Raw genomic sequence first — 72,089 nt, 5'->3', positions numbered from 1 at the left:
TAGGAAGTTCAGGTGAATTCGTTTTGAGAGCCCTGAAATCGAAACTGAATTGAAGATCAACTTTAAAATTTATTCAATTAACCTAAGGAGAATTTGGAAAATTAACAACACACATAGTGGTCCACTCTAGAATATGTATTCTGAGGTCACTAAATATAGTATCTATCATTACTTTTTTGCGTTACAATCTGTGGGTAGTCAATATTCCATGTATGTAAGCATATATGATCATTATCCACGTACCTTCAGGTATATCGCATAGTGCTCCATGTGCGAAATGTATATTGGAATACTTCCTATCATACATGATGCATTAGATAACACTTCTACGAACTATGCTTCCACATACCTCTAGGTATATTTTGGAATTCTCCACTACATTTCTATCTTGCTATAGGTAGTTGAGTTGTTCCCTTGTTAACTGTGATATATTGAACATAACATTCCAGGAGATTTAATGTGCGTACTAGAAATGATATATTGTACTTCATAGTGGCTTGGTAAACCCTTTTACCTAGTTACCCCTATTTGTTTTATTTATGTTTTTAAGTTCTAAATATTATTAATCGGTTATGGAAGAACATCGTGAAAAACTCCATCGTTTGCGTAGAATGCAAATATTGCGTCTCATACCTCTAGAGGAAACACCTAGTTTTCGTAAGAATACAAAAACAAAAACTACTGAACTTGGTTCTTCTAAATCTACCCCTCCTACAACCACATTTGACATCAATCAACCAGAATCATCACTTCCCATAAGTACTAAACCTGTAATTACATCTTTACCAACTAGTAAGTCTGAAGTAGTTGAAGCTTAAGACCTTGAAGCATTGGAACCTGAGGTCATTGAACCTGAATTTCTAGATTTAGATAATTTACAACTCGAGGTTATACAACTTGAGGAAGCACAAATAACTAAAGCAACTACTTCAGGAATTCCTCCTCTTCCTTTCCCTTTATCTCAACCACAACTTGTATAATTCGGTCCCAACAGAGAAAAAATTTGCCTGGTCTTCTAAGCATACAAGAAATTACTAAAGAGGATTCTTCTTGCCCTAGAAATATTGTTCACATACCATTACAATATGATTTTCCTCCTTTGTATCATGATTTTCCTATCTTCACCTCTAATACTCAAACACAAGCTCCTTTACCTCAAACTCCTCATTCTAATTTTCCTTTGAACTTTCCTCGGCAAAATCCTTTGAGAAGTCTAACCATGACTATGTCACTGACGGTTTTTAAAATTTTTTCTTGTATCATGAGTGAATCAACCAAAGTCGCAGCAACTTCTATGTTTGTCACTTCACCAAAAACTCACTTGTATGGTTGTTCGTGAGTGTCTCCTAGTTACCAATCATTGTTTGGAAATTTTTCTAGTGTGTTGACCAATCCTTAGACTTCGTCCTTTTCATCCTCATCTGAAATACCATATGTTCCCTCTGTAATGAGCACCTCATAACCTATTCAACCTATTGTGCCTCAGTTTCCTTTGGAGAAACAATATGGTGCTTTTGTTAGTGGAATAGGTGTTATGAAGAATTTTGTATCTACAGATAAATACTAATTCCCTAGATAAGTAGCCATATCTAGAAAAATAGTTTAAAGCACTTTAATCTATTTCTATAAACAATAGATAAGACAAAGAGAATGAGAGGACCTACTTGTACTTTCTCTTTCCTCTTGGCTCCTTCGTATCGGTCTTGTTGCTCCTTCCCGTACAGAACACACTTGATAAGTACCTGTAAACATCAAGAGAAGACAAAGAACCAATGAAGGAAAAAGATCTATTGGTTACAAGTAAATGGAATCAGATACATTCACACATATAAGAATTATATATCAAGATAAGCATATGTAAAACGGTGTAAATACTTTATTGAATAGAAAGAAGAATTACAACCATGAAGCCTTATTCGAAGTCACTCCTCCATCTTTGGTTCCATCCACATCACATCATTAGCATGAAATTCTGGCAACATAATGACACTTACAATAATCTCAATTCTCAAACTAACATTATCTCCTTACTATTCATCAATGTCCAACCCTTGATAAGCTATATGAGTGATCAATTTATAGTCAAATGGAGGAGGTTTGGTCATAAGTGAGGATATTGAATGGCCTTGCAAACTTAGAGTTACTTTCCATGGATGAAGGGATGAGAGGATAGGAGGTTTCTTAACTCATTCCCTATCCAATTCCGAGCTCATAGGAGATGATAAGTGTGGGAATCCTCTAGATGGATCCAGAAGATAAGAATATTCCCAGAACCCTATGATGATTTCACTCAAACTCGCCCAACACAGGTCAAAGTTGGCCTAATTGCTCTGCAGAGAACCCTTGCATGGGCCTAAGTGCTCTGCAGAGCACCCTTGCATGGGCCTACCTACGTTGGTCCTGCTAGGAGCCATTTCAGGATTTCTTCAAGCCATGAAACTCTTAGGGAAGGAGGCATTCAAATTGTTGACTTGTCTAGGGCATGTAGCAACTAAATTAGGGTTTAATGAGCCCTAATAGTACTGATCTTGATGATGGGAGTGATGTTCCCAAATGGATCTGTAAAAGCTGCCCCCTAAAGCATGAAGTCAAAAATAATAATGTCGAGTGATATGCTTTAAGATGTGATGAGGAGGTTCCGAAGTTGTTGGTGACCTACATCGATTACAATAAATAATGTCATGATATCTCATGAATTTTTGAGGGAAGGCATACCCATGCTCAATGTATAAACTTTCATTACAGGTACATAGACAGTTGTCTATAGATATAGACCCATGATCAGAATGACTATCAATGTAAAACCATTGTACGAATGATTTGGTACATTTCCTGAAATCACAGCCCGGATGGATGAAACTAGATTCGAGGTCTTCTATCTCATTCAATCTTTTGCTCAAGTACGAGTCTAACCATGTGAAATATGTGATCTGAAGTCGAACATGCGAAGACACCATCGGATTACCAACCAATGATGTAAGTCATTAACAGGCATGAGAGAAATCACCGATAATGATAATGATCCTCAAGGTATTGCAGTACATTCTATATGGTGTGAATGAATGTTTTGATATCGAACACCATGCAAAGTCTTTCAGTCGAAGGATGATGTCAACCTATCACCGGAAGCGAGAAACCTGCCATTGATGTATGCAAGCCTCAAGGTACTGGAAAGGTGTTCCTAAGTCAACTTCTTAGATAATGAGTTGATGTCGACAAGAAGCAACTCATCGTAGGAGGGCCTTGATGTATCCCACATCAACGACACAAAACAAGTGTAATGATTTTGGAGATAGAATTTGACTGATGACACAAGGTTCAGGAATGGCGGTCATGAAAATGAAGGTTTATGAGTATTGCAAAGGATGAATTTTAATTGAGTGACTTCTCTTGAACATGTCGACGACACTAAATGGATTGGCAGCATTGACCCAAAACAAAAATCAATGGATGGTATGATAGACCAAGGTATGATGACCATGACTAAGATAACCCAACCCAAATAGTCAGAATGATGAAGTTAAAGTGTCATGTTCGAGAACGACTTGCTGCAATAAAGTCGTTTACCCCTTTTCCCATTTTCCCCCATCATTGCTGATCAGTAGCTCTTTAATTTTATCAAGCTTGAGGAGGATAACATTTGCTTGTTATATAATTTCACCCTTTGGGTGAATCCATTGCTATGTGATGTTTTAACGAATCTAGTGAAGGTGAAACTCGGTATTGTCATGATTGACAAGTTTGTCGCTATTTGATGCTTTAATGAGTTTAACAACAAAGATAACTTGGTCCTTTTCATGTTTATAGAGTTTGAAAAGGGACGAAAAGAAAAATCCACAAGTTATTTTTCATAGATTTGTCTCTCAAGCCTGAAATAACTTAAAACAATATAAGGGAGAACTTATTGACCATGTTTGGTCAACGTATTCCTTTTTTGTAAATAATCTATCTCAGTCTGAAAAGGGCTAAAATTATACTGAGTAGATGCCATTTCCAATCCCTTAACGAGCTGAAAAGGACAAGCGCTCTGTAATCTTTTCATATTTCGAGAGTCTGACAAGAGCTTAAAGAGGACTCCGCTTTGAAGAATGAGTGGTGTCTAGGATAGCAACTAGTTCTGGTGATGTTGGAACTTCTCAAAACATATTGATTTATGTGAAGAGGCTAGCTAATAAGACCACTCATTGCCCCTGTTCCTCAAAAAAGGTAAAACAACCAAGTGAAAGCATATGATTGGCCAAGCAGATAGTGGTGATGGAAGGAGAAGAACCAAGGCTCATCTCATGGAAGAGGCTGATAGAATGGAAATCACGAGGGCTAAAATGGAGATGGGTTCATCTTGGATTTATTTTCATGTTTACACAAGCTTGGAACGAAAAACTATGCTTGGATTTAGTTTCATGTTTAAACAAGCTTGAAATGAAAAACTATGCTTGGATTGATTTACATGCCCCTAGCATGATGACCCAATTCTAGGTGCATGCCCCCCAAGCTTCATTGCGTTCATCTAAGTAGACTACTCATGGCTATCAGGTGGAAGGAATGAAGGTTCATTTACGAGATCAAGTGAAACAATCAACTGGGATTTTACGAGATCTAATCAAAGACACGACTTGGAACTTTGCTCTGGTGGATCTTGTTTCATTTTTTAATGAGCTAGACGCAAGACAAGGAACTTTGCTCAAATTCCTTGTTTCATTTTTTAACGAGCTTGACATAAGACAAGGAACTATGCTCATACTCCTTGTTTCATTTTTTAACGAGCTTGACACAAGACAAGGAACTATCATTGTATTCCTTGTTTCATTTTTTAACGAGGTTGACACAAGACCAGGAACTGTCCTCGTACCCTTTGTTTCATTTTTTAACAAGGATGACACAAGACCAGGAACTGTCCTTGTATTCCTTGTTTCATTTTTTAACGAGGTTGACACAAGACGAGGAACTATCCTCGTACCCTTTGTTTCATTTTTTAACGAGGTTGACACAAGACCAAGAACTGTCCTCGTATTGCTTGTTTCATTTTTTAACGATGTTGACACAAGACCAGCAACTGTCCTCAAACTGTTTGTTTTATTTTTTAACAAGGTTGACACAAGACTAGGAACTGTCCTCGTATTCCTTGATCATGACCCATACGAGGTCATGACTTCCAAGAGGTGCTTATCTGATGGGAGAACAATGCTCTGGAAGGGATCCATATCAAGGAAACCAAGATCTAGTTCCAATGCCCTCAGTACATAATGTACAACATCACATAATTGATCATCAGTTGATGTAGGCATGGAACAAGTTGCCACATAATTGACCCATGGCGCGGAAGATACCATTGGTACAAAAGGACCATTTAGGGAAGATGGTTGACTGGAAGTCATATTTGGACAGGGAAATGAAAGCTGGTCAATGATGACAATTCTGCCTTCACACGGGAAGCACATCACTCGAAAGAGTGTTGAAACAATAGCCCCCATGTCATAAACATAGTCACGCCCAAGAAGTAAATTGTAATCTAAAGGGCCTTGGACTACCATCACATTGAGATAAATAATTTTTCCTCCCAAAGTAATAGGAAACTAAGGGAGGATCACTAATGGTTGACTGGTTCCTCTGTTAGAAGCTAACATATTATGGGTAATAGGCAAAAGTGATGGTGAACCAAGCACTTGCTAAGAAGTAGAGGAAAGGATACTCACATATGCACCTTCATCTATAATAGTGCCAGATACAACCATATTGCAAACCTGTACTATGATCTGGAAAGGCACATAAGAAGGAAGACGACATCCTGCTAGTCGATTCCAATCAAAGGAAGTGACCAAACTACTTGGAGGCGGTACCGTAGAAATGAGAGAATTAACCCCTTGAGTTAGGACAGCGGGAGGATTTTCCTCCTGTCTTTGTTGACACCTAATCTTCATGATTGGGAATTTTATGTAACTAAATAAATTGGGAAGGTGAACAGTCATCGAGAGATGAACTGAACAATCACTCCCTATTGTATATAAAAATGGGTTACCTATGGAATAATACACCAATCAGTTTTTCTGCCTTTGGAGAGTTACTGCCTGGCCTGACATGGTATCAGAGCCAGCTCCCTGTTTACCCTTTATGTCTTTGTAACTCTTTCTATAATTCTATCTGCCTACCTACGTTCTGTCTCTGCGTTGTTCCTGACACTCAGAATCCTAAATCATTCTGTATCCCTGCGCCACTGGGCTCTGTCCATTAACGCATCTGTATCTTAACGCATCTGTATTAACGCATCTGTAGTTTTCTCATCCGAATAGACCGGTGTTTAGATGCTTTCACCTATGTCGGCCACGTGGGTATACCAAAGCCTTATGTTCCAGGAGATTGACCGCAGTCTGGCCCAAAAAAAAATGGGGAAGTTTCTGTTTTAAAAAGGGTTCTTACATACTCTATGGTTCCTTCACATGTCATTTCTACTGTACAATTCCTTTGAGATAACTTCTTCCGTAGCAAAGCTTTCTTTCTTCAGTTACAGATTTAAACCATGCGAAGTTGCAAGTTTTTATGAAAACGCATAGATCATGCTGCAAATTTTCCCTATTATGTCCTCTGGCATGTTGCTGTTATTTGCAAATGCAATAGTTATGTACAAGGTACATCTGCCGGGTATGTTTACCAGTCCGTTGGCTATGGTCCAGTAGACCAGTTGGAGTTTACCACAACTGCCCAGGCTCAATTCTCGGTGTGTAAGCTCTTGCACCTGTTTTGCTTTGTAGACCATCTGGTGCGAGGTGCTTCAGTCGTTCATTGTGATATAGACCAAGGAAAGTCTCCAGGCCAAATTTCGCAGAAATTGCAAGCTCGAAAGAGCAGATCTTCGCTTTGTAGACCATCTAGCGTCGTCTGTGGGAAGCCCTTGAGAGTGAACATTGCTGAGGACAGATCTAGACAAGGATTTTGAGATCTTGTACTCTTATTGGGCAGCAATGACATGGTATGGTAACAAAACTGCGTCCTGGTAGTCCACAATGTCCGTGGATACGTGTTGAGTTCGAATAGTATTGCACAGTTTATATATCATTCAAAGCGTTTATATATCATTCAAAGTATTGCGCAGTTTATATATCATTCAAAGCGTTTATATATCATTCAAAGCATTTGTGGTATTGCGCAGTTTTATATATCATTCAAAACATAGTAGTATTGCACAGTTTTTTAATCATTTGAACGGTAATGCTGCGTTGAAAAGTTAAAGCATTAAAGTGATATGTAATATTGAAGTGATATGTACATAATATTTCAATGAAATGTTGATGCTTCTATCAAACATTAGAGGGATTTGAAGAAAATATAGTGCATAAGGCTGTAATGTAAGGAAGTTTTTTTCAGCAGAAGTATTTTTTACAGAATGCATTCAATCATCTCTATGGTAGGATTAGTTCTCACTGGCAAGGAGAACTATCCTGAATGGTCCCTGATGATAAAACACACCCTCATCTTCAATGAGTTGTGGAAGGGAGTGTGTGTCGGAGAAGGAGACAATGACCCAGTACAGCCTACATCAGACAAAGAGCTCGTCATTTGGGAAAACAAGAACAACAAAGCATATGCATTAATCGCAGCATCTGTTAATGAAGAAGTAAGTCACCATATTTCATCATATTCAACTGCCTTTAAAGCTTTACAAAAGCTCAAAGAACTCTATGACTCACATTCTGCACTTGAAGTTGTTCAGCTCATGATTAAACTCTTCACTCTTGAACTGAAAAATAATGATCCTCTTGCTCTTGCATCTGAAGTAAAATCCATAATGCATGATATCAAATCCACTAAGGTTGAGCTGGATATCCCTCTTATTGCTTTTCTCAAGGGACTCTATCCTACTTACTCCAATTATCTTGAGTCTTTACAAGCAAATGGAAATCTTAAAGATATAACCTTTGACTCTCTTGTGAAAAAGTTTACTGAGAGAGAGAAAGCTTTTGGAAAGAAGACAGTCCCTGAATCTTCTGAAGAGACTGTTTGCCTTGCTCATAAAGAAAAGCATCTTGCTCAAGATTCTACAAGAGGAAGAGGTGGACGAAGAGGAAGAGGAAGATACTTCAGAGGCAGGGGGGGCAAACATTCTCAAGGAGAAAAAGCAGATCTGCATTGCATTCGCTGCAAACGAAATGGATCACATGATGCTTCTACATGCAAGCTACCATGGGACAAAATTGAGCAGAAAAGAAACCAGCAAAAAGGTAAAACGGATGATACAGACAAAGGTAAAGCACCTGAATCCACTCACTATATTGAGGCACAATGTAACATTGGAGTAAATGAAGATTTGTTTAATGCTTCACTTGCTTCTTCGAAAAATGATTGGTTGCTTGATTCAGGAGCAACATGTCATATGACTCATAGGAAAGATTTTTTTGAAGATTTCACTGACAATGTTGATGGAGCAGTATACTTTGCAGAACAGTCAAAAATCAAGCCATCAGGGCTTGGCACAATCAGGCTTAAACTGCCTGGTCTTCCAGACTTTCTTCTGGATCATGTTCTATATCTCCCACAGCTCAAGAGAAACTTGTTGTCCTTGGTCCACATCCGCCAGCAAGGTCACTCCATTCATATGTTTTATGGCAAGCTTGAGGTAAGAAAAGCATCTGACCACTCACTTGTCATGAGGGGAATAGAAGAATAAAGGCTTCTCAAACTGCAAGGAACCTCTGCTCATGCACAACATTTCTCATATATTTCTCATCATGAAGAAGGTACACTTCCATCAAGTTTATTATGGCATGCTAGATTTGGACATTTAAACTATGACAGTTTCCGCTTATTGAAGAAAAATGGTGTTGCTGGTTTGCCTACAATTCTTAGGAAACATAAGCAATGTGATGCTTGCATTCTAGGAAAGCATAGCAAACAGTCTTTTCATGATTCACATTCAAGAGCACATAGGAAGCTTGAACTCATTCATTCAGATTTATGTGGTCCAATGCCTATTCCTTCTGCAAATGGAAATAAATATATCATGACATTTATTGATGATTACACCAAAATGTGTTGGGTTTATTTATTGAAGAACAAATCTGATGCTTTTCAAACATTCAAGAATTTTCATAAATGGATTGAAAATGATGCACAATCTCATATTGGGTCTATTCACACTGATAATGGAAAAGAATATACATCAAATGAATTTGAAAACTATCTTCGCCAACAAGGGATCAAACATCAAACAACTGTGCCTTATAATCCCCAACAGAATGGTGTAGCTGAAAGAATGAATAGAACAATCTTGAATATGGTACGATCCATGCTTTTCTTAAAAAATGTAAAGATAATGTTTTGGTCTGATGCTGTTCTATGTGCTGCATATATAAAGAATAGATGTCCATCTAATGCTATAAGAAACAAGACTCCTTATGAATTGTGGTATGGACATGTTCCTTCGGTAAAACATCTCAGGATCTTTGGTTCCACCTATTATGATTTGATACCAAAGGTACATAGAAACAAACTTGGTGCTAGAGGTCGTAAGTGTATCTTTGTGGGGTATTCAAACACCTCTAAAGCATGCCACCCCTATGATGAAGTAAATAAAAAGTTTTTTGTATCTAGAGATGTCATTTTTCTTGAATCATCCAAATCTGACAATGTTGTTGAGCGGCAACTTGAACGCTTGGATAGATTCGCAAAAACGAAATCATTTCACGAATTTGACAATCAAATTCCACATCTTGAAGGGGGGATTCCTATACTAGATCAACATGTGGAATATTCTTCTGAAGAACAATCTCCCCTGCATGAAACTCCAACAACCAATGATGCTTTAAGTGATGTAATTGATAGAATTGGGAGACTCAATCTTGATTCAGTCCCAACTCAATCAACAGAGTAGCCTGGACCATCTCAGAAAGGTCCCCCAAAGTGGCTGGCAAAGACACTTGAAAGTGTTCATCCTGATGAAATTGGAAAAATAGGAACCAGAAATTCAAACCGACAAAATGGAGGTGATGTAGATGACTCTAATTCACCTGTTGATATGGATGTTACTTATGATTGTGAATTGAACTTGTCTACAGATTTTGAACCAACTTCCCTCAAAGAAGCTGCTTCTCATGATGAATGGGAAGAAGCGATGCAAAAGGAGTATGATGCTCTCATAAAGAATGGCACTTGGAAGTTGGTTGATCCTCCATTTGGAACCAAACCAATTGGCTGCAAGTGGGTCTACAAGAACAAGTACAAAGCTGATGGCTCACTTGACAAGCAAAAATCTAGGCTTGTGGCAAAAGGTTTTGCACAGAAGGAAGGGGTCGATTATGAGGAAACTTTTGCCCCCACAGCAAAATGGGCCACCATCCAGACACTCTTTGCACTAGCAGCTCAGAACGGTTGGAAAGTCCATCAAATGGATGTAAAAACTACCTTCTTGAATGGAGATCTAAAAGAGAATGTTTTTATGTCCCAGCCTGAAGGATTTGCTGTGAAAGGACATGAACATAAAGTATGCAAACTTGTGAAATCCTTGTATGGCCTCAAACAAGCACCGCGATCCTGGTATGAAAAACTAACTGAGCATCTTCTGAAACTCAACTTCAATCATTTTGATCTTGATGATGTAACTTTATTTGTCAAGAAAGTTGGCAAAACAGTTGTGTATCTTGTGGTATATGTAGATGATCTTTTAATGACAGGGAATAATGAAAGCTACCTTGCATCCATAAAGAAGGAATTGGGGAAAAGTTTTGAAATGACTGATTTGGGCTATGTTCATTACTATCTTGGCATTGAAGTAACCCAACATCCAAAATCCATATTTCTTTCTGAAAAGAAATACATTGGAGATTTGTTAAACAGATTTGGCATGACAGAGTGCAATCCTCTTTCCACTCCAATGGAACAAAACTTAAAGCTCACATCTATTGAAGGAAAGGAATTTGAGGATGCAAAAAAGTATAGACAGCTTGTAGGAAGTCTCATGTACGTCACTACTACCAGACCAGACATTTCATTTACGATTGGAATCCTCTCCAAGTTCATGCAAAACCCTTGTGAGGGACATTGGTCTGCTGCAAAAAGAGTTCTAAGGTACTTGAAGGGAACTCAAGACCTTGGAATCAAGTATACACAGGTGGACGACTTCAGCTTGATTGGATACTCTGATTCAGACTTCGATGGAGACAAAGAAACTGGGGTATCTACCTCAGGATATGCTATGAGCCTTGGATCAGGAGCTGTCTCCTGGAGATCACGCAAACAACCAGTTCCAGCAGATTCCACAACAGAAGTAGAATATGTGGCAGCAGCTGAAGCAACAAAAGAAATTGTGTGGCTCAGGAAAATTCTTGAAGATTTTCAGGTAAAACAAGTACAATCAACTCCACTCATGATTGATAACACCTCTGCGATAAAACTGGCCAAGAACACAAAGTTCCATGATCGAACAAAGCATATCAATACTAAATATCATCTGATTCAACATCATGTTGAGGCCAAAACAATCCATCTCCGTCATTGTTCCACAAATGAGCAAATTGCAGACATCTTCACCAAAGCACTTGGAAAGGAAAAGCTTGAACGATTCAGAATGATGCTTGGACTCACCAACATCCCTTCAGATTAAGGGGGGGAATGTTGACACCTAATCTTCATGATTGGGAATTTTATGTAACTAAATAAATTGGGAAGGTGAACAGTCATCGGGAGATGAACTGAACAATCACTCCCTATTGTATATAAAAATGGGTTACCTATGGAATAATACACCAATCAGTTTTTCTGCCTTTGGAGAGTTACTGCCTGGCCTGACAGTCTTGATGGAACAGGAGGATTGCCCCCAAGCTCATTAGAATCTGAAGAAACGAAAATAACCTGAGTGGTATCATATTCACTCTCTTCGGGAAAAGTACAATTAACTGAAGGCGAAATTGGGTCAAGTGTTTCCTTGACCTATGATAGGCTAGGTATAAACTCATGGGATTCACATTCAGAGAGAGTGGGTTTGACCAATGGTTGATTTAGGTCAGTCATTTTATCAACTAGTGAGGGATTAAGGGATAGTCTCTTGTAACAAGATAGAAGTCATTGCTGTGAAGTAGGATGGTTATCCAACACTTTTTTGGCTTCATCCAGATAGGGACAAAGGTGAATGGGTTGATTCCCTTCACATAACCTACAGGGAGACTTAACTTTACCCCTTTTTCCATGAACTTTATTACCACTAGTTGATGGTGTGTCACCAGCATGATCTCTAGAAGTTGAGGACATAGGATGATGTGAACGGGAAGACCATTCTTCTAAGATATGAGGAATACTAGAACAATTTCGAAGAACATGGTCTCCCACACAAATTTTTCATGGTTATCGAACTTTGTGCAGCTTGACAGACAATTTTTCATCAGATGTTGCATTCAATGCAATGGTTGCTTGGTTGCCCCTCTGCTGAATAATGTTCTTCTACTTCTTCTTCTTCTTCCCTTTCTTCTTCTTCTTAGCCCCCTGGTTACTAGTATTAATACTTTCACTAGGCAAAGAGGAAGAAGGGGAGGAAGAAAGAACCGACGAAGAAGGAAAAGGTTCAACTTTGAGATCAACTGGAGGTTGACTTTGTCCAGTTGGAGGAGTACTCGATTGGGGAGAAATCATGAAATTTTGAACCAAGGATGTTGAAAAAAGCCACACTGACCTGCCAATGGTAAATCTCGGAAGGGACAATGTAGCCATATAAGGAGCACCAATATTTCTGAAAGGAGAAAAAGGACTAGGATTCCCATCAAAAGGAATTCCTTGATCGGTGGTGATAGTAAACCCCATTCTTTCTCCTCTCGTTATTGTAAATGAGGAATAAAACCCATTAGGAGAAGAAAAAAGTATTCAATGATATTTAGAAAAGCAATAGACAATAGAAACCAACGTTACTATTAGTGCTACAATAGTTGACGATATCCATGAGGTTATAACAGTTGGTTCTACTACTAATACCACTCTAACATCTAATGCTACCTCTATTGTCACAATAAAAACTGATGTTACCATTATTGTGAGACCTATAACAACTACCAGTAATGATAATTCTCTGCATCCCCCTTATATTGAAATATTAATTGAAGTAAATATTTCCCCTCAATTTAAATATGACTTCTTGAAGGACATGAAAAACTTGCATGTCTAGATTCCCTTACTTCAAGTGATTTGAGATGTTCCAATTTATGCTAAAATAGTTAGAGAATTATCTGTTAAAAATATAGGTAGGAAATGTAACACCATCATCCCACACTTACCGAAGTAACTGGCCGACCAGGATAAATATGTGATGCGAGGCCACTATAATGGGATTCAAAGTCCTATGTGGCCTTAAGGAAGTGTAATCGATGGAAACTCACCACATAGACCTTCCACATCAGTAACATAACTCCTAGGAGTCATCCCAACCACTGAGGTAATCAACTCCTAAGAAAAACTAAAGTTTTAATGCATCAAACCCCTAGACACTCCCTTGATATGGACAAGGGTACATCTCAGAGGCTTCATATGCTCCCATAACAAGGGAAATTGAGCATCCGGGGAATTTTCTCCTTGATCCTATGCCTACAACTCCAGGATTTGTGCCAATTTTTCAGGCCCAAAGCCCAGGTCACTGCCCATAATGCAATGACAGGTTCATAAATGAATTTACACAACCGAACAATGATACATTTCAAAAAACATTGACATGGTGTAGTTTGAACCCCTAGTAGCCATGATATGAATTTCATCAAACATGTCACAAATATGAAATCTACATGTTTAAGCAATAGATCTGAGCATAGGGTTATAATACGTATTTGAGAATCTCTAAGAAGGATTTTTCCCTTATATAATTATATGCATTATCATTGATTAGGTCATAGATACATTATTCATTCGTTTACAAATCAAAACATGAGGAGAGCTATAAATCATCACTGTCATAATAAATGCTTATAACTAACATAATAACAATAGAAAAATAAAGGATACATCATCCATAAAATCCACATGTAAACAAGTACATTTACGCATAATATACCAAGGAAATAACCTATAATTAATGAATGTAAAAGGCAACCTGGTGTGGGACTACCACGCTCCACCCGACAATAGATTGGCTGAGCCAAATCTCTCTTTAGCCAATCACCCATGTGTCATATTCCAAGCATGAATGTGGGAATCAAACCAAAAGAACCAATTAGGGCATCCCAAGGCTACACCACATCACCTTCATCAACATAAACTAGGCTTTACCACAGTCCACACTGGATTAGTAGGCCAAAACAATACACATTTAATAATAGGCTTTACCATGATGTCCACTAGATTACTAGGCCAAAACAAGCATGGATTCCACCAGATTTATCCACCTACACCGTGAGGAATTTTCTTCTCTCCTAGACTCTAGGCTTTACCTCAATCCACATTTTGATCCAGGGATCAGTAGGCCATAACCGAGACACCATTCTACAAGCTTTACCACAGTCCACACTAGATCACTAAGCCCTAACCAAGACTCCACTCTACCTTGTTTTATCGTATATACCATCCCGATATTACTAGGCCCGATGGAGAGAACACACCTCTAAGCTTTACAATATATCTTATCATTCACAAGTCAAGGATTCTAAGGCCCACCTAGGCAACACAAAATACCTCTTTACCACAACCCATAGTCCATTTTAGGGGTTACTATGCCATATGATCTTTTATTCAAAGATCCACCTCACTCAACTTTGAATCCATTTGACAATCCATCTCAAGCAAAAAATGAGAACCCCATCACAACATGGTTATCTAGAAATGGCAAGGCTAGGCTAAAAACGTTATCACACGTCGCAAAACCGATGGCATGATAGAAAGAAACCACATGAAATACCATGCATGCCAAATCTAGTAAGGAAATCACACATGCAAATTGATACCTACAAAGTATCCTGTTGTAGCTTCTTGATCTTGCTCTTCCTTGCTTTCCCCTTCCCTCATCTTGCCTTCTTTGCCTTTATTGATCCAATTCCAAAGTGGTCCAAGAAAACTCTATGTGTTCAAGAGTGTGTAAGAGAGAGAGAGAATAATGAGGGAGCTCCAAAACTGGACTTACAAAAGGTTACGCTGACCAAGCCTGAGCAAAAGCTTTCCAACTAATCCTCATAACCATGTTTATTAATTGGGCCTCTATTTTCTTCATTTTCCGTTATTTTCCTTCATTTTCCTCCTCACCTACAACTTGTGACCTTTCACATTCCTTTCATAAATAAATGTGCCAAAAAAGCCATTTTTCCTTTCCAAATGCCTTAGCCATTACCTTTTCCATTTTCTTTTTCCATAATAAATGAAATGAAAACCCACACTAGGATGTCTTTGCCAACATTCAATTTGGAATATGTGTCCCATGACCTTGGTCTTATATATTTTTACATGGATTTTCAACCATTACAGGAAACAATGGGATCCATATATTGTACATGTAATTGCAAAATTATCATAGTTAATCCTAGGGGATAACACACCTAATAAATATGGAGATCTTAGTAACTAAACATGAACAACCCTCCAAAATAATATGATTGACTCAGGAGAAGAAATTAACATAATAACCAAGGAAACTGTTGAACTCCCAACTTGAGACCAACTCCAATTATTTTAGAATTGGCGAATAGGTATAAGGTTCAACCTAAATGAATATTGGAGGATGTCATTATCTCTGTAGATATTTGGTAGTATATGATAGATTTTTAATGTTACAACTTAAGACATGCCTAGAGGGACATGCTTTGATTTTTGGCAAGCCATGCATAGCAATTGGAGACGGCTTTCTTAGATGTAGATCTACTTTCATGACCATCTCTGATGGTAATACAACCAACGATCTTATTCTTTACCCTCCATCTAAACTAAGTCTGGAATATCATAATCCTTTATGGTCTCATTGTGAACCAACATATGTTGATACACGTCCATTTCTCACTATAGGAAAGGATCTACATTTTTAAAATGATACTAAGGATGATACTATAAATAACTTAATTAATGAGCATTCTGCTATTACACCATCAACATAACAGTTGTTAAGTTTTCTAATAGACAGACCAGTGAGGCAGAGATTGTTGCTGATTTTGCTATAGAAGAAATACTTATGGAACCTAGCCTTAAGGGTGTTATATTAGAGATTAAGTCTACAAATACCTTAGATATTAATTCTACTTTATCACCTAAGAACAAATATGTTGTAGTGTAGTTACTGAGAAAGAATAAAGAATCCTTTTCCTAGGATTATAAGGACATGAAGTGCATCCATCTCACTTTGCGCACTCATCATGCCTATCTAAAGGAAGGATCTGAGCTTTTCTTGCAATCTCAACGCAAAATGAATCCAACCTTGAAGAGTGTTGTTAAGGAAAAACTTCAAAATATTTTAAATGCAAACTTCATCTATCCAATTTCTAATAGTCAATGGGTATCTCTAGTTGTTATTGTTCCCAAAAATAATGGAAAGTTGAGGGTCTGAATTAACTATATGGAGCTTAATAAAGCCACTCAAAAGGACCATTTACCACTATATTTTATTGAGGAGGTCCTAGATACTCTATCCAGTAAATGATTTTTCTCTTTTATAGATGGATTTAGAGGCTATAATTAGATTAAAATCACCCTTGAGTATTAAGAAAAGTCTACCTACACCATCCCTGGGGGTCAATTTTCATATAGGATCCTACCTTTCAGACTTTCTAATGCACCTACAACCTTCTAGTGACTAGTGTTAGGAATATTTTCTAATATGGTCAACAACTATTTCGAAATATTTATGGATTACTTAAATACATTGTATGGAGATGAGTTTTATGAAGCCTTGTGCAGCCTTACAAAAGGTGCTTGATATAGACCAACCTCTATCTCAGTACTGAAAATTGTCACATGATGATGACTAAAGGTATTTATTTAGGACATTATATCTTTGTTGCAGATATATAGGTTGATATAGAAAAAGTTGAGGTAATTTTAAGACTCTCCCCTCCTATGATGTAGAAGGAGGTATGTAGTTTTTTGGGCCAAGAAAGTTATCACAAAAAATTTATAGAAAATATTTTTAAGATTGCATTTACATTATTTTCCCTATTAACAAAGGATAAATATTTTGTATGGATTGACAAGTGTAACCACATTTTTTCATAGTTAACAGATTGTGTAACAAAAGCTCCCATCTTAAAATGACCCTATTGGATTTTATCATTTTACATGTCCATTGACTCTTCTAATGCAACCATTGGGGTTGTGATGGGATAACAAGAGGAAAATAAACCTTATGACATCTACCATATTATTAAGAAATTGATCCCTAGAGGTAAACTATACTGTGATGGAAAAAGATTATCCTATTGTTATTCATGATATCAACAAATTTAGGCATTACATTGCTAATTACCATATTTTTGTGCATACCGACCACTATGCTATTTGCTTTTAACAAATAAATTGGTCGCTAATGCTAGGTTTACTAGATGGTTATTGTTACTTGAAGAATTTTATACTATTATGGAAGATAAACTTAGGATAGATAATGTTATTGCTTACTTTATTTCAAGATTGACTAATGTTACTGATAAAAATCCTATTGAAGACTCTCTTTGTGATGAGCATACCTCTATAGTATCCACTTATTCACCTTGGTATGTATACATTGTCAATTACCTAGCTATGGGAAATCTTTCCCATCAACATTCTGCGAGAGAGGAGAAAAATTGTTCTGAAAGGTGCATAGTATTCTTGGTTGGAGGGTTAGCTCTTGCATACTAGTTTTGGTTAGTAGTTTAGGAGCTGTGTGAATGAGGATAAGATCAATGATATTCTAAAGGATTGTCATGAATATCCTTTTGAAGGACATATTCCATACAAGAGAATATGTCATAAGGTGTTTCATATGGGCTATTTTTGGCCTAATGTTTTTTGAGATGCAAGGAAATATCTGAAGGGGTGTGACAGCTACTGGCCTACTCAATTAGGTGAAATTTTATTACAACCTCGATTAGTGATGGAGCCATTTGAGAGATGGGCTCTATATTTTATGGGACTAGTTAATCCCCCATCTTAGAAGAAGACTTATATTTTGGTATGCATAGAATACATCACCAAGTGGGTTAAGGTAAGAGAACTCACAAGAGTGATTGAGTGTGTTGTTTAAAACTTTTTATTTGAAGAATTTTTTTCCTTATATGGAGTACCAAAGGAGATAGTTGCACATGGAGGAGCACAATTATTTCTTGGCTAATACATGACCTTGTTAGAATGTCTAGGATTCATCAATGAGTCACTTCACTGCACCACTACTACAGGTCATTTTGTAACAACCAATCAAATGGCTTGGATTTTGGAAATATATTCAATACTGAGAGGGGGGTGAGTTAGTAGTGAGGGAACTTATAAACTTTTTCTCCAATTATTTAATATTTAGCATGCATAAACTGAAACATATAATCAGATATTAGTGCAACACAAATAAACATGCAACCACAAAATCAATCAACACAATGACACAAGTGTTTCTGGTGGAAAACCCATCCTGGGAAAAAAACCACCCTACTGTTGTTGCGCTGCTCAATTATATTATTAATATATGAACAAATTATACATGGATAAGCTCACTCCAATGAGCCTTGAAGACTTTCTTCTTTCACAGTATTCTGGTCCTTTCAGATAAAAACATGTTACTCTCTTGGATCTTCGGACTACAATTCACTAACAACCACTACGGTCAGTCGATCCTCACCCCACTCCGATGGGACTATCCAACTCCTACAGGATGGAGAAAAATATTCCTTCTACTGAATCCACCAAGTCACTATCTACTCAAATCCTCCATGCCTTCAATACCTCCATGTGAGCCTCCTTTCATCTATTTTCAAATTGGACTCTAAAACATGCTGAACATGAGAATTGCAGCAACATATGATCAAATCTCAAATAAAATTGTAGCAAAAACTACCATCAAAACTTTTTTCAAAATCAGATAGTAATGCAACACAAATAAAAATGCAACCACAAAATCAATAAACACAATTACACAAGTGTTTCTGGTGGAAAACCGATCCTAGGAAAAAGACCACCCTCCTGTTGTTGCACTGCTCAATTATATTATTAATATAAGAAGAAATTACATGATTAAGCTCACTCCAATGAGACTTGAAGACTTTCTTCTTTCACAGTATTCTGGTCCTTTTAGATAACAACCTATTACTCTCTCAGATCTTCGGACTACCACTCAGTGATGACCGCCACGGTCAGTTGATCCTCACCCCACTCTGATGGGACTATCCAACTCCTACAGGATGGAGAAAAATATTCCTTCTACTGAATCCACAAAGTCACTGTCTACTCAAATCCTCCATGCCTTCAATACCTCCATGTGAGCCTCCTTTCATCTATTATCAAAATGGACTCTCAAAACTTTCTCAACATGACAATTGCAGCAACATATGATCAAATCTCAAATAAAATTGCAACAACAACTACCATCAAAACTCCTTTCAAAATCACCAACACAAGGAGCAAAAAGATCTCCTCAAATCACTACATCAATCCATAATCAACACCACACACACTGCATAAACATAAGGTTGAATTGTACATCAGCTCACTGCTGCTACTACTACAAAATGCTTTAGAAATTCTACATAATAAAGCTCACACAGTTTCCAAGGTCTTCTTCAAAATCACGCTCATTCCACAAATCAAATAGATGATCAAAAACCAAATAGAGTCAATGTATTGATCCATTTATCAAATTGCTAAGATGATTAACTCGATAAATGCCATAGGTTATGGAAGACTCATCAACTCCTTTCACATGCTTTAGATTTTTTTTAGGAAGGCATCTTGACCAAATCAAGTAATAATTCCATTATCTCTTTGATATCTTCAAACTTGATCAGCCTCTAGAGGGCCCACAAACTTTTCTGACCATATGTCAAAAATTCCCAATCAAAAACATCTCCACAACACCAAAATAGGTTGAGAAGTGCAAGGAATGTGGAGAAAATATCTTGAAAACCCATAGTTACTCCCTTAACATTACCTTGCATGCGACTATGGCTTCTTGGAGATATAGTTTCTCTCATGAAACACTGTTCTAGTGTCCATAGTTGCTTCCAGAGGGCTCTATGCTTATGTCTACATGTAGAACCTTCCTTTTCTCTCATTCTAGATTGAATTTTGAAAAAAATCTTCCAAGGAACCTAATTTTGTCCGTTCTGCACAAAACTAATGTCTAAGAATTTTTAGATTCATCTTCATTTTCCTAGAAAATCAAATTCAAAATTGTCACTTCTATCTAAGCACCATAATAAACAACTAGGCCATCAAACTTCTCTGCGAACTAATCCATCATCTTCCTCTACTCTTGTACACTCCTCCAAGCCTCTACAATATCTCTACAGCTAGTGAACAGGCAAGGAACAAGTCTAACACATGCTAGACCTATTATGCCAACTTTAGGACCAAAACCAACACCTCCAACTCCTCAAGGATCAACCTCAATCTCTCTGAAACCTATAGAAACATATCTATCCTCTATAGCATCATCCTCAAGTCTTGTAGCATCAATAACATTCCACATAACTACCTCCAACACTAGTGGAGGAACCTCAAACACAAGCAGCCCCAAACCATCACATGAAGCAATAAACCAATGTCTCCAATGCTAGGGTTACTAGATGGTTATTGTTACTTGAAGAATTTTATACTATTATGGAAGATAAACTTAGGATAGATAATGTTATTGCTTACTTTATTTCAAGATTGACTAATGTTACTGATAAAAATCCTATTGAAGACTCTTTTTGTGATGAGCATACCTCTGTAGTATCCAATTATTCACCTTGGTATGTATACATTGTCAATTACCTAGCTATGGGAAATCTTTCCCATCAACATTTTGCGAGAGAGGAGAAAAATTGTTCTGAAAGGTGCATAGTATTCTTGGTTGGAGGGTTAGCTCTTGCATACTAGTTTTGGTTAGTAGTTTAGGAGCTGTGTGAATGAGGATAAGATCAATGATATTCTAAAGGATTGTCATGAATATCCTTTTGAAGGACATATTCCATACAAGAGAATATGTCATAAGGTGTTTCATATGGGCTATTTTTGGCCTAATGTTTTTTGAGATGCAAGGAAATATCTGAATGGGTGTGACAGCTACTGGCCTACTCAATTAGGTGAAATTTTATTACAACCTCGATTAGTGATGGAGCCATTTGAGAGATGGGCTCTATATTTTATGGGACTAGTTAATCCCCCATCTTAGAAGAAGACTTATATTTTGGTATGCATAGAATACATCACCAAGTGGGTTAAGGTAAGAGAACTCACAAGAGTGATTGAGTGTGTTGTTTAAAAATTTTTATTTGAAGAATTTTTTTCCTTATATGGAGTACCAAAGGAGATAGTTGCACATGGAGGAGCACAATTATTTCTTGGCTAATACATGACCTTGTTAGAATGTCTAGGATTCATCAATGAGTCACTTCACTGCACCACTACTACAGGTCATTTTGTAACAACCAATCAAATGGCTTGGATGTTGGAAATATATTCAATACTGAGAGGGGGCTGAGTTAGTAGTGAGGGAACTTATAAACTTTTTATCCAATTACTTAATATTTAGCGTGCATAAACTAAAACATATAATCAGATATTAGTGAAACACAAATAAAAATGCAACCACAAAATCAATCAACACAATTACACAAGTGTTTCTGGTGGAAAACCCATCCTGGGAAAAAAACCACCCTACTGTTGTTGCGCTGCTCAATTATATTATTAATATAAGAAGAAATTATACATGATTAAGCTCACTCCAATGAGACTTGAAGACTTTCTTCTTTCACAGTATTCTGGTCCTTTCAGATAACAACATGTTACTCTCTTGGATCTTCGGACTACAATTCACTGACAACCACTACGGTCAGTCGATCCTCACCCCACTCCGATGGGACTATCCAACTCCTACAGGATGGAGAAAAATATTCCTTCTACTGAATCCACCAAGTCACTATCTACTCAAATCCTCCATGCCTTCAATACCTCCATGTGAGCCTCCTTTCATCTATTTTCAAACTGGACTCTAAAACTTGCTGAACATGAGAATTGCAGCAACATATGATCAAATCTCAAATAAAATTGCAGCAACAACTACCATCAAAACTTTTTTCAAAATCAGATAGTAATGCAACACAAATAAAAATGCAACCACAAAATCAATAAACACAATTACACAAGTGTTTCTGGTGGAAAACCGATCCTAGGGAAAAGACCACCCTCCTGTTGTTGCACTGCTCAATTATATTATTAATATAAGAAGAAATTACATGATTAAGCTCACTCCAATGAGACTTGAAGACTTTCTTCTTTCACAGTATTCTGGTCCTTTTAGATAACAACCTGTTACTCTCTCAGATCTTCGGACTACCATTCAGTGATGACCGCCACGGTCAGTTGATCCTCACCCCACTCCGATGGGACTATCCAACTCCTACAGGATGGAGAAAAATATTCCTTCTACTGAATCCACCAAGTCACTGTCTACTCAAATCCTCCATGCCTTCAATACCTCCATGTGAGCCTCCTTTCATCTATTATCAAAATGGACTCTCAAAACTTTCTCAACATGAGAATTGCAGCAACATATGATCAAATCTCAAATAAAATTGCAACAACAACTACCATCAAAACTCCTTTCAAAATCACCAACACAAGGAGCAAAAAAATCTCCTCAAATCACTACATCAATCCAACATCAACACCACACACACTACATAAACATAAGGTTGAATTGTACATCAGCTCACTGTTGCTACTACTACAAAATGCTTTAGAAATTCTGCATAATAAAGCTCACACAGTTTCCAAGGTCTTCTTCAAAATCACGCTCACTCCACAAATCAAATAGATGATCAAAAACCAAATAGAGTCAATGTATTGATCCATTTATCAAATTGCTAAGATGATTAACTCGATAAATGCCATAGGTTATGGAAGACTCATCAACTCCTTTCACATGCTTTAGATTTTTTTTAGGAAGGCATCTTGACCAAATCAAGTAATAATTCCATTATCTCTTTGATATCTTCAAACTTGATCAGCCTTTAGAGGGCCCACAAACTTTTCTGACCATATGTCAAAAATTCCCAATCAAAAACATCTCCACAACACCAAAATAGGTTGAGAAGTGCAAGGAATGTGGAGAAAATATCTTGAAAACCCATAGTTACTCCCTTAACATTACCTTGCATGCGACTATGGCTTCTTGGAGATATAGTTTCTCTCATGAAACACTGTTCTAGTGTCCATAGTTGCTTCCAGAGGGCTCTATGCTTATGTCCACATGTAGAACCTTCATTTTCTCTCATTCTAGATTGAATTTTGAAAAAAATCTTCCAAGGAACCTAATTTTTTCCGTTCTGCACAAAACTAATGTCTAAGAATTTTTAGATTCATCTTCATTTTCCTAGAAAATCAAATTCAAAATTGTCACTTCTATCTAAGCACCATAATAAACAACTAGGCCATCAAAATTCTCTGCAAACTGGTCCATCATCTTCCTCTACTCTTGTACACTCCTCCAAGCCTCTACAATATCTCTACAGCTAGTGAACAGGCAAGGAACAAGTCTAACACATGCTAGACCTATTATGCCAACTTTAGGACCAAAACCAACACCTCCAACTCCTCAAGGATCAACCTCAATCTCTCTGAAACCTATAGAAACATATCTATCCTCTATAGCATCATCCTCAAGTCTTGTAGCATCAATAACATTCCACATAACTACCTCCAACACTAGTGGAGGAACCTCAAACACAAGCAGCCCCAAACCATCACATGAAGCAATAAACCAATGTCTCCAAGACAAGTAGAGACATATTCATCACCAAGACATCAACACTCCAACTACATGTAGCAGCAAAATATCACACCATTAGCAACTCACCATCCTCCTACAACAACAACGTCTCCAACCAACACATCATGTCTAGAAACCATCTCCTTAAGAGCCACAACATCACCTCTACTAGGTCTAGTCATAGGATGTTGACATCGATGCCAACCAACAAGACCATCACCAATCATGCATCCATTATTGATGCAAATGACCAACATCACCAAGAGCTTGTTGACATTAATTCCAACACCACAATGCCAACATTAGAAACTGGATCAATCAACATCATATCATACTTTTCACTCATCTCCTGCAAAAACTAGAACATCTTATCTTCAAAAAGTCCAAGAAATCTCAATTAATCACGTTAAAACATTATTTTTTAGACCCATCACACTTTCCCTTCGAGAAACCTGGACTATTGTAGGTTATACATTGAGAAACTGCACTAACCGACACATGTTGCATTTGTTGTAGGTCCAATAGCCCCTAGAATTCAGTAAAAAATAAAATAGTTTTGAATCTTCTCCTCTTAGAAGCTTCCTCAGTCGCTTTAACCATTTACTAATAAACTAGATTTTGAACTCCTATGCTTGAGACCTTATCTCTTATCCCTAGAGGTTATCATCCCTCGTATGTAGATCTAAGTCCTAGATTTGTAAATCCAAAAATACCCTATTTACCCCATAAATTCATTGGCTCCCATGGAGTCTGCGTTGGATTTTGAAGACTCTTGGTTATGCCCTCATGTTGTTGTTTTGTGCCTAAATATACATTATCCATCCATACACTTGAGTTTTGAGTGAAGTCTCGCTTTGTGACAAGGTAAGGACATGATTTCTGGGAGACATCTACAAAGTAAAAGATTTCAAAGTGGTTGTAACCTCTCCTGCATTCATTAATAAAAAAAATACATTGTTTTCCTATACTTATGTCTCATTAATGCATATGTATTACAAAACCTTATTGACTCATTGTTTAGATATGTTACCACATATTATACGTATGTTGTAGTGGTCTTTCTTGTTTTAGTTGTTTTGCAGGTCTTGTTTATAACACTTGCAATTGGAGCTAAAGGTTGGAAAGAAGAAGAAGAGGATAATTTGTGTTCGACTCCAGGTAATTATTTATTCCATATTGTAATATCTCTAGGCAAAGAACAACTATTTTTTTCTCCCTTGTTTCTAGATCAACCACCAGATCTACAGATTTCACTTATGTCTGCAAAAGCAAATTATCTATCAAACAACTTGGTGACTCCACTAGGGACTGAATGTTCCTTTAGTAGTTTCTTTTGTCTAATAGTTTTAGACCTTTGAAAGTGACTCATTTTGACATGTTCAGACAGTAATCATTCTTAGGAAAAAATAATTTTGATATTTCTAGGGTTATAGTATCACATTTTCAACAATAGTAGCCCCAATGCACTTTCAGGTCTAAGACAGAGTGACCCAGTGGACTAATATCTCTCTATAAGTATGATGACTCACATTAGTTGTTATGTATAGCCTACAATGGTCCTCATATAATGAGGAAAAAATATTTTTATTCCTTTCTTTTCTAATTTGATTTAATGTTTTTTTCCTAAGTCTCTAAACTAGTTGTTGTCTCTCTAAAGCAATCAATGTGTTTACATTTAAGAGTGATTTCCTTTTGATGAGAATTTGTTTGTTCTCATTTATTCATGTCAATTAGGGTTTGTGAAAACTTGACTTAATTATCAATTTCATAAAAGGAATTTTCATATTACAATCCTAATCTGTATGACTTCTTTTGATCCATAATCTAGATGCATTTTAATTTTCTTTGCATTTGAAAATTGAAAAGAAAAGAAAAGAAAATTTTCATTTTTTTCATTGAATTTAGGGATTTGAATTGAATTGGAATAGTGAAATTGCATATGTATTTGTTGTATCATTGTTTGTTTCTTCCTTCCCGTAGATATATCTTCATTGAAAGAAAAAGAGTTATTTTTATCATGCTAGTTGCATCATAGGAAGTTCAGGTGAATTCATTTTGAGAGCCCTGAAATCGAAACTGAATTGAAGATCAACTTTAAAATTTATTCAATTAACCTAAGGAGAATTTGGAAAATTAGCAACACACATAGTGGTCCACTCTAGAATATGTATTCTGAGGTCATTAAATGTAGTATCTATCATTACTTTTTTGCGTTACAATCTGTGGGTAGTCAATATTCCATGTATGTAAGCATATATGATCATTATCCACGTACCTTCAGGTATATCGCATAGTGCTCCATGTGCGAAATGTATATTGGAATACTTCCTATCATACATGATGCATTAGATAGCACTTCTACGAACTATGCTTCCACATACCTCTAGGTATATTTTGGAATTCTCCACTACATTTCTGTCTTGCCATAGGTAGTTGAGCTGTTCCCCTTGTTAACTGTGATATATTGAACATAACATTCCAGGAGATTTAATGTGCGTACTAGAAATGATATATTGTACTTCATAGTGGCTTGGTAAACCCTTTTACCTAGTTACCCCTATTTGTTTTATTTATGTTTTTAAGTTCTAAATATTATTAATCGGTTATGGAAGAAAATCGTGAAAAACTCCATCGTTTGCGTAGAATGCAAATATTGCGTCTCATACCTCTAGAGGAAACACCTAGTTTTCGTAAGAATACAAAAACAAAAACTATTGAACTTGGTTCTTCTAAACCTACCCCTCCTAAAACCACATTTGAAGTCAATCAACCAGAATCATCACTTCCCATAAGTACCGAACCTGTAATTACATCTTTACCAACTAGTGAGTCTGAAGTAGTTGAAACTTAAGACCTTGAAGCATTGGAACCTGAGGTCATTGAACCTGAATTTCTAGATTTAGATACTTTACAACTCGAGGTTATACAACTTGAGGAAGCACAAATAACTAAAGCAACTACTTCGGGAATTCCTCCTCTTCCTTTCCCTTTATCTCAACCACAACTTGTATAATTCGGTCCCAACAGAGAAAAAATTTGCCTGGTCTTCTAAGCATACAAGAAATTACTAAAGAGGATTCTTCTTGCCCCAGAAATATTGTTCACATACCATTACAATATGATTTTTCTCCTTTGTATCATGATTTTCCTATCTTCACCTCTAATACTCAAACACAAGCTCCCTTACCTCAAACTCCTCATTCTAATTTTCCTTTGAACTTTCCTCGGAAAAATCCTTTGAGAAGTCTAACCATGACTGTGTCAGTGACAATTTTTAAAATTTTTTCTTCTATCATGAGTGAATCAACCAAAGTCGCAGCAACTTCTATGTTTGTCACTTCACCAAAAACTCACTTGTATGGTTGTTCGTGAGTGTCTCCTAGTTACCAATCATTGTTTGGAAATTTTTCTAGTGTATTGACCAATCCTTAGACTTCTTCCTTTTCATCCTCATCTGAAATACCATATGTTCCCTCTTTAATGAGCACCTCATAACCTATTCAACCTATTGTGCCTCAGTTTCCTTTGGAGAAACAATATGGTGCTTTCGTTAGTGGAATAGGTGTTATGAAGAATTTGGTATCTACAGATAAATACTAATTCCCTAGATAAGTAGCCATATCTAGAAAAATAGTTTAAAGCACTTTAATCTTTTTCTATAAACAATAGATAAGACAAAGAGAATGAGAGGACCTACTTGTACTTTCTCTTTCCTCTTGTCTCCTTTGTATCAGTCTTGTTGCTCCTTCCCGTACAGAACACACTTGATAAGTACATGTAAACATCAATAGAAGACAAAGAACCAATCAAGGAAAAAGATCTATTGGTTACAATTAAATGGAATCAGATACATTCACACATATAAGAATTATATATCAAGATAAGGATATGTAAAACGGTGTAAATACTTTATTGAATAGAAAGAAGAATTACAACCATGAAGCCTTATTCGAAGTCACTCCTCCATCTTTGGTTCCATCCACATCACATCATTAGCATGAAATTCTGGCAACATAATGACACTTACAATAATCTCAATTCTCAAACTAACATTATCTCCTTACTATTCATCAATGTCCAACCCCTGATAAGCTATATGAGTGATCAATTTATAGTCAAATGGAGGAGGTTTGGTCATAAATGAGGATATTGAATGGGCTTGAAAACTTAGAGTTACTTTCCATGGATGAAGGGATGAGAGGATAGGAGGTTTCTTAACTCATTCCCTATCCAATTCCGAGCTCATAGGAGATGATAAGTGTGGGAATCCTCTAGATGGATCCAGAAGATAAGAATATTCCCAGAACCCTATGATGATTTCACTCAAACTCGCCCAACACAGGTCAAAGTTGGCCTAATTGCTCTGCAGAGAACCCTTGCATGGGCCTAAGTGCTCTGCAGAGCACTCTTGCATGGGCCTACCTACGTTGGTCCTGCTAAGATACATTTAAGGATTTGTTCAAGCCATGAAACTCTTAGGGAAGGAGGCATTCAAATTGTTGACTTGTCTAGGGCATGTAGCAACTAAATTAGGGTTTAATGAGCCCTAATAGTACTTATCTTGATGATGGGAGTGATGTTCCCAAATGGATCTGTAAAAGCTGCCCCCTAAAGCATGAAGTCGAAAATAATAATGTCGAGTGATATGGTTTAAGATGTGATGAGGAGGTTTCGAAGTTGTTGGTGACCTACATCGATTACAATAAATAATGTCATGATATCTCATGAATTTTTGAGGGAAGGCATACCCATGCTCAATGTATAAACTTTCATTACAGGTACAGAGACAGTTGTCTACAGATATAGACCCATGATCAGAATGACTATCAATGTAAAACCATTGTATGAATGATTTGGTACATTTCCTGAAATCACAGCCCGGATGGATGAAACTAGATTCGAGGTCTTCTATCTCATTCAATCTTTTGCTCAAGTACAAGTCTAACCATGTAAAATATGTGATCTGAAGTCGAACATGGGAAGACACCATCGGATTACCAGCCAATGATGTAAGTCATTAACAGGCATGAGAGAAATCACCGATAATGATAATGATCCTCAAGGTATTGCAGTACATTCTATATGGTGTGAATGTATGTTTTGATATCGAACACCATGCAAAGTCTTTCAGTCGAAGGATGATGTCAACCTATCACCAGAAGCGAGAAACCTGTCATTGATGTATGCAAGCCTCAAGGTACTGGAAAGGTGTTCGTAAGTCAACTTCTTAGATAATGAGTTGATGTCGACAAGAAGAAACTCATCGTAGGAGGGCCTTGTTGTATCCCACATCAACAACACAAAACAAGTGTAATGATTTTGGAGATAGAATTTGACTGACGACACAAGGTTCAGGAATGGCGGTCATGAAAATGAAGGTTTATGAGTATTGAAAAGGATGAATTTTAATTGAGTGACTTCTCTTGAACATGTCGACGACACTAAATGGATTGGCAGCATTGACCCAAAACAAAAATCAATGGATGGTATGATAGACCAAGGTATGATGACCATGACTAAGATAACCCAACCCAAATAGTCAGAATGATGAAGTTAAAGTGTCATGTTCAAGAACGACTTGCTGCAATAAAGTGGTTTACCCCTTTTCCCATTTTCCCCCATCATTGTTGATCAGTAGCTCTTTAATTTTATCAAGCTTGAGGAGGATAACATTTGCTTGTTATATAATTTCACCCTTTGGGTGAATCCATTGCTATGTGATGTTTTAACGAGTCTAGTGAAGGTGAAACTCGGTATTGTCATGATTGACAAGTTTGTCGCTATTTGATGCTTTAATGAGTTTAACAACAAAGATAACTTGGTCCTTTTCATGTTTAGAGAGTTTGAAACAGGACGAAAAGAAAAATCCACAAGTTATTTTTCATAGATTTGTCTCTCAAGCCTGAAATAACTTAAAACAATATAAAGGAGAACTTATTGACCATGTTTGGTCAACGTATTCCTTTTTTGTAAATAATCTATCTCAGTCTGAAAAGGGCTAAACTTATACTGAGTAGATGTCATTTCCAATCCCTTAACGAGCTGAAAAGGACAAGCGCTCTGTAATCTTTTCATATTTCGAGAGTCTGACAAGAGCTTAAAGAGGACTCCGCTTTGAAGAACGAGTGGTGTCTAGGATAGCAACTAGTTCTGGTGATGTTGGAACTTCTCAAAACATATTGATTTATGTGAAGAGGCTAGCTAATAAGACCACTCATTGCCCCTGTTCCTCAAAAAAGGTAAAACAACCAAGTGAAAGTGTATGATTGGCCAAGCAGATAGTGGTGATGGAAGGAGAAGAACCAAGGCTCATCTCATGGAAGAGGCTGATAGAATGGAAATCACGAGGGCTAAAATGGAGATGGGTTCATATTGGATTTATTTTCATGTTTACACAAGCTTGGAACGAAAAACTATGCTTGGATTTAGTTTCATGTTTAAACAAGCTTGAAATGAAAAACTATGCTTGGATTGATCTACATGCCCCCAGCATGATGACTCAATTCTAGGTGCATGCCCCCCAAGCTTCATTGCGTTCATCTAAGTAGACTACTCATGGCTATCAGGTGGAAGGAATGAAGGTTCATTTACAAGATCAAGTGAAACAATCAGCTGGGATTTTACAAGATCTAATCAAAGACTCGACTTGGAACTTTGCTCTGGTGGATCTTGTTTCATTTTTTAATGAGCTTGACGCAAGACAAGGAACTTTGCTCAAATTCCTTGTTTCATTTTTTAACGAGCTTGACATAAGACAAGGAACTATGCTCATACTCCTTGTTTCATTTTTTAACGAGCTTGACACAAGACAAGGAACTATCATTGTATTCCTTGTTTCATTTTTTAACGAGGTTGACACAAGACCAGGAACTGTCCTCGTACCCTTTGTTTCATTTTTTAACAAGGCTGACACAAGACCAGGAACTGTCCTTGTATTCCTTGTTTCATTTTTTAACGAGGTTGACACAAGACCAGGAACTCTCCTCGTACCCTTTGTTTCATTTTTTAACGAGGATGACACAATACCAAGAACTGTCCTCATATGGCTTGTTTCATTTTTTAACGATGTTGACACAAGACCAGGAACTGTGCTCAAACCGTTTGTTTTATTTTTTAACAAGGTTGACACAAGACTAGGAACTGTCCTCGTATTCCTTGAACACGACCCATACAAGGTCATGACTTCCAAGAGGTGCTTATCTGATGGGAGAACAATGCTCTGGAAGGGATCCGTATCAAGGAAACCAAGATCTAGTTCCAATGCCCTCAGTACATAGCGTACAACATCACAGAATTGATCATCAGTTGATGTAGGCATGGAACAAGTTGCCACATAATTGACCCATGGTGGGGAAGATACCATTGGTACAAAAGGACCATTTAGGGAAGATGGTTGACTGGAAGTCATATTTGTATAGGGAAATGAAAGCTGGTCAATGATGACAATTCTGCCTTCACACGAGAAGCACATCACTCAAAAGAGTGTTGAAACAATAGCTCCCATGTCATAAACATAGTCACGCCCAAGAAGTAAATTGTAATCTAAAGGGCCTTGGACTACCATCACATTGAGATAAATAATTTTTCCTCCCAAATTAATAGGAAACTAAGGGAGGATCACTAATGGTTGACTGGTTCCTCTGTTAGAAGCTAACATATTCTGGGTAATAGGCAAGAGTGATGGTGAACCAAGCGCTTGCTAAGAAGTAGAGGAAAGGATACTCACATATGCACCTTCATCTATAATAGTGCCAGATACAACCATATTACAAACCTGTACTATGATCTAGAAAGGCACATAAGAAGGAAGATGAAATCCTGCTAGTCGATTCCAATCAAAGGAAGTGACCAAACTACTTGGAGGCGGTACCGTAGAAATGAGAGAATTAACCCCTTGAGTTAGGACAGCGGGAGGATTTTCCTCCTATCTTTGTTGACACCTAATCTTCATGATTGGGAATTTTATGTAACTAAATAAATTGGGAGGGTGAACAGTCATCGAGAGATGAACTGGACAATCACTCCCTATTGTATATAAAAATGGGTTACCTATGGAATAATACACCAATCAGTTTTTCTGCCTTTGGAGAGTTACTGCCTGACCTGACATGGTATCAGAGCCAGCTCCCTGTTTACCCTTTATGTCTTTGTAACTCTTTCTATAATTCTATCTGCCTACCTACGTTCTGTCTCTGCGTTGTTCCTGACACTCAGAATCCTAAATCATTCTGTATCCCTGCGCCACTGGGCTCTGTCCATTAACGCATCTGTATCTTAACGCATCTGTATTAACGCATCTGTATTAACGCATCTGTAGTTTTCTCATCCGAATAGACAGGTGTTTAGATGCTTTCACCTATGTCGGCCACGTGCGTATATCAAAGCCTTATGTTCCAGGAGATTGACCGCAGTCTGGCCCAAAAAAAAATGGGGAAGTTTCTGTTTTAAAAAGGGTTCTTACATACTCTGTGGTTCCTTCACATGTCGTTTCTACTGTACAATTCCTTTGAGATAACTTCTTCCGTAGCAAAGCTTTCTTTCTTCAGTTACAGATTTAAACCATGCGAAGTTGCAAGTTTTTATGAAAACGCATAGATCATGCAGCAAATTTTCCCTATTATGTCCTCTGGCATGTTGCTGTTATTTGCAAATGCAATAGTTATGTACAAGGTACATCTGCCAGGTATGTTTACCAGTCCGTTGGCTATGGTCCAGTAGACCAGTTGGAGTTTACCACAACTGGCCAGGCTCAATTCCCGGTGTGTAAGCTCTTGCACCTGTTTCGCTTTGTAGACCATCTGGTGCGAGGTGCTTCAGTCGTTCATTGTGATATAGACCGAGGAAAGTCTCCGGGCCATATTTCGCAGAAATTGCAAGCTCGAAAGAGCAGATCTTCGCTTTGTAGACCATCTAGCGTCGTCTGTGGGAAGTCCTTGAGAGTGAACATTGCTGAGGATAGATCTAGACGAGGATTTTGAGATCTTGTACTCTTATTGGGCAGCAATGACATGGTATGGTAACAAAACTGCGTCCTGGTAGTCCACAATGTCCGTGGATACGTCTTGAGTTCGAATAGTATTGCGCAGTTTATATATCATTCAAAGCGTTTATATATCATTCAAAGTATTGCACAGTTTATATATCATTCAAAGCATTTATATATCATTCAAAGCATTTGTGGTATTGCGCAGTTTTATATATCATTCAAAACATAGTAGTATTGCACAGTTTTTTAATCATTTGAATGGTAATGCTGCGTTGAAAAGTTAAAGCATTAAAGTGATAAGTAATATTGAAGTGATATGTACATAATATTTCAATGAAATGTTGATGCTTCTATCAAACATTAGAGGGATTTGAAGAAAATATAGTGCATAAGGCTGTAACATAAGGAAGTTTTTTTCAGCAGAAGTATTTTTTACAGAAAGCATTCAATCATCTCTATGGTAGGATTAGTTCTCACTGGCAAGGAGAACTATCCTGAATGGTCCCAGATGATAAAACACACCCTCATCTTCAATGAGTTGTGGAAGGGAGTGTGTGTCGGAGAAGGAGACAATGACCCAGTACAGCCTACATCAGACAAAGAGCTCGTCATTTGGGAAAACAAGAACAACAAAGCATATGCATTAATCGCAGCATCTGTAAATGAAGAAGTAAGTCACCATATTTCATCATATTCAACTGCCTTTGAAGCTTTACAAAAGCTCAAAGAACTCTATGACTCACATTCTGCACTTGAAGTTGTTCAGCTCATGATTAAACTCTTCACTCTTGAACTGAAAAATAATGATCCTCTTGCTCTTGCATCTGAAGTAAAATCCATAATGCATGATATCAAATCCACTAAGGTTGAGCTGGATATCCCTCTTATTTCTTTTCTCAAGGCACTCTATCCTACTTACTCCAATTATCTTGAGTCTTTACAAGAAAATGGAAATCTTAAAGATATAACCTTTGACTCTCTTGTGAAAAATTTTGCTGAAAGAGAGAAAGCCTTTGGAAAGAAGACAGTCCCTGAATCTTCTGAAGAGACTGTTTGCCTTGCTCATAAAGAAACGCATCCTGCTCAAGATTCTACAAGAGGAAGAGGTGGACGAAGAGGAAGAGGAAGATACTTCAGAGGCAGGGGGGGCAAACATTCTGAAGGAGAAAAAGCAGATCTGCATTGCATTCACTGCAAACGAAATGGATCACATGATGCTTCTACATGCAAGCTACCATGGGACAAAATTGAGCAGAAAAGAAACCAGCAAAAAGGTAAAACTGATGATACAAACAAAGGTAAAGCACCTGAATCCGCTCACTATATTGAGGCACAATGTAACATTGGAGTAAATGAAGATTTGTTTAATGCTTCACTTGCCTCTTCGAAAAATGATTGGTTGCTTGATTCAGGAGCAACCTGTCATATGACTCATAGGAAAGATTTTTTTTAAGATTTCACTGACAATGTTGATGGAGCAGTATACTTTGCAGATCAGTCAAAAATCAAGCCATCAGGGCTTGGCACAATCAGGCTTAAACTGCCTGGTCTTCCAGACTTTCTTCTGGATCATGTTCTATATCTCCCATAGCTCAAGAGAAACTTGTTATCCTTGGTCCACATCTACCAGCAAGGTCACTCCATTCATATGTTTGATGGCAAGCTTGAGGTAAGAAAAGCATCTGACCACTCACTTGTCATGAGGGGAATAGAAGAAGAAAGGCTTCTCAAACTACAAGGAACCTCTGCTCATGCACAACATTTCTCATATATATCTCATCATGAAGAAGGTACACTTCCATCAAGTTTATTATGGCATGCTAGATTTGGACATTTAAACTATGACAGTCTCCGCTTATTGAAGAAAAATGGTGTTGCTGGTTTGCCTACAATTCCTAGGAAACATAAGCAATGTGATGCTTGCATTCTAGGAAAGCATAGCAAACAGTCTTTTCATGATTCACATTCAAGAGCACATAGGAAGCCTGAACTCATTCGTTCAGATTTATGTGGTCCAATGCCTGTTCCTTCTGCAAATGGAAATAAATATATCATGACATTTATTGATGATTACACCAGAATGTGTTGGGTTTATTTATTGAAGAACAAATCTGATGCTTTTCAAACATTCAAGAATTTTCATAAATGGATTGAAAATGATGCACAATCTCATATTGGGTCTATTCACACTGATAATGGAAAAGAATATACATCAAATGAATTTGAAAACTATCTTCGCTAACATGGGATCAAACATCAAACAACTGTGCCTTATAATCCCCAACAGAATGGTGTAGCTGAAAGAATGAATAGAACAACCTTGAATATGGTACGATCCATGCTTTTCTTCAAAAATGTAAAGATAATGTTTTGGTCTGATGATGTTCTATGTGCTGCATATATAAAGCATAGATGTCCATCTAATGCTATAAGAAACAAGACTCCTTATGAATTGTGGTATGGACATGTTCCTTCGGTAAAACATCTCAGGATCTTTGGTTCCACCTATTATGATTTGATACCAAAGGTACATAGAAACAAACTCGGTGCTAGAAGTCGTCAGTGTATCTTCCTGGGGCATTCAAACACCTCTAAAGCATGCTGCCTCTATGATGAAGTAAATAAAAAGTTTTTTGTATCTAGAGATGTCATTTTTCTTGAATCATCCAAATCTGACAATGTTGTTGAGCGGCAACTTCATCGCTTGGATAGATTCGCAAAAACGAAATCATTTCACGAATTTGACAATCAGATTCCACATCTTGAAGGGGGAATTCCTATACTAGATCAACATGTGGAATATTCTTCTGAAGAACAATCTCCCCTGCATGAAACTCCAACAACGAATGATGCTTTAAGTGATGTAATTGATAGAATTGGGAGACTCAATCTTGATTCAGTCCCAACTTAATCAACAGAGCAGCCTGGACCATCTCAGAAAGGTCCCCCAAAGTGGCTAGCAAAGACACTTGGAAGTGTTCATCCTGATGAAATTGGAAAAACAGGAACCAGAAATTCAAACCAACAAAATGGAGGTGATGTAGATGACTCTAATTCACCTGTTGATATGGATGTTACTTATGATTGTGAATTGAACTTGTCTACAGATTTTGAACCAACTTCCTTCAAAGAGCTGCTTCTCATGATGAATGGAAAAAAGCGATGCAAAAGGAGTATGATGCTCTCATAAAGAATGGCACTTGGAAGTTGGTTGATCCTCCATTTGGAACGAAACCAATTGGCTGCAAGTGGGTCTACAAGAACAAGAACAAAGCTAGGCTTGTGGTAAAAGGTTTTGCACAGAAGGAAGGGGTCGATTATGAGGAAACTTTTGCCCCCACAGTAAAATGGGCCACCATCTGGACACTCTTTGCACTAGCAGCTCAGAACGGTTGGAAAGTCCATCAAATGGATGTAAAAACTGCCTTCTTGAATGGAGATCTAAAAGAGAATGTTTTTATGTCCCAGCCTAAAGGATTTGCTGTGAAAGGACATGAAAATAAAGCATGCAAACTTGTGAAATCCTTGTATGGCCTCAAACAAGCACCGCGAGCCCGGTATGAAAAACTAACTAAGCATCTTCTGAAACTCAACTTCAATCATTTTGATCTTGATGATGCAACTTTATTTGTCAAGAAAGTTGGCAAAACAGTTGTGTATCTTGTGGTATATGTAGATGATCTTTTAATGATAGGGAACAATGAAAGCTACCTTGCATCCATAAAGAAGGAATTGGGGAAAAGTTTTGAAATGACTGATTTGGGCTATGTTCATTACTATCTTGGCATTGAAGTAACCCAACATCCAAAATCCATATTTCTTTATGAAAAGAAATACATTGGAGATTTGTTCAATAGATTTGGCATGACACAGTGCAATCCTCTTTCTACTCCAATGGAACAAAACATAAAGCTCACATCTATTGAAGGAAAGGAATTTGAGGATGCAACAAAGTATAGACAACTTGTATGAAGTCTCATCTACGTCACTACTACCAGACCAGACATTTCATTTACTGTTGGAATCCTCTCCAGGTTCATGTAAAACCCTTGTGAGGGACATTGGTCTGCTGCAAAAAGAGTTCTAAGGTACTTGAAGGGAACTCAAGACCTTGGAATCAAGTATACACAGGTGGACGACTTCAGCTTGATTGGATACTCTGATTCAGACTTTGATGGAGACAAAGAAACTGGGGTATCTACCTCAGGATATGCTATGAGTCTTGGATCAGGAGCTGTCTCCTGGAGATCACGCAAACAACCAGTTCCAGCAGATTCCACAACAGAAGCAGAATACGTGGTAGCAGCTGAAGCAACAAAAGAAATTGTGTGGCTCAGGAAAATTCTTGAAGATTTGCAGGTAAAACAAGTACAATCAACTCCACTCATGATTGATAACACCTCTGCGATAAAACTGGCCAAGAACCCAAAGTTCCATGATCGAACAAAGCATATCAATACTAAATATCATCTGATTCAACATCATGTTGAGGCCAAAACAATCCATCTCCATCATTGTTCCACAAATGAGCAAATTGCAAACATCTTCACCAAAGCACTTGGAAAGGAAAAGCTTGAATGATTCAGAATGATGCTTGGACTCACCAACATCCCTTCAGATTAAGGGGGGGAATGTTGACACCTAATCTTCATGATTGGGAATTTTATGTAACTAAATAAATTGGGAAGGTGAACAGTCATCGGGAGATGAATTGAACAATCACTCCCTATTGTATATAAAAATGGGTTACCTATGGAATAATACACCAATTAGTTTTTCTACCTTTGGAGAGTTACTGCCTGGCCTGACAATCTTGATGGAACAGGAGGATTGCCCCCAAGCTCATTAGAATCTGAAGAAATGAAAATAACCTGAGTGGTATCATATTCAATCTCTTCGGGAAAAGTACAATTAACTGAAGGTGAAATTGGGTCAAGTGTTTCCTTGACCTATGATAGGCTAGGTATACACTCATGGGAGTCACATTCAGAGAGAGTGGGTTTGACCGACGGTTGATTTAGGTCAGTCATTTTATCAACTAGTGAGGGATTAAGGGATAGTCTCTTGTAACAAGATAAAAGTCATTGCTGTGAAGTAGGATGGTTATCCAACACTTTTTTGGCTTCATCCAGATAGGGACAAAGGTGAATGGGTTGATTCCCTTCACATAACCTACAGGGAGACTTAACTTTACCCCTTTTTCCATGAACTTTATTACCACTAGTTGATGGTGTGTCACCAGCATGATCTCTAGAAGTTGAGGACATAGGATGATGTGAACGGGAAGACCATTCTTCTAAGATCTGAGGAATACTAGAACAATTTCGAAGAACATGGTCTCCCACACAAATTTTGCATGGTTATCGAACTTTGTGCAGCTTGACAAACAATTTCTCATCAGATGTTGCATTCAATGCAATGGTTGCTTGGTTGCCCCTCTGCTAAATCTTCTTCTTCTTCTTCTTCTTCTTCTTCCCTTTCTTCTTCTTCTTAGCCACCTGGTTACTAGTATTAATACTTTCACTAGGCAAAGAGGAAGAAGGGGAGGAAGAAAGAACTGACGAAGAAGGAAAAGGGTCAATTTTGAGATCAACTGGAGGTTGATTTTGTCCAGTTGGAGGAGTACTCGATTGTGGAGAAATCATGAAATTTTGAACCAAGGAGGTTGAAAAAAGCCACATTGACCTGCCAATGGTAAATCTCGGAAGGGACAATGTAGCCATATAAAGAGCACCAATATTTCTGAAAGGAGGAAAAGGACTAGGATTCCTATCAAAAGGAATTCCTTGATCGGTGGTCTCCGAAGTTGTTTCCATATGTCTCAACATAATATCAAGTAATGAATTATGAGCATGGAGGATGTTATCGAAGGTCAATTAATTTTATTTTAATCAAAATAACATAACAAAACAAAAGAGGGATAATCTAGGAAAAAGGATTACCAAGTAACTATGAATTGCAGAATACCTCCTAGTGAACCGAGAAGTACGGGCAAGAAATCTCCCAGAACGCTGTGTTCGTTGTATCACAGTGTACAAGGTGGCCGACTCGGTTACTTAAGGATGGATAGCAACCTAGTGTTTTCCTCCCATGCATACCCGAAAGTACGTGGAGGCCAAATTCGTATTAGTGCTATCTTAAGAAAAACCGCATAGTGAGAGCATTCCCATATACTTTATGTACTGTAACACTGCCCTATATACCTAAAGGTACGTGGATGAGCTACGATATACTCATGTATGTGGAATGAGGTATCGCACTCAGGATGTATCATAGACAAGTTAGCGACAACTGCTATGTTTTACAATGTCGGAACACGTCTCTAGCCTAGAACCTCTAAATGTTCTGCGTTAGATGACAATGCTCCATTAGGTTAATTGATGTTAATTTTAAGATGATCTTAATTAATAATTTGCCTTTCAAGGTTCACCACGTGATGTATTTTCAATTCATAGAATGCAAATAATATGATAAGCATTTTTTCCATTAAATTAATCAATGTGAATCTTAGCTAATAGGGATAGAGCAATCAGATTTCTTTCAATCAAAGAGAAAAGAGCACAATCTAATGCAATTTCCCTAAACTATTCCTATGAGCACACACAAATTTTTTCAATGCATGATGTAATTTTTTATTTTCAATTCCCTTAATGTTATTATGAACAAAAGGAAACTAATGCACATACAATCAATCAATCCTTTTACAAGAATGAAGACTTTATGACAGTTTTGTTTCGAAGGAAAAGAATAATTTTATGACACTTTCTTTTGAACAAACATTAATAAAATATAAGCTAACTTTGGCAATGAAATGATAATGATAAATAAATCATTTAAGAAACATTAATCAATTAAGCCAAAGTAGGGCTGGAAAGAGGAAATACAAGTTGATTTCAAAGATACTACAATCATTAATCTTTCAGCAAACATAAAGAGAAGGAAATTTGGAGAAAAAACCCAATCCAAAGGTTAAAAATTTCCCCAAGGTGGATCAACGCAGGTCAAAGAGGGCCTAACTGCACTGTAGAGCACTGTCCCCTAACCAAGCCTGCGTTGATTCCTGAGAGGCCACTCAAGAGTCATTTAACCTCAATTGTTTGACCAAATAATACTTCAACAAGGCTGAAATAGAATCAATGAAAGGAAGTGTCTTAGGATGTGGATAAGCTACTTGGAACAATGATCGTTCCCCAATGGGGTCACCAATTTGTTATGAAGAATTTTGTATCTACAGATAAATACTAATTCCCTAGATAAGTAGCCATATCTAGAAGAATAGTTTAAAGCACTTTAACCTTTTTCTATAAAAAATAGAAAATACAAAGAGAATGATAGGACCTACTTGTACTTTTTCTTTCCTCTTATCTCCTTTGTATCGGTCCTATCACTCCTTCTTGTACTTAACACACTTGAGAAGTACCTGTAAACATCAACAGAAGAAAAAGAACCAATCAATGCAAAAGATCTGTTGATTATAAGTAAATGGAATCATATACATTCACACATATAAGCGTCATACATCAAGATAAGCATATGGAAAAAGGTGTAAATACTTCATTGAATAGCAGGAAGAATTACAACCATGAAGCCTGATTAGAAGTCACTCCTCCAACTTTGGTTCCATCGACATCACATCATAAGCATGACATTCTGGTAGCATAACGACACTTACAATAGTACCAATTATCAAACTAACATTATCTCCTTACAATTCATCAAAGTTCAGCACCTCATCACTTAAATGAGTGCTCAATTTATAGGAAAATGGAGGAGGTTTGGTCATAAATGAGGGTATTGAATGGCCTTCCAATCTTAGAGTTAGTTTCCACGGAGGAAAGGATGAGAGGATAGGAGGTTACATAACTCATTCCCTATCCAATTCCAAGCTCATAGGAGATGATAAGTGTGGGAATATTTTAGATGTCTCTAGAAGATAAGAATATTATGAGAACTCTATGATGATTTCACTCAAACTCGCCTAGCACAGGTCAAAGTGGGCCTAAGTGCTCTGAAAATCACCCTTGCATGGGCCTAAGTTCTCTACAGAGCACCCTTACATGGGCCTACCTGCGCTGGTCCCTCTAGGAGTCTTTTCAGGATGTCTTCAAGCCATGAAACTCTCAATCAAGGAGGCATTCACAGTGTTGACTTGTCCAAGGCATGTAGCAACTGAATTAGGGTTTGATGAGCCCGAATAGTACTGATCTAGATGATGGGAGTGATGTGCCCAAATGGATCTGTAACACTAGGGAATCTAAAACAACCTACTTTGTACCCTCTTCTTGGGGGTAGTTTCCTCCATATACTCCTAATCCTTCAGCAAGGGAAAAACCTATTTCTTGTGTGTTCCCATCTACGAATCTAATGCTACATTTTTTATACTTGATACTATTCAAGTCCTCTTCATATAGGTCCTCCATTTCGAGTAACGGTTTCTCCTACTTAAAATCTTATGTTTCCTGTTCATCTTAGTTTGGTATTAACTCAAATCCCAGCCTCTCAACCTCTTCTCGCTACACCTAAGCTTCCTATTTATTAATATTTTCCATCCATACCTCCAATTTCCCAAGTTACACCTCAAATTACTCAACTTATTTAGGCTATATCCCAAATACAAACTAGTCAAACGATACCCAAAAATTCTCAAATTTCATCTACCTGGCCTATTTAAGGTGAATTATGTTGTGTGTGGAGCATGATTGTTCAGAGGTCTTTGTTTCAGCCGGATGTATACCCCAGGAAGTTTGTACACCCCTCCACGTGGGGGGGACTTGTCCCCCCCGCGGGGGTCCGGGGGGGCCGATCCCCCCCGCTGAGGGGTCCGGGGGCAGTGCCCCCGAAGCTAAAAACAAATGTAAAATTGCCTTGTAAAAGTATAGTAATTTCTAGTCAATCTGGGCCGTTCATTAGGCAGATGATCTGACGGTAGAACTTATGTTTAGTTTAGGGTTTTTTGCCCTAGAACGCAACCCCTCTCTTTGTATGAGGGTATTGTATTGAAGGCTGAGATATAGATGTGTATTCAGTGAGCGAGAAATGGAGAGGTGAGACTGTGAGAGAAAATAGAGGATATTACAACGGATTTGTTGTAGGTTGTGTCTCTTCATTTTGCTAGATAATAGAAACGAAGGACTGGCTGTTCGGGGTGGACGTAGCCCAAACTGGGTGAACCACATATATCTGTGTCTCTCTTGGTTTGTGCGTTTTCTGTGTTTATATTTCTGCAATATTTTATGTGTTCCATTGCTCCGTAATATATAATTTTCTAAGAACTGGTATCAAAGCCGAAGGTCTATTTGGCTGATAAACTCGCAAGAAAGAAGGGTTCCTGGTTCGAGTGGGAGCAATGGCGCAAGATGGTAAGTTTAGGGTCGAGAAATTTAATGGCCAAAACTTCTCGCTGTGGAAGATGCAGATGGAAGATTATCTGTATCAGAAAGATCTATACCTACCATTGGGCGGAAAAACAAAGATGCTGACGGGTATGAAATATGAAGAATGGAACCTTCTCGATAGAAAGGCACTCGGAACAATACGGTTGTGCCTTGCTGCGTCAGTCGCCTTCAACATTTCGAAGGAAACCACGACAGAGGGTTTGATGCAGATGTTGTGTTATGAAACCAGCTCAAGAGAAGATAGAAAAGATAGATCAACGCCTTAGAATTTAGCTCTTTGAGGGGGCAACCTCCTTTACATTACATAAATGAGCAATTCTTTGATGATACAAATGACAAAACCTCCTTTCTATATATAGGAGTCCAAGGAGTCACAATATAATCCAGCCGACCTAACAATAATAATATAAAGCCAGAAAAATAACAATAGAGGGATTCTATGGGGGACAAAAATAACAACATGGGGGTAATAGGGGCACAACAATATAAATAAGGGGTATAACTACAATAGTAATGGGGTAATCACTAGTATTATAGGGACCCAACATGCCCCTCTCCTTCAAAAAAGTGTTGTCATCAACGCTTGAGTAGTTCTGGATACTTATGCATAAAATTCTCATCCTCCCATGTGGAATCTTCAGCGGATAAGTTCTTCCACTTGATAAGATACTCTGAAATTGCTCGATTTCGTAGCTTTCGAGTTCTTGTTTCTGTGACTGCTTCCGATTCCAATATAATTTTTCCTTCCTCATCAAGTTCTGGCAATATTGTTTGCACTGGGAGCTTGTCGCCTATAACCTTCTTTAAACATGAAACATGGAAAACTGGGTGCAATCGAGAAGCTGCAGGAAGCTCCAATTTGTATGCCATAGTACCAATCTTTTGCAACACCTTGTACGGACCATAATACTTTGGTGATAATTTATTATCCTTCTTAGCTTGCTTTAGGGACATTTGCTTATATGGTTGTAGCCGTAGGAATACCCAATCACCTACATCAAAACTTCTTTCACTGCGATGTTGATCTACCTGTTGTTTCATTCTATTTTGTGCCAACACGAGGTTATCCTTTAAGAGTTGGAGGACTTGTTGTTGATGTTCGATGTGATGTTCCATTGCCTAAACCTTAGAATTTTCTCTTAAATATGATGTGATGGATGGTGGTTGATACCCATAAAGTGCCATAAATGGGGTCATTTTTGTTGCTGTATGGAAGGAAGTGTTATACCACCATTCAGCCAGAGGCAACCATTTGACCCATTGTGTCTGTTTATCAGATACAAAGCAACGAAGATATCCTTCCAAACATTTGTTTACTATCTCAGTTTGCCCATCAGATTGAGGATGATTAGATGAGCTATGAGCTAACTGAGTACCAAGACAAGAAAATAATTCTGTCCAAAAATTTCCAGTGAAAATGGGATCTCTGTCACTTACAATAATCTTTGGGTTTCCATGTAGCTTTTGAATTGTTTCCATAAATGCAGTAGAAACTGTACTGGCTTTAAATGGATGTGATAATGCACAAAAGTGTGCATACTTGGTAAGTCTGTCAACTACCACCATGATGACACTCTTTCCCTCAGAACTTGGGTAAACCTGTGATAAAATCCATTGAAACCTCCTCCCAATGTTGGCTTGGAATGGATAAAGGTTGTAATAGACCCGGTGTCTTAATTGTTTCAACTTTATTTTGTTGGCAAACCAAACATTATGCCACAAACTTTTGAATATCTGATTTAAGGCCATCCCAAAAAAATTCCTTCTTAACCCTGTGGTAAGTTTTTAAAAATCCTGAGTGCCCTCCTAAGGGAGAAGTGTGCAATTCCATAAGAATCTTTTGTTTTAGCTGGGAATTCTTACAGAGGTATAAGCGATCTTTGTACCATAATGAATCATTTTTCCAGCTAAATGTATCAGACGTACTGGAATCTTGTTGTAGCTTTCGAATAAGTGCCCACACTTCTTCATCATTCTTCCATTCCTCCCTTGCTTCGTTTATCCAATCTGGTTGGATAATAGAAATGGCGCACAACAATGCTTCCACATCCTCATCCTTTCTTGAGAGTGCATCTGCCACCACATTTTGCTTCCCTTTTTTGTAGATGATTTCAAAGTCATAACCCAACATCTTTTGACCCACTTTTGTTGCTCTTCAGAGGATAATCTTTGTTCTAAAAAGTATTTAAGGCTATCATGATCCGTTTTTACCTTGAAGTGTCTTCCCATTAGGTAGGGTCGCCATTTCTTAAGTGCATGGAGTATTGCCAACATTTCCTTCTCATAAATAGCTTTGCTTAAAAACTTTCCCTTGATTGGACGACTTTCAAAAGCAATGGGTCTTTCATCTTGCATTAGAACAGCACCAATTCCATTTCCTGAAGCATCACATTCCACAATAAAGGTTTTTGTGAAGTCCGGTGTAGCTAAGACCGGTGCTTGGCACATTGCCTCTTTAAGATGTTCAAAGGCCTTTGTTGCTTCCGGAGTCCATGAAAATGCATCTTTCTTCAATAATGTTGTTAGAGGTGCTGCTATTCTCCCATAATTCTTAACAAACTTGCGATAATACCCTGTCAACCCAAGAAATCCTCGCAGATGCTTTATGGATGTGGGGATTTTCCATTCCTTAATGGCTTTAATTTTGCTAGGGTCTACCTTAACTCCTTCATGAGATACAATATGACCCAAATATTCCACCTCCTGGACTCCAAAGAAACATTTGGATCTTTTTGCATATAATTGTTTCTCCTCCAATAGTTGTAGCACCCTGTCAACATGTTCAACATGATCCTTCCAAGACTTGTTGTAGATTAGTATATCATCAAAAAATACTAACACAAATTTTCTAAGGAATGGTTTGAAAATTGAATTCATCAAACCTTGAAATGTTGAAGGTGCATTGGTAAGGCCAAAAGGCATGACCAAAAATTCATAATGACCCTCATGAGTTCTAAATGCCGTTTTCGGAATGTCTTCAATCTTCATTCTGATTTGATGATATCCCGAACGAAGATCCAACTTGGTGAAGTAAATTGATCCATGCAATTCATCCAGTAATTCATCAATGACAGGAATGGGGAACTTATCTTTAATAGTGAGCTTGTTGAGCTCCCTATAATCCGGACACATGCGCCATGATCCATCCTTCTTGTGCACCAATACTACTGGAGCAGAGAAAGAACTTTGACTTGGTTGAATTATACCAGCCTCTAGCATTTCTGCAACCATACGTTCAATTTCACTTTTTGGACATAGGGATATCTGTACAGCCTGATGTTTGGAGGAACACTTCCTGGAATCAGATGAATAGCATGATCATGATCACGCATAGGTGGGAGACCTTTGGGAGTCTCAAATACCTTGGAATGATTGTCCAGGACTTTTTGGAGATCTAGAGAAATAGATGATTCCGATGTGGAAACATCTAGCGAACATAATTGTGCAATTACACCTCTTTGCTCCTTTTTTAGAAGCTTTGTCATACCATTAGAGCTGATTATCTTTCCTGGTTTCCCTGCAATACCCCTTAATTCAACTTCCTTTCCTTCCGTAGAAAATTTGATGAAAAATTCTTGAAAATTAAAAGCTATTGTACCCAAGGATTGTAGCCATTGGACTCCTAGTACAACATCAGCACCTCCCATTGGAATGGAAAGCATTGGGCTAGTCAATACATATTCTCCCATGGATAGCTTGATATTATGGCACTTTCCAGAGCAATTTATTGTTCCTCCATTTGCAATCATCACTTGACACTCTGGTGCTGGATATAGGAAGCAATTCAATTCTTTTGCTACCCTACAATGAATAAAATTGTGGGTGCTTCCTGAATCAATCAACACTATTACCTTTTTCTTCTTGATTTGTCCTTCTATCTTGATGGTTTGAGGAGTGGTAATTCCCGCCAATGCATTACAAGATATGGTCAGATTTATTTGTTCTTCATCTAGGCTTTGTTCCTGGAGTATATCTTCTTCTTTTGACCTTTCTTGCTCCTTTTCTTCTTCCTCTTCACAATCTATGTAGAATAATTTCTTCTCAGCACACTTATGACCTTTAGTGTATTTGCTATCACAACTGTAACAAAGCCCTTTTGCTCTTTTTTCTTCCAATTGTTGTGGTGTCAACCTTATAGGTTGTGGAAGACTAGGGGCAACAACACTTCCGTCTTTATAGTTGTGAGTGGTATGCTTCCTGGTTGCCATAATTTTGCTTTCCATTTTTCTTGCTAACCTGAATGCCTTCTCTAATGAATCAGGTTCCCAAAGGCGAACATCATGTTGGATATTATCCTTTAAAGACCCTATGAACACATCAATCCTATGCTCCTCTGGAATATCTTTTACCCTTATGTTCAATTTTTGGAACTCCTCAATGTGCTCCATTACTGAACCCTTTTGTTTGAGACTTATCAATTGGCTAAAAAAAGTGTTGCTTTTTGTATCTTCATAATGTGCTATCAATTCTTCCGTAAAAATTGCCCAAGTGATAATTTTTTTACGAGAGCAAAGCCATTGATACCATACAAACTGATTTGGTTCCAAATATACAGTTTCCATACGTACCTTTTGTGTGTTTTGCACATTATTGAGATCGAAGAATTGCTCCATCTGTAATATCCATGTGGCGGGATCCTTGCCATCAAACTTCCTCATATCGATTTTTGGAATATGGTGGGTCTTCGATCCAACATTAGATCTATGGAATCATGGTTAACATTAATTTTGTTCACATCATGAGTTTCCTTTACAACCTTTTCACCATTAGTAAGTATTTCTTGTAGAAAAATTGTCAAATCTGTCTTCAAATCTGCCTTGTCTGTCTTCAAATCTGTCCTCAAATCTATCTTCAAATCATCCATCTTAGCTTCCATGCCATTTATCTTAGATTCCACACCATTTATCTTAGATTCCACTCCATTTATCTTAGATTCCACGCCACTTATCTTAGCTTCTGTTAGCTTTTGTGAGCGTGACATTTGTTGCACTTGTTCTTGTAATTTTGATATATCATGTAGCATTTCTTCCTCTTCTTCATGAGTCATGCTAGAGCTTTCAGGTTTCTTACTAGGTGTTTGCATTTTCTTTCCTCGGGGCATCAGTTACCGATAATAATGCTTTACTATGCCCTTTGAATTCCGTTAAACCAAGCTTACAAAAAAATTAAAAAAAAACTACACACCTTTTTTCACTTTATAGAAGCCTGATATTGAATTTGATGTATCCATATAATTTTAGATCATCCAGTTTTGAAATTGCGATCTGTAGTAGCCTTCTGTGTCCTCTTTCCAATGCCACAAGTCTAACCCGAATTGGATTCTCCAAGGAAGAGTTATGTGAAATCTCCCACAGTGACTTGCTTTTATACTAGTTCAGTAGAGCGAACTTGTATGATGTGCCAAGAGTCACTATTTCAACCTTGAATCTAAACCACACGTATAAGAAACTACAGTCTGTCCTCTTTCTGTACCTTTTTACGAAATTTCAATCCGATCCCCAGAGAGAAAGTTATGACGATTTTCCCCAAGTCACCCGTTTTGAATGTAATTCAGGAGTCTGCAAAAAGACTAACTTCCTGAGATCATATCTCCTAAAATATCGCGCGAAAAGTTCTGAAATTTGGACCCAAGGTTCAGTGCAATTTCTTCTCAAATGGGTTTTTTTTGTGACTTTTGAAACATCACAGAAAAAAAAGTTATAGCGAAAATTCCACGATGACCTGTTTGGAGCAGCGAAACCCTAGAATCCAAAGCTCTGATACCAAATGTTATGAAACCAGCTCAAGAAAGATAGAAAAGATAGATCAACGCCTTAGAATTCAGCCTCTTCGAGGGGGCAACCTCCTTTACATTACATAAATGAACAATTCTTTGATGATACAAATGACAAAACCTCCTTTCTATATATAGGAGTCTAAGGAGTCACAATATAATCCAGCCGACCTAACAATAATAATATAAAGCCACAAAAATAACAATAGAGGGATTCTATGGGGCACATAAATAACAACATGAGGGTAATAGGGGTACAACAATATAAATAAGGGGTATAACTACAATAGTAATGGGGTAATCACTAGTATTATAGGGACCCAACACGTTGTCGAAACTATATGAAAAACCCTCAGCCTCAAACAAGGTATTTCTTATGAAACGGTTATTTAATATGAATATGTCGGAAGGTGGATATGTTGCAAACCATTTAAATGATTTTAATACAGTTACAAGTCAGTTAAGTTCTGTAGGGGTAAACTTTGATGATGAAGTTATAGCTCTGTTATTCTTGTGCTCATTACCAGAAAGTTGGAATGGTTTGGTAATGGCCATTAGTAACTCTGTTTCTGGATCTAGTACTTTAAAGTTTGATGATGTTTTCAGTGCTATCCTTAGCGAGGAAATGCGATGGAAAAGCTCCAGTGAGACATCGGGAAATGCTTTGAGTGCAGAGTCTAGAGGAAGAAAAATGGAAAGAGGAAAGAGCTCAGGATATCGCAGTAAATCAAGGAAAGGCAGATCCAAGTCCAGATCGGGGATAGTGTGCTGGAAATGTGGAAAGAAAGGACACCTAAAGAAAGACTGTAGATCTCGAAAGGGAAAAGAAGGAGATGCACAGCAAGAAAACAATCATGAAGCAAATGTGACAGGTGAGGTGTTACAAGATGCTTTGATTCTGTCTTTCGAAAATATTACTGATTCCTGGGTGGTAGATTCAGGGGCTTCATTCCATGCCACCTGATAAGAAATACTTTCATGACTATGTTCAAGGAGATTTTGGACAAGTTCGTCTGGGTGATGATAAACCCTGTAAAATCGTTGGAATGGGTAAGGTTCTTGTAAAACAGCAGAATGGAAACCAATGGCTATTAAAGGAGGTAAGGCATGTTCCAGATCTAAAGAAAAATCTGATTTCAACAGGGCAGTTAGGCGGTGAAGGTTGTGTGACAACTTTCACAGATAAAGCTTGGAAGGTCACCAAAGGAGCCTTGGTAATAGCAAAAGGTGAAAAGGTTGGTACATTGTATTTATGCAATGGTATTTCTAACTCTGTTAATGCTTTAACTTCCAAAGGAGCAGATGCAGCATTATGGCATCATAGGCTCGGACACATGAGTGAAAAGGGGATGAAGATTCTTCACTCAAGGAATTTTTTGTCGGGTTTGAAGAATGTTGATTTGGATTTCTGTGAGAATTGCATTTATGGAAAACAGAAGAGAGTCAGATTTCTCAGAGTTGGGAAAGAAAAGAAGAGCGAAAAATTAGAGCTTGTGCATACAGATGTATGGGGACCTGCTCAGGTATCATCTCTCGGTGGCTCTCGCTATTATGTTACTTTTATTGATGATGAAACTAGAAAAACTTGGATTTATTGTATTAAGAATAAATCTGATGTATTTGATACTTTCAAGAAATGGAAAACTTTGGTTGAGATTGAGACAGGAAAGAAATTGAAGTGTCTTAGATCAGACAATGGAGGTGAATATTGCAGCAAAGGGTTTGATAGGTACTGTTCAGAACATGGAATTCGCAGAGAGAAGACAGTTCCAAGAACAGCACAAGAAAATGGTGTGTTAGAAAGGATGAACAAAACAATCATGGAGCGTGCAAGGTACATGAGATTGCATGCAGGATTGCCTTTACAGTTTTGGGTAGATGCTGTAGATACTTCTGTTTATCTAATAAAAAGAGGGCCTTCAAGTTCCTTGGATAGTGGTGTTCCAGAGGAAGCATGGACAGGTAAAAAGGTAAACTACTCTTTTTTAAAGCCTTTTGGTTGTGAGGCCTTTGTCCATATTGATAAAGAAAATAGAACAAAGATTGAGGAAAAGTCAAAGAAATGTACCTTTATTGGATATGGTGTTAATGATTTTGGTTATCGCTTATATGATTACGAAAATCAAAAAATCATTAGGAGCAGAGATGTAATATTCAATGAAAAGGTATTGTATAAGAATTAGTTGTAGGAAAAGAAATAGGAAAAAGAAAACAAGGAATATGCAGTTCTTGATGAAATCACTGAAAAGGTAAAGGTGCCTGAAAATAATAATAATCAGCAACAGCAACCACCACAACAGCAACAGGCACCCCAAACACCTGAAAGTGATGTTAGAAGATCTACCAGGATAAGTAGACCCCTTGAATGATACTCTCCTTCATTATATTATTTATTTTTGACTGATTCTGGTGAACCTGAATGTTATGATGAAGCAATGCAGGTTGAAAGCAGGAAGAAGTGGGAGGTAGCCATGGAAGAAGAGATGGACTCCTCAATGCATAACCAGACTTGGGACTTAGTCAGGTTGCCTGCAGGAAAAACTACATTGAAGAATAAATGGGTTTACCGGCTGGAGGAAGAAGATGGAGGAAAACAGAGGTACAAAGCTAGACTTGTGGTGAAGGGGTTTGCACAGAAGAAAGGTATTGATTTTGATGAAATATTTTCTCCTGTTGTTAGAATGACTTCAATCAAAACTATTTTAAGTCTTGTAGCAGCTGAAGATTTGCATCTTGAGCAGTTAGATGTAAAGACAACCTTTCTCCATGGGGATTTGCAGGAAGAGATATATATGCAGCAACCACAAGGATATGAGGTGAAAGGGAAGGAGAAACTAGTGTGCAGGTTGAAGAAGAGCTTGTATGGCTTAAAACAGGCTCCAAGGCAGTGGTATCTAAAATTTGACAAGTTTATGTCTGAACAAGGTTATACTAGATGTCACTCTGATCATTGGGTTTATTTGAAAAATCAAAATGATGGCAGCTATATTATATTGTTATTGTATGTAGATGACATGCTTGTTGCAGGATCTAACATGCAGGAAATTAATGTGCTCAAAAGAAAATTGGAAAATTCATTTGTAATGAAGGATTTGGGAGCTGTAAAACAAATCCTTGGTATGAGAATAACTAGAGATAGGAAAAATCGTAAATTAACATTGTCTCAGAATGAGTACATACAAAAGGTGTTGAAAAGATTTAACATGCACAATGCAAAACCAGTTAGTACACCTTTTGCTAGCCATTTCAAACTTAGCAAGGAAATGTGCCCAAAGACCCAAGAAGACATGGATTATATGTCTAAAGTTCCATATGCATCAGTAGTTGGAAGCTTAATGTATGCAATGGTCTGCACAAGGCCTGATATTGCACATGTAGTGGGAGTTGTAAGCAGGTACATGAACAATCCAGGAAAGGAACATTGGATGGCAGGGAAATGGATTCTCAGATATTTGAAAGGTACCATCAATCAAGCATTATGCTTTGGTGGTGCAAACATTTCTCTACAGGGATACGTTGATGCAGATATGGCAGGTGACAGAGATAACAGGAGGAGCACTACAGGATATGTATTTACTGTTGGAGGAACAACTGTCAGTTGGGTTTCAAAAATCCAAAGTGTTGTTGCACTTTCAACAACAGAAGCAGAGTATGTTGCTGCTACAGAGGCTAGTAAAGAAATGATTTGGTTACAAAGGTTCATGGGTGAATTGGGTAAGGAGCATGATAAGGGCACATTATACAATGATAGCCAAAGTGCCATTCATCTTGCAGAGAACTTAGCATTTCATTCTAGGACTAAACACATACAGCTCAAGTACCATTTCATATGATCAGTGTTGGAAGATGGAGAGTTGAAGCTCGAAAAGATACACACGAGCCAGAATCCTGCAGATATGCTAACAAAAGTTGTAACCAGGGAGAAACTGAGAATATGCTCAGTTTCAATTGGTGTTCAAGGATGACGATGAAGATGAGAAACAACCAGGTCCAAAGAGGAGTCATTGTCCAGCAAATGAAGCAGCGGTGGAGTTCTACAATCATTCTCTAAGTGGGAGATTGTTGTGTGTGGAGCATGATTGTTCAGAGGTCTTTGTTTCAGCCAGATGTATACCCCAGGAAGTTTGTACACCCGTCCAAGCGGGGGGGACTTGTCCCACCTGCGGGGGTCCGGGGGGGCCGATCCCCCCGGCTGGGGGGTCCGGGGGCCAGCGGTCCCCCTGCGGGGGCTCAAGGGCAACGCCCCAGAAGCTAAAAACAAATGTAAAATTGCCTTGTAAAAGTATAGTAATTTCTAGTCAATCTGGGCCATTCATTAGGCAGATGATCTGACAGTAGAACTTATGTTTAGTTTAGGGTTTTTTGCCCTAGAAGGAAACCCCTCTCTTTGTATGAGGGTATTGTATTGAAGGCTGACATATAGATGTGTATTCTGTGAGTGAGAAACGGAGAGGTGAGACTGTGAGAGAAAACAGAGGATATTACAGCAGATTTGCTGTAGGTTGTGTCTCTTCATTTTGCTGGATAATAGAAAGGAAGGACTGGTTGTTCAGGGTGGACGTAGCCCAAACTGGGTGAACCACGTATATCTGTGTCTCTCTTGTTTTGTGCGTTTTCTGTTTTTATATTTCTACAATAATTTATGTGTTCCATTGCTCCGTAATATATAATTTTCTAACAAATTAAAAACTCCATATAAACCTCTTCGTCAACCCATTCCATAAATGGAAGTTAATCAACCAATTCAAATCATGCCACAAGTGTCAAACATTCAGCCTAATTTGAATGAATCAAATTCCATTTGGACAACCATTCTAAGGCATTCCAAAAATTCTTGTTGGCCAACCAACTCTTCCACAAAGACCTTATCAAGGCCAATAGATTAAAGTTAGCCTTTCCAACCTTACCAAGGATTTCATGGGATTTGTCAACTTGGTTACGATTATTTTGTTTATCAAAATCCTTCTTATCTTGGTGGAATGCAAATGCCTATAGTTCAACGCATTCCATCATACCCAAGATATCCTCTACCACTAATTTAAATTTATCCCCAAGGCCAATCTCCTCAAACATACTTTAACAGTCAATTTCCATTCATTGCAACACTTCAGTTACCATATTTATCCCCTCTAATGAATGATCAGATATATCATTCTATTTAGTGGTCAGCTATTACTAAAAATTTGCTGAGTCACATTTTGAAATTTAATGGAAACCCTGGAGAAGATCCATCAAATCACACCATGACTTACCATTAATGGTGTTTTTCAAAATCCTTAAATAATGATTCCATGTGTTTACTACTTTTCTAGAGAAATATTACCAGTTCGATAATGAAGTGGTGCGTTGAATTAACCAGAGCTTCATTTAACCACTTTGTTGGATTAGTAACCATGTTTCTAACCAATTTCCAATTACCCATCCATTATGAGACTGGAATTAATATTTTTACCTCTTTTAAATAGTATGAATATACTCATATATCTCACCATATAATGATTGGAGGCATCAACATCGTCTTGTGAAGGCTTATATTCCCGATCAATTATTGGCATAATGGTTCATCAAATCCCTATTGTTACCTATAACTGAAGCCTTTTTCAAAGGGGGGTTGTTATTAAAGATCAAGTTATTTCTCATGCTCTATATCTGGATTTGATTTATACCCAATCAAGCATGCTCTATGAAAATATACCCAATGCTCCATGACCTCAACATATTATTTCTCTTACTCCCTCGAAGGAATAACATGTTGATGATGGTTTGATTGGTTCTGTCGGCCAATAATAAATGTGCAAATATTCTAATCAAAACAATCCAAAATCTTCTCCAATTATGACCAATCAAAGCCCCACTAATCCGGCTCATGTGAGTACTTTCGAGGTTAACATCGTTCAATCTACTAAAGGAAAATATCAACAATCATGATGTAAGAAAAAGGGTAAAGGTAAGGAAAAAATGGAAAACCCTCCATAGGATAAGTAGAAGGATTTGTCTCTTGATGAGAAGCATAAGCCTTGTTACCCTTATCTTATCTGTAATGAAAATAATTTTACTAAGGATTGTCTACACAAGGAATAAATAAATTGATTTTTTAAAATTGCATCTACTGCACCCACTGTGTGGAAAGATCCTTTCTAAAATCGGTAGGAAAAAATGTCTACACATGATCTATCATCCTCCTCTTCAAAAAATTATTCTAATTATTACATATTCATGTCTCAAAAAGATGTCTCAGTGGACATTAGGAACAAATATTATGGTAATATGAATCCTTCAACTAGGAAGGCTACATATCAACCTTTTAGTTCTACTCCACTTGCATCTGGCTCTCTGCAAATTGACAAACATGCTCCTAATATGATGATTAAAAATCCTAAAGGGGTCATTCCTAAATCATCATTTAAACCCCATGTGGGAGCTGCACAAAATCATAATACATTTGAATATTTAGCTCAATCTTCTTCAACTATGTCTACTCTCGAAGTTTTGTAAAACTATCCCACTCAGAAAAGTTGCTATTAGAATCCATTGGAGGAGTGCACCCCTTGGATTTAGGTCTCATTGTGTTCAATCATGATAATTATACATCTAAAATTCTACCCCAACTTGAAATTATGATTCATGTCATGGTTTGAGGAAAAACTGTTTTCTGCAGCATTACGCATGAAGGTGCTTCTACTTACATCATGTCTATGTTATGATGGAAATATTTAGGTTCTCTTTCCATTAATCAATTACCAACGACACTCAAATCCTTTGATGAAATATGATTTAACCCATACAAAATTATCAATTCCTTGCCAATAGAATTGGATAATAAAACAATCTTGGTAGAATTCAAAGTCACTGATGGATAGTTAGATTACAACCTTCTACTGGGATGTACTTGGGTTTATGCTATGGCAACTATAGTCTCATCTTATTTTAGGATGATTTCTTTCCCTGACCAAGGGGGTATTATCGCCATTGACCAACGTTACTTTTCTGATGCTTATTCCTAAAGTACTAGAAACATACCTTGTATGGGAAAGACCCCAATCCCTCTTAAAAATGTTTTAGTAGGATTATTAAAAAACTCATCCTTGATGGGAAATTCCACCCTTCCCCCTCCTTACATTCCCTCTACGGTTGCTCTGATCAACATGATTTCATCTATTACTATTCCATATGATCCTTGGATAGTACCTACTAGTTCTAACATTGAATCTTTCGGTGACCGTATGTCACTTAAACCCATTGAGTTAGATTATGAGGCTACTTACTTGGCCTATTCATCAAATTTTAAAAAAGATAACTTAGTAAATTTGGTTGGCGATTCCTCTAAAGATTCAGTCACCTTTCCCACTGATGAAAGAATCATGGAAATTATGGTGCCAGATGAGAAAACCTAGTACAATAGTCATCTATTCATATTTCTTGACTCAACGCAACACTCTTGAGAGTAATTTTGAAAAAAAAAAATCTTCCCTAGGTTTACTGAACAACCTAAAAACTACGTTTCTATTCATGAGGTAAATTAGGAAAAAAACGTGGTAAATATTGAGGACACTATTCCCCTCAACATTTCATCTAAGTACAAGATTGTTGTGAATGTACATATTAGTGCATCTTGCTATCCAGACAAGTTTAAATTTATAAGGACCTTTTTTAAGAATTATATGATGTGTTTCTTAGAAATACGAAGAGATGTTAGGCATTGATCAGAATATCATGGTGTGCAAAATTAAAAAGTATCTAGATGCCAGGCTAGTTAGACAACACTTGCTTCTGATTCACCCTAAGAAGGTGTTGTGATGAAGGAAAAAATTTGAAAATCTTTTGCATGATGATTTTATTTAACTTGTTCCTTTGAGAGATTGGGTTTCAAACATTGTTACTGAAATGAAGAAACATGGTATGATTTGTGTTTGTTTCGATTATCAAGATATTAGTAGATCTTGTCCTAATGACAATTACCTAACCCCTTTCATTGACCAAATCATTGATGATTATACCGAGAATGAAATTTTCTCATTTATGGATGGCTTCTTTGGTTATAATCAAATCAACATATTTCCATATAATACTAAATTCATTTGTCCATGGGGTATGTTTTCTTATAAAAAAATTCTTTCAGCCTTAAGAATGAAGGAGCAACTTTCCAATGGGAAATGAATTATGCTTTTCATGATATTAAGCATATTGTGGAGCCATACCTTGATGATTTTATTCTCGACTCTAAGAGTTATGAAGCCGATCCAATACATCTTAGAGAAATCTTCCTACGATGTCGACACTATAGTATTTGATTAAACTTGCATTAATATGTTTTCTATGTTCAATCTGGTTGACTTCTAGGATTCATGGTATCCAAATAGTGAATATTCATTGATCCCCTAAAATTTCATGTTATCCTCAATTTTCCAGCCCTATCTTCTCTTGTTTAGTTACAATGCCATCAAGGGAAGGCTAACATTCTACAAATATTTGTTTCTAACAATGGACAACTTACCAAGGGATTTACTCATTTATTAAAGAAAGGAGTTTATCTTCATTGCAATGACACCACTCAAAATGCCTTTGATTCCTTGAAAAGTGTATTAGCCCAAGTATTCTTGCTATATCCCCCATATTATCATCAAGACTAATTCATATATCTTGTTGTAGATGTTATGAATATTTCTATGGTTTTGGTACAAGAATATAATTTAGGATATGAACACACTATTTATTACTTGAGCTTTAATTTGACTGATACTGAAGCAAGTACTCCCATGTTGAAATGTTAGCTTTGGAGGTTGTCCAAATTGTTTAGAGAATTTTCCACTATATTCTTCCTCACAAGAATCTTGTGGTTTTTGATTGTGACTTGATGACCTATATTCTATCTCATTAATTAATGAGGGGGAAATACTGAAAGTGGATTGTTATTTTCCAAGAGTTTGATTTGGAATTCGTGAAATCCTAGTCTAAGAAATATTTGGTCTTTGTCAAGCTAATATGCGACCTTTCTTCTGCTATGTCAGAATCAACAATTGGCGATTTCATTCCTGATGAAACATTGTTTTTGATTGACTCTTATGATCCTTGGTATGCCATTATCATAATTTATCTCCAAGCCCGAACTTTCCGACATGATTCTACTCATTTTTATTAGCATCAAATTCGATACGAGGCTTGCCAATACATCATCATTGGTGACTATTTTTACTATCATGGTGTTGATATGATTTTTTGACAATATATTACCCATGAGGAGGATGAGAAATCTTTGAATTATTGTCATGTTAGAGGGTGAAGTGGGCATATATATGGCTATGCTACCGCCCAAAACAAAAATTATGTGTCGGTTATTTTTGGCTGACTATGTTCACAAATTGCATCTTAGTAGTCCAAAGGTTCCATGTATGTCAGATCCATAACCGAAAATCGTGTGCTCCACCTGCTCCTATGGATCTGGCTTTTATTGTTGGATCCTTTACCAAACGGGTATTGACTTCATAACCTATAAACATTGCTCGGACGGGGGGCATGGCTACATAATTGTTGTTATAAATTATCTTACTAAATGGGTCAAAGCAAGGCCCACATACGACAACAATGGAAAAATTGCTGCACTATTTCTTTTCGATCACGTTATTGCTATATTTGGTGTGTTGCAAGCTATAGTTACAGGCCATGGTAAACACTTTTACAATTAAATGATGTATGAAATAACTACCAAGTTGGGCTTATAGAATGATATCTTAACTCCCTACTTCCCACATGCCACTGGTCTATTAGAAGCCGTTAATTAGATTTTGAAAACAATGCTTCAATGCATGGTAGGGATTCATAAAATGAATTGGCCTACTATTCTTTTTCTGCTTTTTTTTGCATACCAGAAATATTTCTAAACTGCAACTAGATCCATACCTTTTCAATTGGTGTATGGTCAGGAAGTCGTTCTTCTAATTGAGTGTGAAATTTTGTCCTTAAAGCTAGCTGTTGAGCTTCTTCCCGCAACCTCCACCAAAGAACAACGGTTTTTCACTTAGCTCAATTAGATGAGACTCAACACGATGCCACAATTGCTAATGAGGCCCACAAAAAGCATATTAAATAACAATATGTCCAAAATGTTAAACCTCGTGCCTTCTCAGAGGGCTATCTAGTCCTTTTGTATGACCAAGAAATAAATAAATTAGGAGATAGGAAACTCCAACTAATGTGGTTAGGTACATATATTGTTAAATGCATACTAGGAAAACGGGCTTATGCGCTTGTTGTCTTTGATGGAACTACTTTGGTACGACCCTGAAATTTGTTGTATCTCAAAAAATACTATGAGTATATTCTTTCTACATAGTGACCGTGTACATATTATATAGGTTTTCTAGTGTGTTTGCAGTTTTTTTTATGTATATTTTTCTATCATCATTTCTTATCATGGATTACATTTGATTTGCAGATGTCAACATTTCATCAACCATATGTTAGTTATGATGTTGGTGCCAACTCGTAGTACCCAGAACCTTCCCTCCACACTGTGGGCGATCTATGCTCCTAATGACGAGTTATTAAGTTTGCAAGTAATTTTCATTGATCACCCAGCTAATAATATTTTTGAATATAACACAATGATTGAAATTTTATGTGATTCCATTTCATGTGGTATTCGTCATCTAGTCATAAGACTTGAGTCACAGCTCGTGGTGCTACATCTAAATAATGTTTATTTAGTAAGAAGTCCAACTATGTCACACATGTTTCTTAAGGGTTCACCTCTTGGAAGGAAATTTGATTACATTCAGTATCAACATGTTCGTAATATTCTAAATACATTAATAGATTCATTAGCCAATAACGTATTAGACATAAATTTGTGACACATGTAAATATACAATCATCATCATACATTGTGCAAGAGAGTATAATAAGTAGAAAACATCCATTTATAAATAACTATATATAATGTTTGGTTTTACAAAATCGTGTCTAAGACACTTATGTTTCTTGGAATATAAATATATGTAGACAAAAAATTGGCTCAAAATCATCCTAGGAGACTAATCCCAATGATGTTCATGATAATGTATGATTGTGTAGACATCCTTACGTAGAAATCGACTAATATGAGATGGCACTCCTATAGTGCCCCACGGTAAATGCACAGGAACCTTCTCTATCCATGTCTATGGTACAATGTGGGTAAAACCCTCAACATGATGCTTGAACTCAACAAGTATCTTCATTGTGACATGATAGGGCATTTGTTCCTTTACCTTTGCAACTCCATCTTGTATAAGATGTGGTTATGCCCAATGGTGAATAAGTAACATGCCTACTAGTTTCACAGGTCTAATTTGTGCATGTAAGACCGTGTTGTGGCAACAACCCCACCATATTTTTTTGACAAAATAATGGGGACCCTTCATTTTTCAACCCGTCCCTTACTGACATTTTGACAAATTTCGACTTTTTTGATCTTTATCGCTTGGCTCAATGGTTTTCGATCCTGTTGGTTTTGATCATATTTTTACACACCTACGTTTTGGCCATATGATTGACACTATTGGGTTTTTTCACCTCTTCTATATCTTTTGGTTTCATGAAATAATTTTGATATTTGTCATGAAAAGGCGACATGGCACCTCTGGTTGCCACATCACCTTACACTTGGCTTTTGGTTTTTCTTGACTGGTCTCTCCTCCACATCACTCACCACATCACCCGATTTTTTGACTTAAAGCCTTGCGTGGGGATTTGCTACTTGGTGTATACCTGCATTAAGGAAGTTGATTGCTAATTATTAATACCCATCAAACATTTAATATGAATTGTAAATATATTTAACATATATATTTTAATGTAATATATTGTAACATATATGTAAATATATTAAAATCAGAATTATATATATTTTCCATTCATTAAAAAAAAAAAATTAAACTTTTTCAAAACCTTAACTTTTTCTTTAAGGTGTTAGGAAATCAAATAAAAAACAAATTTAAAAAAAAAAGTATATTGTAAATAATATATTAATATATATTACAGATGATATTGTACATAATTAATGTTGTATATAATATTATTAAATGTCATTGTACACATTCAAAAAGAATGTTCATATATATATATATATATATATATATATATATATATATATATATATATATATATATATATATATATATAACAACATTCATGTGCAAAACACTGGGCAAAAAAAATATCAACGTAATCCTTTCATTTCATATAACAAGGAATCTATCAACATATATAAACATTATCCTGGTTTAAATATGCTTCTGTGCCTTCCCAGGTCAACAATCAATTAATTCACCTAATACACATTAATTGAAAACATATCATAATCACCATACGTCGATATATAGTTAACCATGGTAAAATTTTAATGAACTGAAGTCAATGCTCAAAAATGTGAGATTAAAGACTCAAATTCCTATGTTGTTGTATCACTCAACTCATACACAAAATGTAGATTGAGCAAGTATTCTTTATTTTGTAGGACGATACATCCAAAACAAATCCAACGTAATTCCTTATTGCATCAGTCAAGGAGATCATGACAAGTTGAAAATGATAAAAACAAAGTTGACATGATCAATTAGAAACCAACTATTATTCACTAGCATTGTTGTTGTGATTAACTTGAAACAAAGAAGACAATGAATGATAGTCTATCAATTTTGGATCCACATTGACTTGAAAAATAATGAAAAAAATTATGTTATCTCATCATTCGATATTCCATTCATACATGATGACACGTAAAGTTATTATAAAAACTAACATACTATGAATGTCAGCTAATACATTCTCAGTGGGTGTTAGGATATTCCAACACATAGGAAAAATTTAAGTATAACTTGGTCTAGTGTATAGTTCGGTAACTTGTGTTTCTTTACTATGTACATTTTGTAACTTACAATCCAACAGTCATGAAATGTTCTAGAGATGATGTGATTTGACGGTTCATTCTCTCCTCGGTATTACTGATAACTGATTTGTGGCTTAACACCTGATTGGTCCATGATCTGTATTTAAAGAGCATGGAGGGTTATTTGTGTGGGACTTTTTTATGAGAGAAGCTTATGTAAACTTTTGTTCTTTTTATTAATAATATTGCCTGAAGTGGCTGTGTTGGCTCAGGCCGTGGACCATTTCCTTCTTTAAGGGTTTTAACCACGTCAAGAACACTGGTGTACTAATCTACGATCTATTTATGAGCGGTGTCCTTTCGTGTTCAATATAAGGAACTTATCTTGTAAATTCCTACATGTTATCATATCCATTCGAGGGTCGCAACCATTGGTGATCCAAATCTAAAGCCAATACAACTACCTCTGAGTTGTTTCCTAGATCTACTATTTCTGACCGCTTTCGGGCTAATTTGACTACTCCATTATGCTAGGAACATCTGTTCCAGTGAGGAACCCATTTCATTTCATGCAAAAAGGTTTTCGGTGGCCCTAGCTACGTCATTTTCATATTTGGAGGTATATAGTCTTTATTTGTAGTTATAGTTATTTATCTCTATGTTTATTTCGATTTATAGCCATCTATAATGTTTTTATTACTGGATCTATACCTTTCATTTTTGCATATTCTCTTTGTCCCATGACTCTGTGCAATATGGGCAAACTAGATATAGAAAGAAAAAAAAATCTCATGCGTATGATCTTTTCCACCATGTCTTAGTGTGATCTCGAAAAATCAAAAACATTGAGGAAAATATATATTTTCCAGGGAACTAACCCCAAACCTAACTTTAAGCCATAAGGCTTGGATACTTTTGCTTGTTTGTTTGGTTTGTGTTGATGTTTTTTTGTTTTGAAGGAAAAAATGGATTTTTCAAGCAAGCACGCACCACAAAGCTTCGTTGAGCCAAAAAAATAAAAAAAAACTTCCTTCCTTTCCAACAATTACTAACTCTTTTAACTAGATGAATTGGTGTAAGATTACTTTATGAGAATACAAGCCTTCGGTTTGAGTCTTTCCTTTCGTTGAATTATTTTTCCAAAAAACACATGTAAATTATGTTTTAAAGTTACTTTATGTAAAAGTGTTCTCACCCATTATAAAAAGTAAGTCACTTAAAATTCTAAAGACACTTTACCTTTTATTTAAGTTACAATTTAGGGGATAGTTCATAAAGTGCCACTGTATAAGTGACTCTCACTTACTTATAAAAGTGGGTCACATAAAGTAATCTTTTTTAAAGGTGAACTAATTAGATTAAGTTTGGAAAGGGGGGAGGATTTGTTTTTAAATATAACATTATCATCATCTTCCAAACATTCACATGGTTTCTTGGCATGTTCAACAATGTTTCTTCAAGAAGGCATAACTTCTTCATCCAGAAGTTGTTTTCAGAGTGGTTTTTTTAATCGGCCTAAGTTTTCAAGATATTTCCATTGGAACAATTAGTTTTAGCATCTACAACTTAAGTTTATTTTAAAATGGAGATTCCGTGCTTAGTAATTCTTAACAACACCAACTACTTCCAATGGTTATCTTACATGGTGGATTTACTTAGAAGTAAAGGTATTTATAGAATAGTCTCAGGCCAAGATTTTAAACCTAAAGATGAAGATAAGCTAGCCAAATGGGAAAATAAGAAAGATCAAGGATGTGGATTGATAGGGATGTCCATTTCTCTAGACCTTAGATTCCATATCACATAAATTGATACTCTTGATGAAGCAATGAAAAATCTCAGTACTATTTTCATAATTACAAATGAAATTAGAACTCATCAACTTGAAACAAAGTTGCTTACTCTGGACCCCAATAATTTTCTTCCATTGAATATTTTTTGTCCAAGTTTAAGACCCTTATACTCATCTTGGAAGATGGTAGCCTTATCTATTTCATTCTTACTAAGTTACGACCAACCTACTCTATGTTTGTTTCCACCTTCCATTCCACTAGAGAAGCCTTTATTTCTCAAGGAAAAGACTACAAGTCCTTGTCTTCTGATGACCTTTGTGATTATTTAATAAGAAAACAAGAAAAACTCTTACATATTGGTCTTCTTAATATTGGAAACTCTTCTGAGAAAGCCTTTGCAGCCCAACAACAACAAAGTTCAAAGAATTCTAAGAAGCATCATCCTAAAAAGAATGGCCCTAAACCAAATAAGGGTACTAAGCAATTTCAGTCTAAAAATGAAAAATCAACTCAACAAAATGATAAGGAAAATAAAAACAAAGGGAAGAATACTTATAGACATTGCAACTTTTGTAATCGTGGTGGCCACTTAGAATCCAAATTATTTAAGAATATGGAAGATTTGGAACCAGTAATAAAGAAGCATAACATCCATTTGGAGCACTCTTCAACTTCAACTTCATATTCAGGAATATGACTTTCTGCATGTGGTTTTCAAGCATCTTAGTCTGCTTATGCACAAAAAGTATCTTCTTCTTCTCATTCTCATGAGTGGCTCATTAATTCTGGAGCTTCTTATCACAGGGCCAAAAATAAAGCCATGTTTTCATATTTAAATGATTGTAACACCAAAAATATATATGTTGGTGATGATAGATCTCTTAGTGTTGTAGGCTCTAGAAATTTTCATCTAGACAATGGTCAATTTAATGATGTATTATGTGTTCCCACCTTATCCTACAACCTTATATCTATATATCAAATAACCCATTCAGGTAAAGGTAAAACCATCGAATTTTAACCTCATGATGTTGTAATTAAGGACCTAAGAGATCTTAAATAGATTTTAGTTACTGAAATTGTTAATGATTCTACAAGTTTGTATAAGTTTGACAATTTTGGGTCATCAAATATTCCCTTAGTATTTGTTGCTCATAATGATGAAGTGAGCAAACTTTAGCATGAGCGATTTGGTCACTTAAACTATCGCTCCCTTCAAAATCTGTGTAAAGAAAATATGGTGACATGTATTCCTATCGTATCTTGGAGAGGTGGTGTTTGTTTTGGATGTGTACTCGGAAAACATCATTGGGATAGTTTTGAGAAACGTGGCTCTTAGACTGCCTCAGCCCCTTTACATCTTGTGCATAGTGATTTATGTGGTTCACTTTCAGTGGTTTCATTCTCTGGCTACAAGTATTTCTTAACTTTAATTGACAATTTCTCCAGACTTACTTGGGTATACTTCTTAAAACTTAAGAGTGAAGTCTTTATCATGTTCTTGGCCTTTAAGGAATTTGTTGAGAAACAATTTGGACATCAAATTCTTAATCTAAGTTATGATAAGGGCAGAGAATATGTTAACAACAAATTCATAAAAAATTTAACTAAGCATTGACTTCAACTTCAACATATTGTTCCATATACTCCATAGCAAAATGGTGTAGCTACAAGGAAGAATCGCACCTTAAAGGAAATGGCTAATTGTATTCTTCAATCTAAAGGACCTAGTCTTAATTTTTGGGAAGAAGCAATTAACTTTGCAAATTACATGTTAAATTGCACTCCTACTAAGGTTTTAAAAAATGTCACTCTAGAAGAAGCATGGACTCAATTAAACCAGATGTAAATCACTTTCGTGTTTTTGGAAGTGAAGCATGGTCCTATATTCCATATGAGAAACATAAAGCCTTAGAACCTAAGAGTGAGAAATGTAATTTTGTGCAAATATTCTGAAGATGTCAAAGGATATAGACTTCTTCAAACTAACTCCAAAAATGTTATCATTAGAATAGATGTAAAGTTCGATGAAAATATATCGGCCTACGAGCCTAGCTCAGCAAATGTGCCACCTCTCTCTATATCTTCTACTTCTGAAAATATTCATTCTTTAGACGGTGACTGTGAGGATGACAATCCTTCCCTATTTTCTTAGGATCTTCCTTCAACTCCTCAGCTTCCAAAATGGATCCGCGCTACTCGATATTCAGCAGGTGCTCTTGTACGTGATCCTATAGATCAACATCATACACGTTATCAGTTTGATAGAGTCTCTTCTTTACTAGCTCAAGTTTCAACGAATTACAATCCTGACACCTTTGCAGAAGCTTTAGGCCATCCATATTGGGATGCAACTATGAATGAAGAATATCTTTCATTATTGGAAAATGATACATGGGACCTTGTTGCTCTACCAAAGGGATGAACACTTTTTAGATGCAAATGGGTTTATATAACCAAGTTTGGACCAAATGGAAAAGTTGATAAACACAAATCTCTTCTTATTGTTAAGGTTTTTTCACAAGTTGAAGGCATTTACTATACTAAAAGCTTATCCCCTGTTTTGAAAATGAACTCTATCCGCCTTGTTCTTTCCCTTGCTTCCTCTTTCAAATGGGAAGTCCTTTAGACATATGTTAAATCTACCTTCTTTCATGGGGACTGGCATGAAGAAATGTATATGGAACGAACTCCTGGATTTATACAAAAAGACATTAGCCTTGTATGTCAACTTAATAAATCCCTTTATGGTCTCAAGAAAGCCCCTTGAGATTGGTATGCCAAAATGGATAACTTTTTTTTAGATATTGGCCTTTCTAGGTGTCGTTCTGACAATACTGTCTACACCAAGAAAGTGGGTAAGTCCTTAATCATTCCTTCCCTTTACATTCATGATATTATTCTTACTAGTACTGATCACAACCTTATAAACCATGTGAAGTCTAGCCTTAAAAAGAAGTTTGAAATGACAGACTTAGGAAACTTGCATTATTTTCTTGGTCTTCAAATCTTGCAATCCGAAGAAGTTATTTCCCTTTCTCAGTCCAAGTATGCCTCTAATCTTCTACACAAGTTTCACATGGAATACTATAAGCCAACCCCTTTTCCCTCTCAGTCTAGAGTCAAAATTTCAGTCACTTGTACTTCCCCTGAAGTTGATGATACCTTATACTGTCAGCTTTCTGGAAAACTTTTGTATCTAACCCATACCTGTCCTGACCTTTCCTTTGTTGTTGGCCTTGTTGCTCAGTTTATGCACAAACCACATGAAATTCATTGGAAATTAGTTAAAAGAATATTTCGTTATGTTTGAGGTATAGTTCAATTTGGGACTCATTACAATTCAGGAGCATCTCTTCTATTGGTTGGTTTCACTGATTATGTTTGGGCTGGTGACCCTAATGATCATATGTCTACCACAGGTTATGTCTTCACTCTTGGTTATGAACCTATTGCATGGACTTGCAAGAAACAATGTTTCATTTCTCTTTCTTCAATGGAATCAGAGTATCATTGCATCATTGAAGCTAGTAAGGAAGCCATATCACTTCATCAGATCCTGTCAGAGTTTGGTTTTCAGTAGCAACATCTGAATACACTTTGGTGTGATAATCAAAGTTCCATTGAACTATACAAAAATCCAGTCCAACATCAACGCAACAAACACATTGAAATACACATGCGCTTCATCAGAAAGCTTGTTTATGACCATGTTCTTGAAGTGAAATATTCTTCAACCAATGATCACGTTACAAACATATTTACAAAGGCTCTCACGGGAGCGAAGTTTACTAAAATTTGATTTATGGTTGGAGTTCAGGAAATTGTCATTATAAGGGGATAGGCTCTAATGCCTCCATCCTTCTTCTATTGTGTCATCTTTGTACATCCTTCAATTCTATCCCAAGTTGTTCTTAAGGGAGGGTGTTAGGATATTCCAACACATAGGAAATAATTAAGTATAACTTAGCCTAGTGTATAGTTAGGTAAAATGTGTTTCTTTAGTATGTACTTTTTGTAACTTATAATCTGACGGTCATGATATGTTCCAGACATGAAGTGATCTGATGTTTCATTCTCTCCTCGATATTACTGATACTTGATCTGTGGCTTAACACCTGATTTGTCCATGATATCTATTTAAAGAGCATGGAGGGTCGCTTGTCTCGGAATTTTTATGAGAGAAGATTATGTCAATTTTCTTTCTTTTTATTAATAATATTTCTTGAAGTGGTCGTGTTGGCTTAGGTCATGGATTGTTTACCTCTTTGAGGGTTTTAACCATGTCAAGAATACTAGTGTACTGATATGTGATTTGTTTGTGATCGGTGTCCTTTGTTGTTGAATCTAGGGAACTTACCCTGTAAATTCCTATAGTGGGCTGATGCCAAAGAATGAAATCAACATTAATTTAGTTGATTTGGGATATAAGGCTACATTAAACACTAATAATTTCACATAAATTCATCAGTTAGGAATCGATACTATTTGTTTTCAAATTTTTTAATTTTGTTTTATTTAACACCTGGTTGTCATGTGTTATAGGTCGTCAAAATCATGTCAAAACTAGATTTTCATCATCATGGTACCACCTACCTAATATATGTGGGATTATGTTGCACCTATATCAAGCGGTGCTCTTTGATGAATTACATATAATTTGTAGTGTATTTGTGAAGAAGGGCCCCATGGAGGAGGGAGAATCCCACAAATGTTTTCATAAATATGAAATCTTCTACGCAATAATTGAGAGCTCCAATGGCAAAAATTAGAAAGAAGTTGCAGATTCTTCCAGAAAATCGAGAATTACATAACAATGTGCCTCTTTTAGACTGCCAGAATATGTCCTACAAATTTTAAATAGAATATAGGCTCTTAAAAAAAAAAAAAAGGGAGGATTCGGATCAATAGCACGAGGAAGGAGAAAATACAAAAAATTCTAAAGAACAACCTACTTGTCAAGGGAGTTGGGAATTTCTTTTGTACTTTTGTAATGAGGGTTTCAACCTTCCATCTAGTCAAAAAATTGATTCTTGTTGTAGTAGAATATTGTACTATTTCAATCATGTGCTCTTCAAGAATTTGATTTAATTTCCTTGATTTTTATTGGAACACTTTTTATTTTTTGTAGCCAGCTATGAAGCACTATTTCTTACTATGTTTATCTCTAACAAAACTTTCAGTCTCAGTTTCATTTCTGTGTATGGGTATGATTTTTATTTTATAGCACTATTATTGAATTTCAATAGCTTATGATCATTTGCTATCTCTTGTCAAGCTACCTTGCAAGGTTAACTAGTAATGAAATTGAAGCTAAAGTTTTTATATGAACAAATACTTGTTGCAGCCCAAGGTAACAAATATCTTGCATTCTATATGTAAGATTATCTGAACTATTTAAGTGATATGACATAATAGTATTTTTTTTCTAATGCGAATGGTTCCATCTAAATTTAGAGATGTTTACAAGTTGATGTTCGTTAACTATTTACCATATATTCTCTCGTACACATTTTCTTGAACAAGGAATAGGTATTGGAACTATTTCCTTTGCCTATTTCCTTTATCTCATTCTAAATTTTATACTATTATGTTCCTTCCCCTTTTTTCACATTTCACTCTTAATTAGGACTAGAATCTATATTCTGTCCCAATTAAGATAGATTAGCTTGCATTTTCTTTTCCATTGCATCAAGTCCTCTCTTAAAGAGGCAAAAGACCATTAAATTCTATTTTGGTCAGCCTTCAATTTGAGAAAAAAATTATGTTGATCTTACGTCATTAAGATCAATATAAGGGAATGTAATTTATTGTATATTTCATATATTAATTTAATCTTTTTAATTCAATGTAACCTAGATCCTTTGTAAAGTTTCATTTTCTTCGTAATATTTAAACTAACTTGAATGTTTAATTAATTTATTTTAATTTTGTGAAGCTAACTTAATGGAATTAGAGATTAACTTTGTTATTAATCTATAATCATGATTTTATTAAATAGTGAATAGTAGTTAATTTAATATTTAACTAGATTTAATTTTAATTAGAATATTAATGTTCCTTAGGATAAATTTTTTTAATATAGTTATATTATATACTAAAATAACATAGGAATATTATAATATTACTATAGATTAGATTTCATATCAATATATGTTTTGTATAGTTATTTAGTATAATTAATACTTCATTAATAACATTTAGGAATATAATACACATTAGATTTAGAAATATATATATAGTTTAATTATTTTCTACTAGGATTATGTTAGGTAATATTATTTAGGACATTTTAGGATATAGCTAAATATTAATATATGTTAATAATTAATAATAGTGTTAATATAATAACATAAAGTATTAGTTATCATAATTTGATATTAATATAACATGAGAATAGTTAGAATCATATAGAAGAAATATAATAATATAGATTAGTAACTAAGATAGCCTTAGTATTTAGGTAACATTAACATTTACCTAAAATAATTAACAAATAGTGTTACCTTGACATAGTTTTATGTTTGGATTAACAACTAACTTTAACCTGACTTAGTATCATATAGGCTAGTATTTAGGCTAGGATAACCTTTAGGTTAGTCTTAGGTGACATGGTAACTAAACCCATAAATAGTCGAAACCACCAATTTCAACGGAAAAGTTTCTAATTGGGGCCCTGACCAGGAGGTCTCCCCTGGTGTTGATGGAGGACACTTTTTCCCATCATCATATTTTTCGCTAGAAGGAGAGCTTGCACCTCCGCTGGGGAGTCTTGTTATAACATCTTTAACTATCCATGGATCCTATATGCATTCCTACCTTGGGTCACGCTTTTAGCCCATGCAAGCCTACCAGAGGCATATCCAAGAGACAACTTCAATCGATATCTGAATTGCAATATGGTGGTGAGACTTACACTTCTAATTTGGAACATGTAGATATCAATTTATACATAAATGTTAATGTCTTAACATCACTACAAACAATGATATTTGCAGGTTATTTACTGTCATGCTTCAAGGAAGGATTCGAGAATGATACAAGATGATACTAGTTAAGTGCACTCACTCTTGGAATAACTTCATGTAGGCATTATTTTTCACTCATTAAAATTATAGCTATGAGAAATTTTGCTTAGAATTTGATAATTTATAATTTATGAAGATGAAACTATTAGTGATTTTTTTTATAGATTCATGATATTTTGTTACAGATTTGATCATAATGACTTACCCCCTAACCAAGTTTTAATTGAGAAATTTACTTCTATTTTTCAAGAACATAATGTAAGAGCTTATAATAATCATAAATAGGAATCGACATCAGTAAATCTTGATTCTACAATTAATCTTATTGAATCTTCGCATGAAAATAATGATATTCTTCAACCATCAACGTCAAGAGAAAATCTTACATGTGAAAATGTTTCTACTATATCTACCAATGTTTTTGATAATGGGTCATGTTAAATGGAATTAAATTATACACAACATCAAGGTTTAACGAATAATCATGATGATAATTCTTCTTCTGAAAATGAGCTAGGATCTATTTTGACAATAAATAACACATTATTAAACCAGAAATCATTTAATGATTTAACAAAAGAAACTCAAAATTATGATTTGTTTTCTAGTTATCATTATAATCATTATATCAGTCAACCTTTTGAATATTTGCTAGTTCACGTCTTAAAAATGAATTATATCATAGAGCTCAAGGGGTATCTTTAAATGATCAATTATTTATTGATATCAGTTTAGAAATTTCTATCCATCCTTTTCATGACTATCATAATTCTTATAAACTATGGGAAAAGGATTTCATCTTTAACAAATATCCTAATACTTATGAACTTAGATCATTTGATTCATTTTTTGAGCATAAACCTGCTTCTTTCTATTCTTATTTAGATCATCAACTCTCATTACAATTTTTTGATATCAATCATGATAATCTTAAATATGATACTTGTTATGTTAAAGGCTTGATACAATCATCTAGTGACCCTCTTACATTTGTAGATAATCATGGGTTTACCAGTTGCCTTAATTCTTATGTACATATAATAGATGTCTTTAAGGATCTTCCTTATTTTTCTCTTCATTATTACAATCAATATCTCACAAGGGAAAAAGATGGATTTTGTAAATTTCTAGGAACAATTGATGTTAATACTTCCCATATTTTACAGTTTTCAAAGGAAAGTCTTTGGTGGATCCTTAAAGGTGATATCTTTGACCCTTTAGGTTGTACATATGATGATAGATTTTATCTAGAATTTGAAGATTCTTATAGTATAATTTTTTCTAATTATAGATTCCTTTTATCTTTATTTTTAGGAATTAACATGCATAACAATTTTAGGATTCTTTTACATAGTTTAGTATTTGATCTAGTATTTTTACTAATGTATGTTGTAGATATTTGTGCAGGGAATAAAGGTCTTGCTTTGTTGGATTGGAAATATGACTATACGTAGTCATAAGTTCTTCATAAATTTAGAGTAGAAATAAATTTAGCTTAATTTAGTTTGATTTTATTCTTCTAAAATAAAGCAATTATGGTGTTTTTATGAATATGAATGAGTCCTTCACAATTGCTTCATTTACCATATTGCTTATAATGGGTTATTATTTGTCAAACAGTTTACTTGATCACTATCGTTAAATGGAAAAACTGATATGATAAGAGGTTAACTCAAATATAGTTCTAATTTCTAATTTTTACCCACATAATTTCCATAAGATTAGAATTTATTTCAAACAAAAAAAATGCTAATTAATAAAATGATCTCATGCTATGTCTTGTTGGTAATCCTTGTAGAATGTTTTAGCATTTAGACCCAATAATTTGATCATATTCAACTATATGCAACCTTAGAAGTAAATATAACTTGCGTTGCCTATTTTTATATGAGGATGTTAAGATTCATAGGGTAATTTGGCATGCATTTCTCTCAGACATGTGTATATGTTGATATTCATTTCTTCTTAGTTCCTTGATGTTGTTTTCTCTTTTAGTTATATTTTCTGATATTTTTCTTTTCTCTTTTGAATAATTTTTGGTTTGATTTGAGGATTTCATTTTACTATCAAAAGAAATTGTCAAGGAACAGTCAATATTCAGGGATTTTCCTTTCCCTATTCCAAATTTTTCTTCTTACTTTATTTTGTATTATTTTGAAACTCATTGATGGTCTTATTCTTAAAATTTTTTCTTTAAAAGACTTCCAAAATAGTTTTTAAGCATAATTTGCAAAAGAAAGAAATTCCTACTAAAGCATGTAAACACAATCCTTAAATCAATAACTAATATTTAAAATAAGGAGCTTTATTAACAAATCATTTTACAAGGTAAAATCTATAATTTTAATGTAATCATCATTTCATTGTCTTTTTATGTTAA

Source organism: Pinus tabuliformis, chromosome 8 (genome assembly GCF_031772625.1).
Source record: "Pinus tabuliformis cultivar Carrire ecotype Pingquan chromosome 8, CPIR1, whole genome shotgun sequence".
In the NCBI taxonomy this organism is placed as follows: Eukaryota; Viridiplantae; Streptophyta; class Pinopsida; order Pinales; family Pinaceae; genus Pinus; species Pinus tabuliformis.
The sequence above is the reverse complement of the archived record's forward strand: the minus strand, read 5'-3'. Positions refer to the sequence as shown.